Source organism: Cupressus sempervirens, chromosome 9, assembly GCF_028749045.1.
Source record: "Cupressus sempervirens isolate cs-2001-9-10 chromosome 9, ASM2874904v1, whole genome shotgun sequence".
NCBI classification, from domain to species: domain Eukaryota; kingdom Viridiplantae; phylum Streptophyta; class Pinopsida; order Cupressales; family Cupressaceae; genus Cupressus; species Cupressus sempervirens.
In genome coordinates, this window is record NC_143126.1 from 628334010 (window position 1) to 628406098 (window position 72089).

The 72089-nt window shown below is 35.5% G+C and overlaps 1 protein-coding gene across 1 annotated transcript; it reads left to right on the forward strand.

Annotated features, from left to right (window-relative positions):
* The first annotated feature begins 8047 nt into the window (after window positions 1-8047).
* On the forward strand, window positions 8048-60202 carry LOC149540276 (uncharacterized). Its single transcript, XM_089801416.1, has 2 exons — window positions 8048-9581; window positions 59674-60202. The coding sequence occupies exons 1-2, from the start codon at window positions 8151-8153 to the stop codon at window positions 59890-59892; spliced, it is 1650 nt and encodes a 549-aa protein (XP_089657542.1). The 5' UTR covers window positions 8048-8150; the 3' UTR covers window positions 59893-60202.
* Window positions 60203-72089: the final 11887 nt, after the last annotated feature.

Sequence of the window (72089 nt, forward strand, 5' to 3'; positions counted from 1 at the left end):
ATGAATTCACCACCTCTGTTTGATCTCAAACATTTCAGCTTCTTTCTAGTTTCTTTCTATACTCTTGCCAAATACCACTTAAATTTTTGAAAAGCTTCAGATTTTTCTTTTAGATACATTACAATCATCATTCTAGAATAATAATCAACAAATAGAATAAAATACTTATCTCCACTATAACTCTTTATTCCAATAGGTCCACATAAGTTTGTATTAACTAACTCCAAGACTTCTTTTCAATGATAATCTTTTCTTTTAAAACTTGTCTTTCCCATCTTACCAATTTTACAATTTTTGCATAGACCCATATCAGGTTTCCTCAGACTAGGAATGCCTCTTACTCTTCTATTTTTGCTTATCTTGACTAGATTATCAAAGTTCACATAACACAACCTTTTATGCCATAACCAACTTTCTTCTACTTGAGGAATAAAACATGAACTTTCGTTGAGATCTAGGTAGAATAGGTTACCTTTTGTTTGTTTTCCAGACCCAACCATATTTCCTTTTCCATCCAATAGTTTGGCCTTCCCATTCATGAATTCCACCTTGAATCCAATGTTATTCATCTATGCCACACTTAGTAGATTATGCTTTAGTCCTTTAACCTAATAAGCACTACCACATCTAAGTTCATTGGTTAGTGAGGTACAACCTTTTCCCTTTATGCAACAAGGTTCATTGTTTCCAAATCTCACACTACCACCATCATAATGTTCCATGTGTTCAAATTTTATTTTATCACCAATCATATAATGTGAGCAACCACTATCAATAATCCATGTATCATTTTTGCTAATGTGAGAGATAAGTGTTATTTTATCTCCTTCATCGTCAAATTCATCTTTTACAACAATATATACCATTTCATCATTTTCACTACTATCTGAATCTTTAGCTATAAAACAAGATTTCTTACCTTTATCCTTGTAGTCTTTTGTGGTTTTTGAAATCCTTCTTGCCTTTGTACTTGTTTTTTTTTTTTTTCATCTTTGTCTTCTCTATTTGGGCACCTTGTAGTAATGTGTCCAACTTCTTCACAAGAGAAACAAATTAAAAGAATCTTACCTTTATACTTTCCTTTTCCTTTGGGATACCTTATTGCAATCAATGCTTCAATGGCTTCAAGATCATTGTCAGAATTGTCTTCCTCTTCACTTTCAAATTGTTTGTTTTTAGATCTTTTAGCTTTCTTCTTGAGTGATAACTTGGCTTCAAACGCAGACTCAAGATTGCTAGAACTAGGAGTATAATTATCATAGTTATCTAGTTCAAACGTTGTCAATCTTCCAACTAGAGCATCCAAAGTTATATTGTCATTTGGATCACATCTCATCTTTTGAATATAAAACACTTTGATTGCATAGATAGGAAGAAGGGTTCTGAGTACCTTGCTTACCACTGTTACATCTTCAATTGTTCCTCTAGAGGCTTTGATAACACTAACACTAGCTTTGATTCTTTCTACATATTTTGCAATGTTTTCATCCTCTCTCATTTTCATCTAATCAAATGATTCTCTAAGACTTTCTACTTTGGCTCTCCTTACATTGTCATCTCCTCCATATATGACTTTTAGCTTAATCCATATTTTGTAAGCAGTTCCACAGTCTTTGACCTCATCAAATTTGACATAGTTGAGAGATGAAGTAATATCAATCATCATGATATTATGACTCTTCTTCTCTGCAATTTCTTCAATGGTCATAGTCCTAGTAGAAGCTTTGTATTTGTTGTCTAGATTTTTTAGCCCTGAATATCCAATGGTTGCCAAGTGTAGCCTCATGATTTCTTGTCATGCCTTGAAGTTATCTCTATTCTGCTTTGGGATCTCCCTCTTGTAAGACATCCTGATCTTTAGCTTAGGTCCTTGAAACCTTTTCTGCAAGCACCAAATGCTCTGATACCAATTGTTGTAAATATAAGAGAAGTAACTAAGAGGGGAGGTGTGAATCAATTACTACAAAGATAAATTCTAGATCCCTTAGATGTCAATACAAATCAAAATTTTGATTAAACTATATTTTGTCGTGACTCGACAAACACACATGCACTTAGTTTACACTAGCAAATATTGTAACTCGACAATAACTAAATATACTGATCTTAATGTGATTAACCTTAAGATTAACTTAGTTGCATACACATAAAAGAAATAACATGAACACAAGTGATGCCAAGATTTAACGTGGAAACCCAATTTGAAAAAAAACCACCAATTACAACTAGTTACTAATTTTCACTCTTCTGAAGTGAGCCTTGTTAGGAGCCAACCCTATTAAAGGTTACAAAGCATACTATTAGGTGTGACCCTATTAGAGGATTTAATCACCCTATTAGGAGTGGCCTTGTTAGAGGTCTTTAGACACTTCAATCTAGAAATGCCACCTTGTTAGAGGATTTACAAATAGTTGTTAAGCCAACTCGGTTAAGAGATTTAGATCACTGCTACAATGGTTAGAAAGTAACAATGAGATGACCAGATTTCTGATGCAACTGAATTGTTGATTAGAGATCTCAATTCTGGCTTGAATACTTGATCCTTCTTGAACAAATGTATCTTTGTAGCTCAACAAGAAAATTTTGCTTATCCTTCTACTTCGCTTCCTCTAAGCATCATTAAATCTTCTGTTATGTTCCATACTTTTAGTCCTCAACTTGACATGTAAGCTTCCACATGTAAGCTCTTTCCATCACATCATTAGAGGCATACATATTAATCACTTCCACATGTAAATATAACTTCCATATGCAAGATATAAATATAAGGTCAAGTTGAGGATTGAAAGTATGGAACATAACAGAAGATTTAATGATGCTTAGAGGAAGCGAAGTAGAAGGATAAGAAGAATATCCTTGTTGAGCTACAAAGATATATTTGATCAAGAAGGATCAAGTATTCAAGCCAGAATTGAGATCTCTAATCAACAATTTAGTTGCATAAAAAATCTGGTCATCTCATTGTTACTTTCTAACCATTGTAGCAGTGATCTAAATCTCTTAACTGAGTTGGCTTAACAACTATTTGTAAATCCTCTAACAAGGTGGCATTTCTAGATTGAAGTGTCTAAAGACCTCTAACAAGGCATACATGTAAGCTCTTTCCATCACATCATTAGAGGCATACATATTAGTTATCCCAAAGTGGTGATTGCCAATTTTTAGAAGAATTCACACCAATTTATGCATGGGGTTCTCACAATGATCTATTATTGCACTTTACCAACATGATGCCAACAAGGTAACCACCCCTCCTCTACTAGCTTCATGGGTGGAAGGAAAAAATAAGTTGCAAGGTCCAATACCATGATAAGTTGTGATATTGCTATTAGGATTTAACTGTGTGACTTTGAGTCAAAATCATTGACCCATATTTCATGAGTAGTGATTCAACATGAATCCATCTCTCATAAGAATAAATGGAACACTTAGCACTCATTGGATCTAGGTGATGCTCATATTGGTGAAGCAACGAGACTTCCCAAGAGGTGACCCATCCCTGTACTACTCTAACCTGAGTGCGCTTAACTACAAAGTTTCCTCCATGGTTAAACCCAAAGCTTGCAACCTCATTTGCAAAACCTTCACCAAGTGTTGTGCCTTATGAGCCATTCATCAGAAAGCCCCTTAATCTCATCAATTGATAAGTAGGAGATAACTTCCACATCAAGTCAAATTGTGAAATTGTGATATCTCCTACTTATCAACATGATAAGTTGCAAAAAAATAAAAACCGACTATCTTGATTTCATAAAGACATAAAACATTTGTTTGAGGAGACCTCTACTAAACATATCAAACGAAATATTTTTGAGAGAGGTTAGAAATACCCCTCCCATTCTAGAAGAGGAAATTCATTAAAAATCATCATTCATAGTTTCCTTGTCCCCAAGAGAGGAGAAACTATTAGGAAGAAAATCTAATCCTTAATGAAAATCTTGGTAAAGATTGTCTAGGATTGCCTAGCGCTTGTTAGGGCCTTCGTTGTTTATCTTCTCACAACCAGATGGTGTTAGAGTAATAAAGTATTTTCTTATTAATTAAATCATATTGATTCTATTATTAAGTCACTTATTATCTCTAGTTTACTTAAGCTAAATTTTAGGCATATTATAATTAATTCTTTTATTAATTATTGTCATGCAACCTAGGTTACTTACCTGTTAGGGTTTTGATCTCCTTTTATAAGGATTGATCTCTTTGTAATTTATTCACTCACTTTTGATTATAGCAATCTCTCTTTCTGCTCATTAAGAATGTTTCATCTATGAATCTCGGAATTCCATCCTCCATAGCTTTTGCTTCTTTCTTTCTTTGATAGGTGTTTGTATGCAGGTAATTCTTGGGAGTTGTGGGGTTGAACTTTCATCAACATCAACATGGTATTAGAGCTCCAAATCTCCATGCCCCTATTATTTTTATGATTAGTTTAGCTTGGCTTTCAAATCTATGTTTTTCCTTTCAAAGGATTTTGTTTTTTAGAGTTTTTTTTTTGTATTTGTATTGAATCGAGGGAGTCACCATTTTTTGGTGCACTTTGAGCCCAAATGGACCTCACCGTTGAGTTGAGAGCGCCCAAAAATCCCTATTTTCATATAAAATTTGTCCAATTTGGACATAGTTGGAATCTGAGGCGAAATATATTGCTTTGAGATTGGGCACATTTTATGAGGTGGCAATTTTGTGATTTTTGATACATAAATCAAGATTTTCAATGCAGAAATCAAGATTTTTTGGCACAAAATTTAAGATTTTTGGCATGAAAATTGAGATTTTTAGCACTCAAATTGATAGTTTTTGGTACGCAAATCAAATTTTTTGGGCACACGACTCAAATTTTTTTGTACGCAAATCGAGACAATTTCAGTATGAAATTGACATGCTTCCTGTGATAATTTCTAGTACTACAGGGCATGCTTTTCAAGGCATTTTAGCATGGACTCTGAGGTGGTATTTTAAAAAATTTGCCCTTCCACTGCTTTTTTGACCTACATGTGGGTTTTTGGCCATAATTTGCTCCTTGAAACTATGTTTTTCGGAAATGAGATATCGTCGGAAAGATGATTCCGAGACTATTGTGATAGTGCAATTTATTTGGACTTTTTATGTTGTTTGGCCACCTATTTATGTAGTCAAATCAAATGTTCTATTTTTGACTCCATGAGACATATCTTGAGACATTCTATTTTCTAGATTCTACTCTAGGCACATCTCATTCAATGTTTTCCTTTTTTGCATTCTAGTGGATATCTTGGTTGTTTAAGGTTCAGAGATCACTTTTGTTGCTTCAGATGATTTTTCATGGGTTGTACTATCTATTATATCAACTTTACGCTCTTTTGATCTTTGTTGACATCCTTTTGTAGTATTTTTGCAAACGCATTGAGATAAAGTGCCACTTTATTGCATTTCAAGATCTTGCACATCTTTGTGTTTTGTTGTACTCACACTACATTATAAAGTGCCTTGGTGGGTTTCATGTTGGCCATATTCGTCATCTTCCTTTGTCAAGTGAGTATTCCTTCCATGACATTAGCCTCATGATGTGTTGATGACACATGCCATTATAGGTGTTTGTACTTCTTTTGCACTCTTGATGTTCTTGGTTCTTCTTTTTGCAGGAGATATTGTATTAAATTATAGTGTTCATGTCTTACCTCTCAGCATTATAGGGGGGTTATGTTGGCTCTATTGCTTTCTTGGTTTGATGGAGTGAGCGAAGTATTCAATATTTGATCCTATGTACTAGGCGATTGTAGTGGTTGGATATCTATGCATTTTGGTGAGATGGATCATTTACCATATAGACATTCTCTCATTCCTATTTTTGGAGGCCATAAAGATACCTTCCATCTTCGATTAATCAAATCTTTAGACTTAGTCTTCTCTAACTGGTCATGTTCTATATAGTGGAGGTTCTTTAGATCAACAGTTTGATAGTGTTTGCAGCTTCATGCCTCAGTGGTGTTCTACATGATCATCTTTTGTTCCTATCTTATGGGATATTCCCTAGCTTGGAGGCTTCTTCAGTCCTTTACTAGTTCTTTCAACATTATTTCCATCTCTTTTTGGAGTAGGGTTTTTCCCATGTGGTTTTCTCTATTTCTCCTCTTTCCAGAGATTTGGTTGTGCTTGGGTACCTCATCAGGCCTTATTGTCGAGACCCAAATTTACCTTCACTAGTAAAGTCTAGGTTTTTAGCTACTCCCTAAGTTTATCTTAAGGGGGGGTGTTAGAGTAATACAATATTTTCTTATTAATGAAATCATATTGATTTAATTATTAAGTCACTTATTATCTCTAGTTTACTTAAGCTAAACTTTAGACATATTACAATTAATTCTTTTATGAATTATTATCATGTAACCTAGGTTACTTAATTGTTAGGGTTTTGATCTTCTTTTATAAGGATTGGTCTCTTTGTAATTTATTCATTCACTTTTCATTATAGCAATCTCCCTTTTTGCTCATCAAGAATGTCTCATCTATGGATCTGGGAATTCCAACCTCCATAGCTTTTGATTCTCTTTTTTTGTGACAGGTATTCATATGCAGGTGATTCTTGGGAGTTGTGGGGTTGAACTTTCATCAACTTCAACAGGTGGGTGCCAATACCAACGACACAAGGGACCAAATTGTCTAAACCCCTCAAAGTTGGCTGTGGGGACCTGGTATTCATAATGAAACCATGCAAAATGGTGGAAGAGACAATAGCTGAAAAGGACCTCCCCTTGGGTAATAGGGTTTGAAATAGTCTTAATTGGAGAAACAACCTTTGGAACCTTGACAGATGAAGGGTCCTAACTTGGCAAAGCCAAACTACAAAAAACTTGTTTTGGAGGAGCAACAACATTCTACTTGCCCTTATGCTCCAGTGTTGTTCAAGTTCCATCTCCTTTAGTAGGCTCTAGGCTTCAAACAACAATTGACTGCTTAAGAGGAGGCTTGGTCTTAGGCACAACCAATGGCCATCCTTAATTTTGTGATTTGTTGAGTGATAGCGAAAACATGTATTGGAAAAATTCAAATACATACTACATTGTGTAAAGTGCGCTGCTTACCGATCTGAATATCTATAGTTTCCTTGAGTTCCTTGGTAAAGTCTATTTCAACACAAACCATTTTTTAGGGACGTGCATGGAAGAAACACTCATGCTCCATGCATAAAGCTTGACTCAATATTTGGGCAATGTTATATAAAAATGACACCTAGACAGAGACTTTGAACTTGTTGTCATTGGAGACTATGAAAGTCTCACGACCATGGTTGAAATACAAGGAGGGAAGAATGAACAAACCAAGGGCCATTTTGAGAGTACCCTCAACATGTGAAAGGGCTCTCAAAATAGAATAGAAAAATACCTGGCAAGGTTTTAAATGATCAAGGTAGATCCCATAAGGGAGTGAAACCTTGACATTCAGAAGGTATTCGACCAACAAAATAGCCAATTAAAGTAAACTTTTCAAGCCATTCACAAGCTTTATCAAAATCTTGAAAAAAACTTTGTTATGCTTAAATTGGCCACAACCATAAAAACAACAACAAATGAAAAATAATAGAATTAGCGACAAAAAATTATACAACTACTCTAAAAACCCTAAATAAACAAATGCATGCAAGGTTATAGAACACACTTTCACTTGCACCATCCACAATAGGATTTTTAATATGTGAAATAAGAACTCAAATTTGAGAGCATCACAATGACTATTAAAGAAATAAATAACCAAACCCAAAAGCAAACCAAGAATGAAACACCAATCCTAGATGGGAACGTTGATTCTCACAAAATTTATAATCTCAACAATCAACAGAGCCGTTTAAGGCGGCGTCAAAGCTTTATCTGTTGGAAGAGTTCAGCACCGTGCTTATACATGTTTATTAAATAGAATAATAAAAATAAATCTATAAAGAAATGTAAATAAGGTCACGTAGCAAGCCTCCAAAGTTCGGAATCTAAGAAATGCAGAGCGGAAAGAATTTCCATTTTACCAAATTACCGAGTCCACGGGTATATAAATGGCAAGGAGGATAGGAAGGCGGCTTGTGGTTCTAGCTGAAGCCCAAGATTATCTCTACGCCTGCGAGTGCTCTGTAATTTCATATTTCCCAAATTCTCACAAACACATCCCATCTATTTTGAATTTGTATGACAATGGCGGCAACAGGGCTGCACTCTGCGCTGACAGTAGGAAAAGCACCGACTCACACTTCGTCTGCCCACATATTAAATGTAATGGCGGTTAGAGGAAGAAGCAGAGGGCGAAGACATTCAATTGGAGTTGCCATCCGCGCAGAAGCCCCCGATGCGACTGTGGCGGATAGAAGCGGAGGTATCATCAGCATCCCTCCGGATTCGAAAGAGAACGACCCAATTTATCAGTACCTGAAGAAGGATTACAAGTGGGGATTTGTGTCCGATATAGAATCTGAGTCCATACCCAAAGGGCTGTCGGAGGAAACTGTGAGGCTAATTTCTGCTAAAAAGAATGAGCCTCCGTGGTTGTTGCAATTTAGGTTGAATGCTTACAGACAGTGGCTGAAAATGACCGAGCCCAAATGGTCTGATAATACTTATCCTCTTATGAACTTCCAAGATTATTGTTATTACACTGCGCCGAAGCAGAAAGAACAGAAGCAGAGCCTGGATGAGGTGGATCCTCAGCTACTCGAGACTTTTCAGAAATTGGGGATCCCTCTGACTGAGCAGAAGCGACTGGCTAATGTTGCCGTCGATGCGGTTTTTGACAGTGTTTCCATTGCTACGACTCACAGGAAAACGCTTGAGGCTGCTGGAGTCATTTTCTGTTCCATCTCCGAGGCAGTCCATCAGTATCCTGATCTCGTTAAGAAGTATTTGGGTAGAGTTGTGCCTCCCGGCGATAACTTTTATGCTGCTCTCAATTCTGCAGTGTTTAGTGATGGATCCTTTTGTTACATCCCTAAAGACACCGTGTCTCCCATGGAGATCTCTACTTATTTTAGGATTAATTCCATGGAGACTGGTCAGTTTGAGAGGACCCTTATCGTGGCCGATGAGAGGAGCTACGTGGGTTATCTAGAAGGATGTACTGCGCCTTCCTACGATACCAACCAACTTCATGCTGCAGTTGTGGAGCTATATTGTGCTGAGGGTGCTGAAATTAAATACTCCACTGTGCAGAATTGGTATGCTGGAGACGAGAATGGGAAGGGTGGAATTTATAATTTTGTAACTAAGAGGGGTTTGTGTGATGGAAACAAGTCCAAGATATCTTGGACTCAAGTCGAGACAGGTTCTGCAATCACTTGGAAGTATCCCAGTGTGATTTTGAAAGGAGATAATACTATAGGAGAATTTTATTCTGTAGCCCTTACAAATAACTATCAGCAGGCAGATACTGGGTCAAAAATGATTCATGTAGGAAAGAATTCGAGGAGCAGGATCGTTTCTAAAGGTATCTCTGCTGGTAACTCAAGAAATTGCTACAGGGGCCTGGTGCAAATACAGCCATCTGCTCACAATTCCAGAAACTTTTCACAGTGTGATTCAATGCTCATAGGTGACGAGGCAGCTGCAAATACCTACCCTTATATTCAGGTACGCCTTGAATTTCTGCTGTTTGAAATAATGATGATGATTTTGGATAGATTGTACGACATTTGATGTACTTCTTTATTTACAGCCAACTTACCCCAGATAAAATCTGCATTGAACCTGGTTTGTCATTGTAATGTCACCAAATTAGGAGAACCTGGATTTTGCTCTAGATTATAAATTATATATAAAAGCAAGCTGGGTTTTATTTTAGGGTACCTTTGATTGAGATCCTGCAAGCAAGTTAGGAAACATTATAACCATAATTCATGATTGCACATTCTTGAGTTAGAAATAAATAAATATATATCAGAATAATAGATTGCTTGAACCAGATTTTAAAGCGTTTCAACCATAGAAGTAATAAGGTAGGGTGAATTGATGAGGTGCCCAAGAGGACCCTATTCAAGGTCCAAGAGTGGATATACCATCCCTCCTGGCCTTGTGTGGCCCTTGCTGTACAAATGAGGTGGCATACCTAGTTTGATGTCCTATCACCATTCTTCTTATCCTTTCAGTTCTATCTCACCTCTACTGGTTGAGCATCCATATGCATTGGCTCACCATGATAGAGGTCTGCGAAGGATCATTTGCAGTAGGGTGCCCAGAAAAGGTCCATTCTTCCTAAGTTGAAAGGCAGTCCCCTTGTCCCCCCCTTTGGCCTCACGGGACTCCTTAGTCACATAGCATGGGGTGGTGTGCTTAGAAGGTGACCTCATTGCCATTTTCCCTACTGTGACTATACCTCATTTCCCTACCATGGCTAATTGCAGCAGACAGAAAACATAAATGATGAACTCTATATTACAACATCCATGATCTATCCAATGAAATGAATATTAGATCACGGGCATGCAGATGTATGGAAGCTGTCACATACTACTATTATATACCTAAATCAGTCATGCAATAATATAAAATCAGCGTTATGATAGATTATCTATACGCACGTTTGTATTTGCATCAATAGTTCTGTAACTCAAATAAAAGAGTCATAAACAGATATTTTATGTAAGATATTGCCACACGATGCTCATACCCAGGTCCCAGATTTGATCTATAATCTATTCTTAATCTCGTTTTGTCTTTTCTTCTCTCCAATGATTGAATGAATGGATGTGGATATGATAGGGTGAGAATTGATTGATGAATTGATTGACGATGAGTTGATTGCTTCTTTATTCACTGTGTTGAATTGATTATTACTAATTGATAGATTGATAAACTCAACCTTTGCTGATTCATAGATTGCTTGATTTCATGACGCATTGAGGAGTGATGATGTATTAATGTTTTCTTTGAATGATCTCCTCTTTATAATTTACTAATCTGAGTTGGCACATTTCATTGTTGTCTTTGAAAACAATATATATTCTCCCAATTGATCTCTCTTTTTGGTTCCATACCCTTTTCAATGAAATTCTTCTGGTTTGTATCTCCTTTGAGTGTAGGGAGTCACCTCCTTTCATTTGTATATTGTAATTAAAGGGTCACTCCTCGTGGTTATGAAAAAATACATCTGTTTGGCAACTACTGCTGCCCCTTTCACGATCCGTCTCTCACTTGTCAAATCTGTCATTACTATCTATCAAATCTGCACATATCCCATTTAAGATCTGCACATGTTCTTCTTCTAGATCTACATAGCTTATTTTATTCTTATCTTGTCAATTCTTATTTCAGATCCCTCTTTATACTTCTGCTCTGTATCTGCTCTAGAGCTTCTATACTCCTTTTATCCCCATTCCATTTGATCCATCTTCTCCTTTATATCTTCCCATGAGGGAGAGGTCATGCCTCTTTGTCATGTCTACTTTTTGGCAAGAATCACAAAACTTCATAATTGTCCCTCTTTTGAAGAGTCACAACTCTTCATCATTACAACCCTTTAAAAAGTCAGAATTCCTTCATTATTAGCCCTTTCAAAGAGTCACAACCCTTCATAATCATGCCTCTTCGTAATTACGATCTGTCTGAAGAGTAAACAACCTTTCATAACCACAACCGTTTTGAAGAGTCATATGTTACAAGTGTGGTTTTTGTTTCACTAAACTATCGACCTATCAATGCCCAATACAACCACTAGACTTATAGAATCAACAAGAGGTGGTTAGTCCCTTGTCACGAATTCCGAGAGGAGCGCTGACCATTTTGTCAACAATCTCACCCAAGCGTTACCTGAGGGAATTCGAACACGTGACCAAGCTCTAATACCACTTGTTACAAGTGTGTTTGCTGTTTCACCAAAAGGTCAACCTATCAATGCCCGATACAACCATTAGACTTGTAGAATCCACAAGAGGCAGTTAGTCCCTTGTCACAAATCCTGAGGGTAGTGGTAACCATTTTGCCAACATCATAACCCTGCACCTTTTGAAAGTCACTTCTTTATTTTCTTCCCTTTCCTTTCTCTCAATTCTTCCTTAATTCTTATGCCCCAGTCTTTCTATCTCCTTCCTCTTGAAATGAAGTTCTCTTTTCTCCCTTTTATGCCTCTCTTTTGACAGGGGCACAACTTTTCCATTTATGAATTTTGACTATTTGTTTAACTAAATTTTAATTATTTTTAATTTTTTCTTTTTGATTTTCTAATTTAATTTAATTTTTTTTAAGAAGGGGAAAACGCTTTGACCTGGAGCTATGAACTGGTGAGGCCACAAACAGGGGACCTCATCCCCATTAGATTTGAACCTTGATGGCAAGGATAACAACTCAACAACTTAACCATCACAACATGCCACTATTGGCAGATTTTCTAATTTAATTGTTATTGTTTATTATTTAATCCTATTTAAAGAAGGGGACATGACAGTCACACTCTTTTTTAGTGCACCCAGGAGCAATAATTAATAAAAATCATCAAAATCTTCTTTAAATCCATCTTCTCTTCATTTCTTTGAAATGATTGGCTCATGTATTGGTTGACCTCTGTTTGGGTAGATTGTCCAACAATTGGTATGCTTCTTGTTCACAACCAAGTTACCCTGGATAAAATCTACAACACATTTTTCTGATGTGCTCAGTATTAAGAATTATTGCAAATCATCAAATCTTGGGTGAGTCCATCGTTTCTTCATTCTGAGGAACGATTGGCTCTTGTATCTGTTGACCTCTAAGCTTCTACTCTTTCATCCTATGCCCTTGTCAATAATTATTGTCAAATGACTTCAACTCCAGTCCGATTTGACTCTAACTGTGCACAAAGGTACCTATGCTGGAAGCCTTTGATATAAATTTCTACAGTGGCAAACTAGTAGTTGCAGTACAGAAGAACAATTGTAATCACAGATTATGAACAGTGATCGACATAAAACAAAGTCAAAGCAATGTTTTTGTTGCAAATTTATTTTCAGTAAAATGCTTTGCTAGTACAAGGAAATGCTATTTGTAGAACCAGTAATTTTTGGGTAAGATACAACTGTCCATAGCAAGCATTTGTTGTCCACTATTTAAGCTGACAATCAATAAACAATTTAACAACCACCAAATTTCGCTACATACATGCAATTGATTAATGAGAGCATAGAAGTCTGATTTTTTAGTTTCTGGATTTAATATCCTCAGAAGAGAGTAGCCGGGCTGAGAAAAGGGAAGCACAACCTGTAAGCTAGAGATTGTGAAATATCCATTAGTCAAGTTATTTATGTTGTGTACGTTGTAGGACTTTGAGAATAGGGAGCATAATTTTGGTGTCAGAATATTTCTAATAAATAATTGACACGTGTCTCTTTCCTAGAAGCATTTAATGGAGAAAGCATATTTATCCTGTAATGCACACTGATTGACCGAGTAACAAAAGTTATTTATTGAATTCTCAACCATGTCATCTTAGTATTGTGGCGGAATTTGAAACTTAGTGAATTGAAAGTGAGAGAAGTTGCAGAATCGATTAAAAGAGGAAGAATAGTTGGCAAAGTTAGAAGATAATGTCATGACCTTGATATAGTCATAATGGATATAATAACAGCATTCTCTCTCATAACAGAAATAAATGGATTTTATTCAGAAAATTGTCTTAATTACAAGACTTTACAATTTTCTGAACAAACAAAAGCAATGGGTCCACAGTTAAAGACAGCGATTATGGAATAAAAAACAATAAGGGCAAAGCAGAAATTATAAAATGAAGGAGGAGTAATTAGACATCAAAGACAGCAATTGGTACAGAGTAATTAAGAATGATATAAGACAGCAAATTGGAAAAAGTTAAGAAATAAATAAAATAGCAATCAAAGTAAATTTGAGGTATGTGGAACAGACATGATCCTTGGAAGAGATAAAGGAATCACCTAAGGGACACAACCCTTCAGCAAGTTACGAAAATGTTTCAGATCAAGAAAGTATCATTCCAAGGGGCATTGAACCCATAGTTGGAAAACTTGCCAAAGCCAAAAAGTCGCCACGGCTTGAATTTTTTTTTTGGGAAAAACTCAGCAAATACAAACAAAGAATCAGACCTGTAATAGTTCAGAACCAAATTTATCTTATCAAACAACTAATAGCATTAATAACTATCACGGTGGATAAATTCTAGGGTAAATCTAGAAGGGGACATTACAGAGAAAGTAGGTGGTCAGCATGAGCGAATGGCAGATGTTGTAAATATGTTGAAACTTGAGAGCTCTGCAAGCAAGATTAAATGCTGTAAAGTTGGTCCAATAAACAAAAATAAAAGCAGAAGAGTTATGAAAATAATGAGGAGGAAAAATCATGTCCTTGGGAATATTGAGTACAGACACAATCTTTACCCAAAGAGGTTAACATATAAATAATACCTCATAGAATTGATTGATTGGGTTATGACAGAGATTTATTTAGGTATGAAAATGCCGAAGACCAGGAGAAGGTAAAATTGATATGCATGAATGTGATACCCCCCTCAGAAATATAATTTTATAATATATAATTAATAATAATAAGAAGACTAATTTTATAAAAAAATAATAATATAAATTTAATAAATATATACTTGATGGTGTGATGTGACTAATAAATCCTAATCGTTGTTATGAAGAGGATCAGTCACTATTATATAAGTGCAGCATGTGAAGTAAAGATCAACAAACAGAGTTTCAGAAGAGACAAGTTCAGTTCATGAAGAATGCATTATAAACAGTGGCAAAGAAAGGCAGTAACGGTGTGTTGCTAAGGTTTTTAATGTTTTGCAGAAACAGCTGCATTATCAAGAGAATTTCTCTTTATTTATTGGTAAGAGTTGTATGTACCTCGTCCTTAGGACGATGAGTCTTAGGTGTACAATTTCTTTACTATATCTTGCTACTTTGACTGTAAGACTTTGTTTGCAAGTCTGGAGCAGTGAACTCCTTTCTATATACAGTGTTGTAAGGTCATTGTGCTTCTTATTGCATATCTGAAGTAGTGAGCTCCTACTATCTTTGTAATAGACTATATATCAATGAATTATCTTTGTGGGTGTGCTCACCATGGTTTTTCCAATTTGGGTTTTCCATGTATAAATATCTTGGTGTTCATGTGTTGGTGTTTTTAGCTCATTACTTGCTTAATGTTTTATGCAGTTAATATTCAAGATAGCTATTACATAAGCAAGATTTTGCTTATGCCGATTCACTCCCCCCAACAACATCCATGTGTGTTCAACTATAGGTATCAGAGCAAGGTTCCTCTTGAAAAAGCTTAACAACTTGAGGTTAATCCGGAGTCTAGAACACCATGTTTGATGAAGATCTAAATGATATAATTGAACAGGGTGATTGGGGTGAAGATGTCAATATGGATCGTCAGTTATGGAATGCTTTGGCTGATCTGAATAGAACCAGATTTAATTAGAAGAAGACTAAAGACAAGATTGTGTTTCAAAGATTTCTTTTGGAAGATGCAAAGAAGGAAATAGAAGATCTTGATGAAAATCTGAATGACAAGACAAATGCATGTTCCATACTGAAAAAGGAGTTAAAAGAAGCCAAGGACCGAATTGAGAAATGGTTAAAGCTGAAAGATGAAAGTGAAGTGTTGCCTTCTGAAGTTGAGAAACTCAAAATAAAATTCTAGAGAATTAAAGGGTGAGAAGGACAGAGTGAAATCTACATTATTGAAGAACTATGAAGAAATAAATGAATCAGAAAAATTGGTGGAAAACAAAAAGGTTTTGGAAATTGGAAGCAAATGAAGAGAAAAAGGATTCAGTAGATCAGATACAGGCATAAGATAAAAATGGCCGGTTAAATTGGAGACATATTCATTCCAGGCATTCATCTTCTAATGGAGTTTGTTTGCAATAAATTAGGGCAAAAAGCTAGTGAATGTAGAATCAGAAGAAAGGTTGTCTTTAGCAGAAGGTGATATAGTTGCAATAAGTGTGAACATAAGGCTTTTCAGTGCAAAAGTAGAATAGATATGAATAAAATTGTTAAAAACTGCAATGGACATTATTATGGTTGTAATAGATATGGAAACAAATTAGTAAATTGAATATTAAATAACAATATCAAAAGGAATGGATTTATAAGAATGAAAAAGAATGGTTTGGTTTGCTATAATTGCAATATGATAGGTCATATTGTTAGGGTTTGCTAGAATACGGTTCAAAAAAATAATCATTTGATTATTACAAAAGACTCAAAGAGAAGGAACAAGACATATTTGACAAAGAAAATAGAAGATGCTTCTGAAAATGGTCTAACATTCATTTTTGATGATATTTCCTCTTTTGCCAAATGACTTAGATTGCAGGGTCTGAGGGGGAGTTTTTATATTAATTTGCTCCCCCCTACAAGGCTAGATGCTAAGTATCTTTTCGGTATGGCGATAAGGTTTGGATGTTTTTTTGGAGGCAAGATTTGTGTTTTGTGGTGCAGAAAGGGGACTGTATGTTTCGATACAGTGTATCAGCTTTTTGGTGTTGCTAGTGACAGTATTTATTTGGTCAATTATGTTCATTTATGCAATTGCGATTTGGAGATCTCAAGAGTGAAAGAGAATGTTGAGTATGATTTTTGTGAATCTCCAAGCAGGCAATTATTTGATAACCTGAAGTTGACTTTGGAGAGTCTGAAGAGGAGGTTCAGAGAAATCTTGCTTTTGTATTTTTGGTGGTAGTGCAAGTTTTGGGTATTTTAGCAATGGATATGTTTTTGGCCTTTGTCCTTGATGGCAAAGGGGGAGCAAGATGTAATGTCCCCGTTTTGGAGGAATCCATTATTTATAAAGTTATCGATAAAAATATATTACAAGATAACTTTATAAAGTGATATATTTTATAAGTCATTAAATAAAATAATCTTCTAGAGGTTGCTGGAAGAAGCGGAGAAAAATTAAAAAGGAGGCTGACCTATCGAGAAAAAAAGAATAAATAGGCATTGAGGGCTCATTGCCTATCATCGAGATTTATTATTGATATTTGTTGATGTGCGTTGTGGAGCCTAAGGTTTCTGCAAGTAGTCACAATTGGCCATTGAGAACGAAAACTCTCAATTGGTACGCAATTTTGAGGGTGTGAAAGATCACCTGAATTATTGCAATTGTGGGAAGGATATTTCAGTCCTTTCACTTGTGCTTAATTGCTGGTTTGGAGTTTCAAGTGGAATTGCACTTTCACCATATCATCTTCAGCAGTCAGTCTCCAATATCTGATCAATCCAGGTTCTTCTTTTCAGTTTGTAGTTGTAACAAGTTCTCAATTGTATACAACTAGTTAGGGTTTATCTGTAATGTGCCATGTCATAATGTTTCGGTGCTGAAAATTGCCGTATCATTTGTAAAAACATTGGGTTTTCATGGAATAAATACATTGGCACTATTTTTTTTACTTATTTCAGCAATATAATTTAGTAGTGTATTAAATTTAGGGTTTGTTTAGTGGCCTATTTGAAAGGGTCATTACAGAAGATAAGGAAAATTTTGTTGTCAATATGTATTTCAGAAGTACAAAATGTAGGAAGGATAATGAGAAATGCAATGGCTAGTTGAGTTATGGGGAGTAACAATGTTCAATATTTTATTCAATGTTTTAGGTAGTTGTTTGCCATCAATGTCAAAGGGGGGAGATTCTGGAAATATATGTTGTTTGTTGTTGTTGATGTCAAATACTATGGTCTGGAGGTGCTTTCTCTTACACCTGTGCATGGAAGTAGTTGTTGTTGACATGTTTAGGTGCATCTGATGTCCGAAAGAAGGATGATGCTTCAAAAAGAAGTAAGGTTGCGTGTTGAACATGTTAGTGCTTCAAAATAGTGGAAAACAAAAACATGCATTTTGGAGATTGTGAGAATGATGTTTGTCAGCACTTTAGAATAGCGGAAAACAAGTGTGCATTCTGGAGATTCTGAGAATGATGTTTGTCACTGCTTCAGAGTTGTTTTCTTAGGCCTGGAAGTCAATGGTTTTGTTTGAATGTGAATGTCAGTGGTTTAGTAACAAAGAGTTATGCAGTTGTGTTGGTGATATAAAGATGTGATTCAAATTGTATTGAGGCTTTGGTCTTCTTATGTTTCTTGGTGATTTGAAAAGAATGTCTTGAATTGTTGCAATTATCATCAATTTGTAGTTTGGTCCAGAAATGTGTTGTTATGGCTTCTGATGTGAACTGCCGGTAAGTGATATTGTTTCTGATGTGGCATGTGGATCTCACCATGGTGTGTGGAGGCCCAGCTATATTTGGCAAATTAGGTGGTTCTTTGGCTAGTTTGTTACTATATGTTTGAGAAGGCTATGGAAGTTGTTCCAAAAATAATGGATTGGGCATTGGGCTATGTGTAGTACATCCATGGTCCCCCCCTCTCTTGGTGTGGACCGCGCTTCATATTTTCTCTCTTGTCCAACTGTGTTTGTGCTATGTGTGACCTATGTATTAATGTTTATCTCTTATCCGGTTAGGTCTATGTTAGGTATAATCTTGTTTGGTTTGAATGCTTGTGGCATGATACCTTATTGTAATTTGTTGTTGCCATGACCGAGATGTAAATTAATTGTAATTTGGCATGGATGACCTTTTCAAACACTCCAATGATCTCACTTGTACATAAGTACAGTGTGTGCTTTGGCAAAAAAGGGTTAGTAGGTGCAAGTAACAATCAACAAGCAAAGTTTTAGAAGAGCAAAACTTTTGTTCATGAAGAATGCTATATCATGACTGCGGTAGGGAAGAAAAGAGAGTAATAGTGTGTAACAGTGTGTTGCTGAGGTTTAGAGTGCTGTGTAGATCAGCTGCATTATCAGGAGAATTTCTCTTTATTTATTGTGAAGAGTTGTGTATACCTTGTCCCTAGGACAGTGAGTCTTGGATGTACAAGTTCCCTATATATCTTTCTACTTCGTCTGTGAACCTTCGATCGCAAAGTCCAGAGTAGTAAGGTCCCATCTATATACAGTGTTGTAAGGGCAGCTTGCCTCTGACTGCATATTCGGAGCAATGAGGTCTTGGTATCTTTATAATCAGACTATATATCGGTGAATTATCTTTGTGGGCAAGTGCTCACTATGGTTTTTCCTAGTTTGGGTTTTCCAAGTATAAAGATCTTAGTGTTCATGTGTTGGTGTTTTTAGTTCATTATTTGCCTAGTGTTTCATGTGGTGAATACAAGATAGTTGATTGCTTGAGCAAGATTTTGGTTTATGTTGATGCACCCCCCTTTTCAGCACGTGTGTTCAACACGTGTTAGTTAATCCATATATAGTCATGTATTGCAGGAGTTTTCTTAGTCTTCAATATCTAATTCTTCATATCATCTTCCCCACTTGTTTTTCTGTTCTCCACTATGGAGCAAGAGCCACAAATGTAACTATTTAGTTAGATAAGGGACGGGCTTTGGGAATTTACCAAAAGATCATCAGCACTTTAGAAGAGTGAAGCTTCCAGAAGAAGTTTGCAAGAAAGTGCAACGTGCAAGTGGGAGATGATTATAATATGCAAGTGGGAGATGATTATAATATCTAGAACTAAAGTTAGGTGTATTGTGTTATGTAGATGAGTTTGAAAATATAGAAGAAATGATTTGCATGCTAACATGTAAGCCTGTGTGCCAGCCTTATTCACCTACATTTGCAGTTTTTGACCACAAATAAATTTCCTTGCACCATGCATACATGCCTAATACAAGGAGTGATGTTGCACACCTGTACACAACTCCTTAACTTCTGTGCCATGCATGTGGTGCTTGGAACCATGTCATACATGAAATAATAACTGATTGAGATATTCAATAATTACAATGGAGACAAAAAGCTCCCTAAATAGAGATTACTAGCATATTTTCTAAAATAGAAACAAAAAACTGAAAAGAGACATTCTAAAAAAGAACCAATTACCAAAGAGAAAGATTCTAGAATTGAATGAACATTATAGTAAAATTGCATAATTTCTTTAACAGTGCATCTCCAAGGACATCATGCAACTCATTCACAACCCTTTGATTTGTTACTCATCCAATGCTAAGGAGCATGTCACATAGCTTCATTGGCGACTTTACACCTATCTGCATCAGCACATACAGAGTATACTGGATAGAATTCGAAGCAGAATGCCACCAAACATCTTTGACTTTCATGCAACAATCCAAGACACCTTTTGGAGCTGCCTAATGATACACCACTTGTCAGCACAACATGTGTCTAAGTTCATACCATTGGGAGATGAAGCATCACATGGATGCTTAGATTTATCTTCCATGGTATCCTTTGTCTTCACGATCATGCTGTTTGTAAATGCACATCTATAACATAAACAAATAGGCAAAAGCTAGGCATGCAATTTTATAGGATAGATAGGAGTAAATACACAATTATACATATCCTCTGAGAGTACACCATGTAGAAAACATGCAGATTAATAAAATGGTATGTCCTAGTTCTCTTTCTCTATTTGTAGCTCTATCTCCATATTATTTTACACATATATAACATATCTTGACCTCCTTACAAAATATTGCTATCTTGGTCACCTGGGATCTAGATCAGCATTATTTCATTGTTATTGTATTTAGGACTAATAGCTGCAGATGTAATACACAATTATACATATCCTCTGAGAGTACACCATGTAGAAAACATGCAGATTAATAAAATGGTATGTCCTAGTTCTCTTTCTCTATTTGTAGCTCTATCTCCATATTATTTTACACATATATAACATATCTTGACCTCCTTACAAAATATTGCTATCTTGGTCACCTGGGATCTAGATCAGCATTATTTCATTGTTATTGTATTTAGGACTAATAGCTGCAGATGTAATAAATGAAGAAAATCATATATTACTTAATGTGTATTTTGTTTTCAGTACACACCATGTAGTACTAGGCCACAATCTTGCAGGATGGTGACAGTTGTCCAATTGATTTTAAACCATGCATCACTGTGTAGTTGTTCATTTCATATAATATATCCAAATTGTTGTGCTTGCTATTGATGTATTCATGCTGTAGACCTTGTACTTCTTCTTGGGAATATGATGACTACTTTGATTAATTAGTAAGGTTTGGATGGAATCAATTTATATTGTCTACTGGAGATTGTTACTTCATTCACAAGACATGTTTAGATAAACACAAATTAAGGATGATTAAATGTATTGAAAACATATTTGAACTTCCAGTAGAGCTATCCTCTATATAACCTTAACATGGTCTAATCATAATAATTAGATCCTTGTTTACTATATGAGGCTCAATATGGCCTAGTCAAGATAATTAGATCTTTGTTTAGGCATAGTTCCAAAGTGGCTTATTTGAGCACCTTGATGAATATTTGGGGTATTTTTAGGGTTATTTTCAGCCATAGTTGCATACTCAAACATGTATAGGCAAACTGATTTGTGATTTGGGCTTAGATTAGATTTGGTGCCCAAACTTGATGTAAATTTGACAAGCTGATTTATTACCCAAACTTGGACACAACTCCCAAGCTTGGTGCAGGCTCAAATTGAGAAAACCATGAAATATAGAAAATTTGAAGGATTTAAAATTTGTATTGAGCACCCTTCAAAAAAAATTCAAGACATAGTAAACTAATCAAACTGAAGCTACTTTGGCAATGTGCACAAGTAGACATCGATTACACGAATATAAAAGCAAAATTTAGTTTAAGGAAACATCTTCAGATATTTAAGTATTGTCAAATTTCTGTGATATACAAAATTCATGGATTATGATATACATGCTTAAAAACAAAAAATCACAATATGTCCAAGGGGTTGAGCTCAATTGATTGAAAAATTGAGTTCTCATTGTGGAGACCCAAGTTCAAATCTCAAAGAGACATCTAACATGGAATTCTAAGTTGGGACTCTTGGTCTTCCATAGTTGGCTCCTAATGTCGAGCTGGTTTCTAAATAAATGGATTTCTAAGCTGTGACACTTGGTCTTCCATGGTTGGCATCTGTTGTGGAGGTGGTTTTTGTATTAGTGGACTCTAAATTGTGACTCTTGGTCTTCCATAGTGGCTTCTAGCATGGTTGTAAAAGTTAGCTGGTAGTAGTCTTGCTATGCTTGCAAGAGCTTGTATGAGCTTAATATTTGTAAACAATAGCAATATAAAAAATCGCATTCATAAGCTCTCATAGAAAGGAAGTTGTATCTCTTAGCCAAACATTACTAGCTTTATATGGAGTCATGTACTTGAATCTTATTCAAGTTTGCAAATGTGCTACATCCCTAGGATCATTACTTAGTATAGGGTTTAATCTAGCAAACTACAAGCACAAAACTAAACCTTGGATTAGGGAGTAGCATCACCAATTGGGTCAAGGGCAAAATGCTCTCAACAAGGTCAAGAGCTATTCTAGATTACATTGAGTGTAATGTCCTTTAGTGGGACTTTATTGGATTTACCCTAAAATTTCCAACTAGGGTTTGGATTATGCTTGGAAATGACAATTTACTTAGTTTCTACAATGTTCCCTACTAAGGGGCTGGGGGCTGCCAATTCCCATACGTCACTATGCATTTAAATCAGATTAAATTAAGAAACCATTAATGATTCATAATACATTTGACATTTAACTTGAGCCCCATTTCCTTCTCTTCTACACATCAAGCCTAAGGAGGATGGAGAATTACTTGTCATAGGGCGCTTGGAAACCAATCCACAAGTAGGCTCACTCAAGGCTTCAAGATCCTATCCATATCCAATCCTTGGATTCACCTACCTAATGAGGAATTACTCTACCTTTCCCTAACAAAACCAACCTATCCTCTTAAGGGGCAATATCAAGTGATTAAAGCTTAGGCGATACTGATATCTCTCTCTCTCTCTCTCACACACACACACACACACATATAATTTTGATTTCACTATTATTAACAAATATAAATGCTCCAACATATATATTGAACCACTTCCTTTACCCTAACAGAGGATGGTGGAACTTGTTGTGCTAGGGTACTTGGAAACCATCTACAAGCCGACTCCCTCAAGGTTTTAGGAACATACATTTATACCCATCTCAAGACTTCTTCCTCAAGGCTCGAGAAATACACATCCTTACCCCATTTTGGGACTCACCCATCTTGTGAGGAATTACTCCACCTCTGCCCATATATTCCATTTCTTATTTCAACCGGTCGTCAAACCAAGCTTATGAATAAGATAAAAAATGCAAATCATGATCAAACTCACTTAAGGAAACCTTCGAGTTTGATCAAGTCACAAAGCTTGTGCCATTATGAAGGGAGTGAACCATTATTATACACCTGCATAAACTTGCCTGGAAAGATGATGTGTTATGTCTTGGATGTGAACATAAATTTTTGTTGGCCTTCATACTATTATGTAGTCTTTGGCATCAATATTATGCTTTTGTTACTATTGCACCTGCAATACTTGTATGCATGATCATATGTTGAATATATCTTGTATTGGTGTTGGATATTTGCCCAAAAAAAATGATAAACAACAATAAGGAATAGCCAAAATAGATGCAACATACACCAGAAGTTACCCTGGGAAAACCCTTCTAAAATTGAAGGGAAAAACCCAACCACACAACAAAATATCACTTTATTGATAATAAAATGTTCAAGTGTACAATGTTCTTTGCTTGATGTGATATTTATAACAAATAGAGGGACTCTTCACATTACAACCGAAGGTCTCTTGAATTTCCGAAAACATGACTCTTCATTTTCAAATACACAGCTCTTCATATTTCCATGTCTCAACGCATGTTGTATGGCACATGTTTTTATATTTAATATTACAAGAATTATCATAAATGTCCTCTTCAGTTGAAAGTGACCATAACGACAATAACACCCACATTTCTAGAGAGAAAGATCTCTATTGCAGCTACAATCTTCAACACTCCCTCTTAGTGAGAGAGAGAGAGAGAGAGAGAGAGAGAGAGAGATCTTTAGCTAAACAGTTACACAAGGCTGAAAAAAAAATGTCAATAAAAAAATATTATTCATGGAATCACTCAACATGTAAAACTTGCAAGAATCACAATCAGCTTTCATCATGGACTCTCTCAATGTGATGTTGTCATGGAATCTCTCAACATGGCACTCTTGCAAGACCCTAACATCACACACTCTCTCTTCGTGATGCTGTCATGGAATCTCTCAGTATGACATGCTTGCAAGGAGCACAACCAGATTTACATCATAGATTCTTTCAATGTGATGTCATGGAATCTCTCAACATGACAAGTTAGTAAGGTTTACAACCAAGATTTTATGGCAGATTCTCTCAACATGATACAGACTTCATGGATTCTCTCAACATGACTTTCAACTCCCATCATTGACTCTCTCAACTTAATGATGTTATGGACTCTCTTTACATGATGCTCACTATGAATTCAAGCTCTTCATGATGTCACGAGTTATTAGATTGTCCTTACAATTTTGATTATTTCACATAAATACAAACTCATAATCAACAAGAGAAAAAATCACAGCTGAGACTCATTTCCTACAAGAGTCTTATCATAGAGAGAGAAACTCATTAACATGCATAAAAATGATTGAAATACTCTCTCAACAAAGAACCCCTCTTGGTAGGGATGGCTTTGATTGACACAATAAGATAGTTAATGTAACCTCCCTCTGAGGCTGAACATCTCCCTCTGAATTTCATATATGAACGCAAATTGTATCATCAGTTCAATTTAGTAAGTAACATCTCCCTCTGAATTTCATATATGAACGCAAATTGTATCATCAGTTCAATTTAGTAAGTAATATTGTCATGCAGTTTGTATAATAGCTCATCATCTCATTGCATCTTGCAATCAAATAACTAATAAAATCAAATAGAGATCAATGCTCTATGGTATTTTCAATGATGAAATAAGGATTCAGAAAGTGAAAGACGTATCTTTGATTGTCTGAATGTTACGAGCATAACATGCAATAATTAGAAACACTCGAAGAATAGATTCTTTATGATTGATGTCTACTCCTAGTTAATCAAAAACCGTATTGCGTGAGCTCACACTCAGAATCTACTAATTGGGAAGAATTAGCTAATAGAATTGGCTTCTTGGTACAACTCCAGCTGCATACACCTTACGCTCACCTGTTTGGTGTACAACACTTGGATTCTTGCTCTATTCAATGTTAATGGTCAACTAAAGGCACAACACTTTCCTTATCGAACTTGTCTTTCCTAATGAGATAACAAATGTCACACACGAAGGACAAACACGAGATGGTTTATCTAGTCACTCAAGCACACTAGTTACAATGACTCTCTACCGACGCCTTCTGACAACTATAACAATTACCTGAATGCTCTTCAATCTATCACTCACATGAAGCTTACACGGTCCTGTAGATAATACCGTTGTGTGTGTATACTCTCACCATGACTTACTGCTTCCTCGCATCACAAAACTTCTTCAACTTGATCCTTCAAACAAGTTGTGAATAACCAATGTGAATCCTAAGGTGGATTCACTAGCGAAGGTTGGGGCTACATCCAATCATAAATTTGAAGATTGTCATCCTCACATATGAATACAATGTGACTTTGACGGGTGTGAAGTTACCATTGCAGATTTATTCTCAAATGACAGCAAAATCATCTGCGACAACACTTGCCCTTGAATGTATTGACACTCTCAACATTAAAGTGGTCGAAAGAAAGCGTTCCTTTTCATCGTGAAGCTGTTGGTGTCATCCAGTTGACTCCTCTGTCAAAGGATAGTTGTCTCTTATTGCACGCTCAATCCTTCTGTCACTTTTACTTGCTTGAGGTCGTTGGGATTGGTCCAATCCACAAGTGACTTCTTTACACACATGCTTTTATGCTCCCTTTGTGCAGATTGGGAAGCATGATTTCATTACACAAAGAGCAATGCAACAAATCTTGCCACATCTCTAGTGTACGACGCCTTTATCACTTCGTTCCTCAACACCTCTACCCTCTCCTCATCCTCTTCTACCTTGTGGGCCTTTTGCACTAAGTATTGCATTAATAAATACTGCCGCAATGACCTGTACAGATCAATCAACCTTGTATTCTTCTCATGGATGCCTATGACTTTGACAAAACCTAACTTTTTTCTTTAGAAGCACACATGATCAAAACTCGATAAACGAAATTCTCAAACCTTAAAACGTGCAAACAATCAAAAGGGACACTCAATAAAAAATCAAGGATACAAAGAGTTGGCCATTATAATGTTAATCAACAAATTATGTGGTCACTTCATATAACCACCTAGAAGCATGTGCGTTACGTAAAAGAAATTGAAGATACACAAAAAATCAGTGTAACATGAGGGCTCGCACCCTCCTCCCAAACCCCGAAGTACCCATCTCCGAGACGTCCCCATATCAGGTTCCTGAGTACCCAAGTACCCCCACCTCCACCATTCTGCAACTATGCCGCTATTGGGATGGGTTTTTGAATTTCTATTTGAATTTTGATTTTTGAATGTTACTATGGGTATGTAATATGTTACTATGTTGAATATTCAATGGTTCTAGCTCATGTTGCAATTTTGCTATATTCAAGTATTTCAATTTGGTATGTTCTACTGAAACGTCATTTCATAACAAGCATTTCAAGTTCTATATGTATACCATACTATACAACACCCCTACCTGCCCCGTCATCCCCTTGCCGCCATCCTCTAGCCATCCCCTATTGTCCCGAAAATGAGGCCCATTTTCCCCGTGTCCTCGAAACTTGTTTAGGTGTCCTGACATACCCCATTACTGATGTTACACTACAAAAAATACTAACTTCAACAATATGGTCTGAAATTGTGAGGCGAATACATGAGTGACACCTCAAACATTAATGACATCATAAATATGGGCAAAGAAATTGATGAAACAAAATTGAAATTCTTTTGCAAAAAACATCACAACTAAGGTTGAAAGTTAAAAAGATAAAAGTAAAATACAACCTTTTGAGCTTGATCCTTCTAATCTACTTGTCATTAGGTGAACTCAAGGGAGGAACAAAGCCCTACACTTGCAAGAAACCTCACGCGAAGATACTCTAAGTATGTAATGGAGATAGAGTAAAGAACACTTCCAAATTGACTATTAAATTGGGCAAAATTTGCACGCATATGCCCATGAGACATTAGATAGAAGGCATTAATCCACCTACCAAACACGACAAAAAATAGGAATTGAGGAACAGAAAAAATGTGAACATAATATCTCTCTAGGAAGTACTAATGTAGACAATCATTAAAGATCTGAATACTCTAATGCACAAAATAAAAACAACTTCCATATAAGTTGTTATCAAACTAGGCTCCGATACCATGTTGGATATTCACCCAAAAATAAATGATAAAAAACAATAAGCAATAGGCAAAATAGATACAACATACAACAGAAGTTACCTTGGGAAAACTCTTCTAAAATTGAAGGGAAAAACCCAGCCATGCAACAAAATATCACTTTATTGATAATAAAATGTTCAAGCGTACAATGTTCTTTGCTTGATGTGATGTTTATAACAAATAGAGAGACTCTTCACATTACAACTGAAGGTCTCTGAAATTTCCCAAAACATGACTCTTCATTTTCAAATACACAATTCTTCGTATTTACATGCCTTAACGCATGTCGTATACATCTATATATTTAATATTACAATTTTTGTTATCAGTGTCCTCTTCAGCTGAAGGTGACCACAACGACAATAAAACCCATATTTCTAGAGATAAAGATCTCTATTGCAGCTACAATCTTCAACATTTGGATCCGATATAATGATAGGATATGATTACATGTATAGTTTGCATATTCAACTTGATACCATCATTTCTTTCCTATCTGTTGACATTTTTTTCCAACCTTTCTTTTCCTCACAAATCTTCTTTGCTGGACCCTCATATCATTTTGACATTAACTTCTTGACATCAATGATAACATTTCGACAGTTCTATTGTTATTTAGTGAGTGAAATGACATCCCTCCCATTATTTTGGTTGGGTCTAGGAGTATTGATTGTGCTATTCATTTTTTGTAGGGTATGGGGTTCTCTAAACTTTTTTGATGAAGGGTGGAGTTGTCCTTTCATTTTGTTCCATAAGGCCCACAACATATTTCCTACATGTGCACCCATTTTATTGCCTTGAGTAGTGTTGTTATTTGTTGCAAGTTTCCTTCCCTTTTTAACTGTTGTTTGGGCTCTTTGGCTTAATTGAATAAGCTAATTTTCTTGATCCTTAGGTTAGTAGGATCAAGGCTCTAATATAATTGTAATGGCCCTTATTGGGAGTTTACTTGATTTACCCTAAAATTTTCAACTGGAGTCTAGATTGCACTTTTGAAATAACAATTTACTTAGTCTTTATAATGTTATTGCTAAAGTTGAAGATTATATATATATATATATATATATATATATATATATATATATATATATATATATATATATATATATATATATATATATATATATATATATATATATATAAAATTCATCTTATAGATGTTGTTGGCACACTAATCAATTTGAATATAATGTTTATATAATTTGAGCTAGTCTGATTGCAGAATTTAATATTATTTGTTGACTGTGATGATAATGGCAGAAGATATTCTCCCACTTTCGTATGAGTATGTTCCTTCTTGTTGACTCTTAAACCGCTTGAGTTTACGCTCCTCCATGTTGTTAACACTTGACTCGATAGACTGCATGGGTGTCCTTTCTTTGAATGCCGAGTACTTGGAATACTACTCTATTTTATATCTTTTGTGTTTCATGTATATTTTATATCTTTGCAGCTTTCATGAATTAAATATGGGTGGATGAGTCACGTCCACGATGGATTGTGACTCCATCGTGGAGTCACAACCCATCTTGACGGTGAAACAATTTGGTCAGCCTTTCTATTAAACCTGACTTAATCAGTCGATGACACTATGGCACTATGGCACTATGGATTAAACCCAACTTAAACCATTCTTGTGAAGCAATCAACATAATCAATTGATCAAGATAAATATCATGCAGCCGGTGAAGGAACTTAATCCACCAAGCAAGTTATCATCTATCGGGATCTATTTAGACACCATAAGATGTCCATCATGATAGAAGGCCATGGTTTGTTTAAGGAACTTTATCCACCATCCAAGTTATCATCTATCGAGATCTACTTAGACACCATAAGATGTCCATCACAATAGAAGGCCATGGTCTGTTTAAGGAACATAACCCATCATGCAAGTTATCATCTATTGTGATCTAGTTAAACATCATACGATGTCCATCACAATAGAAGGTCATGGTCTGTTTAAGGAACTTAATCTACCATGTAAGTTATCATCTATTGTGATCTGCAATCCACCATGTAAGTTATCATCTATTCTGATTTGCTTAGACATCATGAGATGTCCATCACAATAGAAATTAAGTTATTGTAAGATCGTCACTTCTTCATGTACGCAGGGCCCGTATGAAATAACTGTTTTTAATAAGTAATTCATTAGTACAATAATCAAATATTCTAGGACTCTTCTCAAAAATTACAACATACCAAGTTTACCTCAACAACGGTCCACCTTCATTTTGCAAGTTGGTGTGAATGGTAAAGAATTTTGAACTCCCTCTTAATCTGATATTTTACTATTTTTATGAATATTTTGAATTTCTTTAGAATGCAAATTTTTCTGATTCCAAGTTTGGATTACTGAGTTCAGCAAAGGAGGCTTGATGTTTAAGTCTGTAAGGACAATTTGTTGCAGTGTGCCCATAGTTGCTGCATTTATAACATTGTACTTTGGAGCTAAGTCACAAGGTTCGAGTTCGAGTTCGATCACTATGAAGTTCAAATGAAGTTTGACAAGGTTCAAAAATTTTAAAAAATTCGACATTAAATTCGCTTTATATATATTTTTATAATATTTTTAAAAATATAGGTATATTTAATAAATTATTAAAATAGTTTAACATTACAACATTGGTTTGAAATCTTTATAAAAGGATATCACATTTTGAAAATAAATACAAATAAAATTGATTTTCAATTTTAAAAACATTATTTATAAACAAAATATACTAATTTAACTACATCATTTTAGAAACATAAAATTAAAATACATTGATATTTTATTTTAACTTAACAAAACAATAAAAATAAAACAAATATTCTTGAATTTAGTACATTGAAAATTACACAAATTAAAATAATAATGAATAAACTATAGTAAATGTTAATATTGTTTAAATAAATAATTAATACACTTAAAAATAATAATAAATTTTCTTTCATACAATAAAATTAGAAAATCATAGGCAAGAGCCTACAACACAACGATAAATTGTGAGCATCTTATCGAAGAGGTCTTGGGTTCAAATCTACCCATGCTTAATAAAATAATAATTAATGATAATACATAATAATTAATCTTGGCTTCAACCTCTTACCGATAAATTTTTTTTTTAAAAATTAGAAAATCATAACACACAAAGCAAAAATATGAAATGTAAAACTACAAAATTAAACATTAAACAAAACTTAAAATGTCAAATGTTAATCAAACAATTAAAACATGAGAATTAAAACACGGGAGTTCCGATACGAGCAGTTTGCATTGCACCAACGTACCCTGAAATTTGACCTTGGCCATAGAATGGAGCTCGACATTTACAGTTTTGGGATGAGCGTGCCCTGAAATTTGTCTTCGGCTGTAGAACGGACCTCAACATTCATAGTTCTGGGATGAATTGGAGTCTTTGCTAAGCTTGAATAATTTCCTCGTTGTGCTAGCTGAACGGTATAATGAACGGAGACCAATATTTCAAAAACAATTAGTAAAAACCCCCAAAAAAACCTATAAAAAAATTATTTTCTGCTTTTTTCGAATTTCATCCGAACTTTTACGAATTTAATTATTTTTTTATGGGTTCACCAAATTTTGAACCTCAAGCCAAAAATTCGGCGAACCCTATGACATAGCTTTGGAGTATTCTCTTTGTCTCTTGTACGGCTGCTTACTATTTGAGTACTTTACCATTTTCCTCTTTAATTTAGTAGAGAGAATCTAAATGTCCTCATTTTTGCATCCCACACTCATTCCTCTGGATATTAGATTACACTCTTCTTGAATGGAGTTAGCTTTTAGTCGATCAAATTCGGGGAGTTTGGAACAAGCACATACTCCTTGTCTAAAGTTTTCGCATGAAGTAGGAAGTCCATTTAATGTTACCATAGTTAACTCCTTACTATCATAGATGTGACCAATTGTTAAGAGTTGGTTTCTAAATTCCGTTATCCTTATGAAGTATGAGGTGATGGTCTCTCCTTTATTCATTTTTATATTAGCGAGTTGATTCTTTAGAGTAAGAAGCCTACTAGTGTTGTTAATTTCAAATGTCTTCTAGGGCTTTTAACATATCATATGCAGAGTCCAACTTTGTGATAATTGGTAATAAATAATTTTTCATTCCATCTACCAATAACTCCATTTCTCGTGTTTTCCTGCTCCCATTGATTCTTTTCGCTATCTTAGGTTTAGGACAATTCACTATAATTATTAGGTCATTTTTTTTAAAAAATTAGCATTATTTGTAATTTCCAAGCTTCAAATCTGAAGCACCTTCAAGTTTGTCTTCGAGTCTCATTTCGTTTACCATTTTGAAGTAGTGTGCTGATTTCAATAATAATTATGATAATTTTCAATAATTTGATTTGATCTTTTCTTTAGACCTGCTCTGATACCATGTTAAAGTTGAAAATCATATATATATATGTTTATTTATCTTATATATGTTGTTGGTACACTTATCAATTTGAACATAATGCTTATCAACTTTGAGCCAGTTTGATTGCACACTTTAATATTATTTGATGTCTGTGATGATAATGGTAGAAGATAACCTCCCACTTTTGTATGAGTATGTTCCTTCCCATTGACTTTTAAACTGCTTGAGTTGACGTTCCTCAACGCGGCTGATACTTGACTCGATAGATTGCTTCAGTTCCCTTTATTTGAATGTTGTGTACTTGGAGTATCGCTTTGTTTTATATGTTTTTGTTTTGTGTAATATTAAATCTTTGCAGGTTTCATGAATTAAATATGGGTGGACGAGTCACATCCACAATGGATTGTGACTCCATTGTGGAGTCATGACCCATTGTGGTCGTGACTTTCCATGAACATCTCATTGCCCTTTGATAAAGCTTGATGGTGAAACAATTTGGTTGGCCTTTCTATTAAACTCGACTTAATCAATCGATGACACTATGGCATAAATTCGACTATGGCACTATGGATCTAACTAGTCGATCAAGATATATGTTATGCAGTTGGTTCTATTTAAAGTGTAATTTGATATTTAATGAAAATGATTAAATATGTGTGTGTGTGTGCGCGCGCACGTGCGCTATTAATTTTTCTTCCTAGAATTGCATAATAATGTATCTAGAATCAGGAATATATATTGTTTCTTATATATATATATATATATATATATATATATATATATATATATATATATATATATATATATATATATATATATATATATATATATATATATATATATATATATATATATAATGAGTTTGTCTAGCTGTAACTACCATAACAAGAACACTCCATCTTAGTTAGGGAGGATAAATATGGAATTAGATATTACTTCATCATAATGTTAAGAATGACAGAATTTAGGATATCTTTGATTTGGAGATATCTACCATTAGATATCATCTCATTATGATTTCAAGAGTAATGGCCTCTTGAATGACATTCACCAAGTACTTTTAAAAAATGTTCATAAGGTATCTGCACATGTATCCTCAATGATACTTACCATAGGAACAACCATGATCTGTTTAAGGAACTTAATCCACCATGCAAGTTATCAACTATCTCTTAGACACCATAAGATGTCCATTATGATAGAAGGCCATGGTCTGTTTAAGGAACTTAATCTACCATGCAACTTATCATCTATTGTGATCTAGTTAAACATCATAAGATGTCCATCACAATAGAAGGCCATGGTCTGTTTAAGGAACTTAATCCACCATACAAGTTATCATTTATTGTGATCTTCTTAGACATCATGAGATGTCCATCACAATAGAAATCAAGTTATTGTAAGATCGTAATCTTTCAATAACTTTTACAATTGATAATCATTTGGAAGTCATTAGTTCATCATGGTGTACACAAGGTCCTCATGAAATAACATTTATTAATAAGTAAAATTCATTAGTACAATAATCAAATATTTTGAGACTCTTCTCAGTAATTACGACATACCAAGTTTACCTCGACAGTGTTCCACCTTCAATTTGCAAGAGGCTTGGTGTGGATTTTAATCCAATATTTCACTAATTTAATGGATATTTTGAATTTCTTTAGAATGCAAATTTCTTTAAATCCAAGTTTGGATTACTGACTTCAATGAAGTAGGCTTGATGTTTAAGTTTGTCAGTTCCATTCGTTGTAGTGTGCGCAAAGTCTTTGCATCTATAACATTATACTTTGGAGTATTCTCTTTGTCTCTTGTACAAATGTATACTATTTGAATACTTGCCATTTTTCCTCCTTAATTTAGTGGAGAGAATCTAAATGTCCTCATTTTTGGATCCCATACTCATTCCTCTAGATATTAGATTACACTCTTCTTGAATGCAGTTAGCTTTTAGTTGTTCGGAATGAGCACATACTCCTTGTCTAATGTTTTCCATGAAGTAGGAAGTCCATTTGATGTTACCATAGTTAACTCCTTACTGTCATAGATGTGACCAATTGTTAAGAGTTGGTTTCTTAATTCCGTTATCCTCATGAAGTATGAGGTGATGGTCTCTCCTTTATTCATTTTTATACTAGCGAATTCATTCTTTAGAGTAAGAAGCCTACAAGTGTTGTTAATTTCAAACATGTCTTCTAGGGATTTTAACATATCATATGCAAAGTCCAACTTTGTGGTAGTAGGTCGTAAATGATTTTTCACTCCATCCACTAATAACTCCATTGCTCTTAGTTCTTTTCCCATTGATTCTTTTCATTGTCTGTCTTAGGTTTAGGAGAACTCACTATAGTTATTAGGTCATGCTTTTTTAGAATTAGCATTATTCATAATTTCCAAGCTTCAAAATCTCAAGCGCTTTCACGTCTGTCTTCGAGGCTCATGTCGTTTACCATTTTGGAGTAGTGTGTTGATTTCAATAATAATTATGATAATTTTCAATAATTCTGATCTTTTCGTCAGACCTGCTCTGATACCATGTTAAAGTTGAAGATCAGATTAAGGATGGAGATACACACACACACACACACATGTTTATTTATCTTATATATGTTGCTGGTATGCTTATGAATTTGAATATAATGTTTATCAACTTTGAGCAATCTGATTGCAGACTACTTTATTATTTGTTGATTGTGTCGATAATGGTAGAAGATAACCTCCCACTTTCGTATGAGTATGTTCCTTCCCGTTGACTCTTAGCTTGAGTTTACACTCCTCCACGTGGTTGATCCTTGACTCGATAGACTGCTCAGGTGTCCTTTCTTTGAATGCCGAGTACTTGGAATGCCACACTATTTCATATCTTTTGTGTGTCCTTTCTTCGAATGCCGAGTACTTGGAATGCCACACTATTTCATATCTTTTGTGTTTTGTGTATATTTTAAACCTTTGCATGTTTCATGAATTAAATAAGGGTGAATGAGTCATGTTCATGATGGATTGTGACTCCATTGCGGAGTCATGACCCATTGTGGTCGTGATTTTCCACAAACATCTCATTGCCCTTGATAAAGTTTGACGGTGAAACAATTTGGTCAGCCTTTTTATTCAACTTAACTTAATCAGTCGATGGCTCTATGGCATAAACCTGACGATGGCACTATCAATTAAACCCAACTTAAACCACTCTTGTGTCAAGCAATCGACTCAATCAGTTGATCAAGATAAAATTATGCAGCCGGTTCGATTTAAAATGTAATTTGATATTTAATGAAAATGATTATATATATTTATTGTGTCACATATATTGGATATATAGAGATACATCTCATGATGGTAGAAGATAACCTCCCACTTTCATATGAGTATGTTCCTTCCCATTGACTCCTAGCTTGAGTTTACGCTCTTCCATGTGGCCAATACTTTATATTTGATAGACTACTAGGGTGTCCTTTCTTTGAATGTTGAGTACTTTGAATGCCACTCTGTTTTATATCTTGTGTGTTTTGTGTATATATTAAATCTTTGCATGTTTCATGAATTAAATATATTTGGACGAGACACGTCAACGATGGATTGTGACTCCATCTTGGAGTCACGACCCATTGTGGTCGTGACTTTCCACGAACATCTCATTGCCCTTTGACAAAGCTTGATGGTGAAACAATTTGGTCGACCTTTCTGTTATACCAAACTTAATTAGTCGATGGCACTATGGCATAAAACCCGACTATGGAATTATGGATTAAACCCGACTTAAACCATTCTTGTGTCAAGCAATTGACTTAATCAGTCGATCAAGATAACTATTATGCAACCGGTTCTATTTAAAATGTAATTTGGTATTTAATGAAAATGATTACACACACATATTTTGTTTTATAGAGATACATCTTTAATGAGTTTGTGCAACTGTAACTACCATAACATCAACAATTACCTACTAGGAAGCTGCCAATTCCTATACATCACTACGCATTTAAATGAAATCAAATGAAGTAACCACTAATGAGTCAAAATACATCTGACAGTTAACATACTTAAGCCCCAATTCCTTACTTCTCTCCTAAACATCAACCACACCATTGATATCCCATCTTGGGATTCAACCTTGTGATGAATTACTTCACATTTCCTCAAAAGAACCAACCTATCTTCTTTATGGGGCAGTAGCACATGATTAAAGATTAGGCTATGAGTATGCTAATATCTCATATATGTGTGTGTGTGTGTATTCTGATTTCACTGTTATCAACAGATATAAATGCTACAAAACACACACACATATATTGTACCACTTCTCTATCTTAAACAAAGGTTGGTGGAATTATTGTGCTACAGTACTTGGAAACAACTACAAGCAAGCACCTTCTAGAGTTTCAAGAACATAGGTTTCTATCCATCTTGTGACTTCTCCCTCAAGGATTCAGAAATACACGTCCTGAGCCCATCTTGGGACTTGCTTGTCTTGTGAGGATTACTTCACCTCTCCTTAGAAAAAGCTCCAATCTTTACAAAGGCATTAGCAAAAGACTCAGGACTTGGCCATTAACTATATTGTTTTTTCATGTATTATGAATGTATATGCATATAAGTGAAACTAAGCATTACTGTCACATCAATCTGGATTCCAATATTATGCATATATTCCAAAACCACAACATATTTATTTGAATCTACTGTGTATTCCATTTCTTATTTAATCTGTTCTGCGCCCCTTTCTCAAATGAACCTTCTTCCCTTTTTATATCTCTCAATGTAAGGGAGAGGTCATGCCAGAAATGCCCTTTGACAAGACATACAGGCTTTCACCATTAGCACCTTTGAAAGAGTGCAACTCTATTATTATTTCTACCCCTTTGAAAGGGACATGACCTTTCACATTCAGATCTGCACTTCTTATCTATATGTCTAATTCCTTATTTCCTTGATCTTTTCAGATGCCCATTTCAAATGAACCCTTGTCCCCTTTATATCTTCCCATATGAGGCTAGAGTTGTTGGTTTACCTGAGGATCACTGCAAATGTAATTGCATTGTTGTTAAAGTATATGTTTTCCAATGGCAGCGATATCACTCTTATTTATTATAAAGAAAGAGACATGGAGAGAAATGTCTCCTCATGAGACATGTCTATCCATTATTATCTAATTAATATAATAATGAATGATTATTTAATAATATAATATCTCTTATATATATATCTGCAATTTAGTCTCATTGTTTATCCAACTGAAGCTATCAAACATCAACACTCTCTCTTAGCTAGGGAGGATAAACACATGACCATATATTACCTCAATGTAATATAAACATATTGAGAGTAATGGCCTCCAAAATGTCAACTCATTTGACATTCACCACGTACTCTTTGAGCAATGGCTTCCTGAATGTTGAGTTGCACGATATCCACCAAAACTGTGAGTAATGGCCTCCTGAATGTCAACTTATTTGATATTCACCAAGTACTCTGCGTAATGGCCGTTTGAAGATTAATATGCATAACATTCACCATATACTCAAAATGTTCATAAGGTATGTGCATGTGCATTCTCATAATGCTTACCATATGAACATCCACCATGAAAAGTATAATCTATCATGATCTTCGTAGACATCGTAAGATATACTTCATAATAGAAAACTAAGTTATCGTAAGGTCGTCACCTTTCAATAACTTCTGTAAATACAAGTGATAATCATTTGGAAGTCGTCACTTCCTCATGATGTACATAGGGGGTAGGCCCATTAAAATTCCATAGTCATGATGTATGAAGCTACAATTTATTGATCACTGAAGAATCCATCTTAACATGATTTACTCCCTCTGACTCAATGTGTCCGAGATCACCAAAGGTTAATTGAATCATGTCCTCTATCTACTCCCTCTCTTTCAAGGTTGCCTATAATGAAATTTCAAGCTCCTTCAGAATCTCAATCTCCCTCTTCCTTCAAAAGCATACTTAGAGGAAACAATCAAGGCAAATAAAGTTCTTATCTATATAACATAATCCTTTCAAAATTTATAGTTAGAAATCAATCACCATTTTAAAGATCCCATAATGTAATCTTAAAATCTCTCTCTCTCTCTTTCTCTCTCTCTCTCTCTCTATATATATATATATATATACTCCATCACTTATCAAATAGATTAATTTAAAAAATCCTTACATACCTTCGTTGGGTATGTGGGGCTGATTGTTTAAGTATTGGCTAGGGCCCACACTTCTTACTTTGGTCGTACTTCTTCAATGTAGGCACCTTAATAATTGTACCCTTATTGCATGGAATTGGTTATTGGTTTGTATCGTTGCTTCCCTTTACATAGAGTCTGATAACCCGTAGTTGATCCATCAGAGCCTGTGCTTTCAGTCTATTTGAAATATGACTTGTCTTGATCACCGATAGATTATGTCATTTCTTCAACCATGATGCAACCTTTGTCATTATTTGTAATGTTATAAAGGGAATAGTTAATAAATTTGCATTGCCACCTTTGATGGCATGAGACTTCCACGTATTATGCTTTGGCCGTACAGGTTTCTAGAGGACTTCATCTTGATTCCCTACTGTTGTAAACATGATAGAGACTTTTGGAAAATCCATTCTTATTGATGAAATACATGTGCCAACCCCTTTTAGTGATTACGGGTGTCGTTTCAGGCCCTATGCATTTTCAAGAACCTCATGTTTTCCCATCAAATGCATTTGTTCCAATTTAGACTTGGTGATCACCATGTTAATGTGTATCCTCTTGACTTGGTTACTCAACGTGTTGGCATGCCACCAATGTTGCCTGAATTGACTTTAATTTGGTTTAAAACCTATGTGTGATTTGGCTTAATCCTTGAGTTGTTAACTATCCAATATAAGATTGTTCGTCGAAGAATAGTCACAGATCTATCAGTGTCGGTAACACAAAGCCAACGTCCTCGATCCACATCCGTAGAATATTGGTAATTTTAATTTAAAATTTAGCATTGCCAAATATTAAAGTTATTATTCTTTGAATGTGGTCCACCACCGTGTGACCTTGAAAGTATGTCATATTTTCTATCGATGAGTCTTATTCTTTCACATTTGCAGCCTTGCTTTGATACCATGTTGGTTTACTTGAGGATCACTGCAAATGTAATTGCATTGTTGTTAAAGTACATGTTTTCCAATGGCAGCGATATCACTCTTATTTATATTAAGGAAGAGACATGGAGAGACATGTCTCCTCATGAGAGATGTCTATCCATTATTATCTAATTAATATAATAATAAATGATTAACAAGAGTCATGTTGTTTTATTATTTTGCCCTTTTGAGAGTCACAACTCTTGAGCCTTAACTACATTCTAATTATCTTTTATTTTAGAAAATTGTTTTCTTGAACCTTTTTTAATTATTTCCTTTCAGTTAAATGATTTCTTATTTTTGTGGGGACATGACACCAAGGCCTACCTAAAGCATTTGAGACCACATTAAAGCATAGTTCCAAGAATCACGGCGATTCATGCGATTCACGCGATTTGGCGATTCGATTCAAGCCAAACGATTTTTTGTGAATCGGTGAATCGAATCAGCGATAAAGGGTTTATGAAATAAGTTACTCACTAAATTTCAAGGGTTTTTTAAATTTTCCGATTCATGGCCGATTCGATTCCGATTCATGGCCGATTCACGATTTGATTCGGCCTTGCCGATTCCGATCCGATTCCGATTCTTGTTACTTTGCATTAAAGTGTTTGAGAACACACAAAGCATCATGGCACATGCCATTTTTCAGAACTTTATTAATTTTTCACCATGCCCCAAAAGTCCTCCAAACCCTTCAAAAAACGCTTCTCTCATACTTGATGTTTACAAATTTTCAAATTTGTATGCTTTTCTTCTTGGTTTTCATAGACATGGCCAAGTCTACCCTTTAGGCCTCACCAAGTCCAATGAATCCGACTAAACTTTATAGATATCCAAGTATATGTTGTCAAGCCTTGTTTTTCTATAATTTCTCTGTGTGGCTTGCCAAATCTAGATGAGTCTTGTAACACTATTTTCAACATTAATAGCCTCGTTCTGCAAATATAGATTATGAGTATTTGACTGAAAGGACTTTTTATTGGACATAAGGAAAGTGCATACAAATAAAATATTGGGCCATTTGGTAACTCACCCTATTTTTGAAGACGACCCCCCCAAAAAATTTCAGATCAACATATGCATAATTTTTCTTTCCGAGTCAACTGATAGGTATGCACATCCCAAAAACTCCAGTGCGCGGTGATCTGAATCTTCATAGTTTTGATCACCTAATATAAATGCCTGAACGCATCTCCTTTCTATGTATTTGGTGACATTGATAAGGTATGTAAAAAGTATGATGAAAAGTCATCACCTCCAAAAAAAGTTATGGTTGCATTGCGTACCGAAATGATCAGGCTCCCATATATTCAAAAAAGGTTTACAAATACGTCATGAAATTGGTAAAGTTGTTGAACATTTTCATACACTGGATCAATTGAATTAAATTGAAGGTCACCCTATACCATACCTTAATATAAGTCAAAAACACCCGCATGTTGGATTCAAGCAATAAAATCCTCATTCAAAAGCAAATCAATGCTCATCCTTTATGGTCAAAGTTAATAAATATTTGTTTGAAGTGTTCATAGTGTTGGTTCCCAAAACCACAGTTTGGAAATCCAAGATTTTTGCCAATTCTCTAATAGGACTACTCAATCAGTCTTGGCCAATGAACAAGAATGATATCCTGATTCAGTTCCCCTACTCTTTAGGCTTTGCTAAACTTGGACTTTAAACCTTGGTTACTCGGTTCAAAGCTTTTCTATAGCGAATTTAGACTTTGCAAGTTCTTAAGTTAGCAAAATCCTTAAATTCGATAAACATAATTTTTTATGAATACTTAAATGATTGAATGTTGTATATAAGATTTTTCAATAATTGAGTTGATAATTGCAAGAAGGAAATACAGAAAAGAATTGCTGGCTTCAACTATAAATTTAATGATAGTATTTCAATGATTTCAAAGACCAGTGCCTTGTTTATTCGGGCAATAAAGTCTACCACAATGAAGATTCTGCCGTGCAACTTTATGAAACTATGTTTTAAAATATCATCAAAGAGAAATGACATATTTTCACACTATCCCTGATCATCAAACAAGAATGCTATGACAAATCTTATACATGAGCATTGTAGGAAATAGTCCAATAATTGCCTTACTGGTCATAAAGGACAGATCCAAATTGCAGTTTTATTCTCTTTGCTGGACGTAATTGATATCAAAGGAAATACTCCATCACTTCTGAATGAATTCCTATCATCATTATACAAATGGAGACCATAATTTTTCAAAAATTAAGACTCAGTGGCTCTTATTGAGGACATATGCCCCTTGCGGGCATAATGAGATTTCAGCTATATCTAGAGAAGCAGACCATACGCAACCTAATGTAAAGTGAAATTGAGTGGCCTCAGGCCCCCCGAAAAATGAACATTGATTCTTTCTTCTATTGAACACCTAATTCTGATCATGTAATACCTCCTTCCTTCTGATTGTATGCTTTCCCTTCATCACTTGCTTAGGGTCAGAATTTTCTCTTTCGTTATCAACATGAGTATTTGAAAAGAAACAAATTTCATAATCTTTTAGCCCCAACATTTGTTGCCTTGCTGTATTAAATGCATCATCCTTATGGAGAATACTTACTGGTTCCACTTCATCAATGCAGTCTTTGGTATCATCAGGTGTACTGTAGTCTTTGTTGACTGGAAGATCCCTTGAGTCATGTTTGATCAGTCATACCAACATCTAGATTAACTTGTTCTGCTTGGATGCATCCTTGCACACAATCTACTCCATCCCCATACCCAATATATTGTTTATTCCCACAAAAAGGTTTTGAAGACAGCTCACATTCAAGAAATATTTCTTCTCTTTTATCAGATGGGATATATGGATAATTTTCAGAACTATTCTTCAACATATTCTCCTCATCATGCCTAGGTGATTCCATCTCATCTTCAGATGTTTGATACAACTCCTGATTATAGGATGAACTGATGCATGTCTTACTGTCTGAATACCCCTCTCCACACATATCTCGAGTTTCATCATCTTCAAAATTATCATTAGGCTTGCTATGTTCATTATGACGCTACTGGACTTGATTGCATAAAAAATCCTCTTCAAATAATGTATTCAAGAACATAGAGAATTTAGATGTATCTTCTTGTGCTTCCTTGTCAAACAATGGGTTCAGGAACATAGAGAATTAAGGCATACCTTCATGAGAGCTTTTGTCTGGATCACCAAGTGTTCCATTATACAAGATATCAGCAAATTGTTCACCTTTACTAAATTCATCCTTTTGAGAATCATCATCTGCTTCAACAAAACCAATATCTTCATTAACACTATATCCTATAACTTCCTCCTATATATATACAATATGCAGTTTTATTTCATCTTCATTATTTGATTCCTGGAAAATATCATCTCTTTCATCTAGTATCCCCTGAATATGAGCTGATCTATTAACTTGTTTATTCCGGTGGATTGAGAAAATATTTGGACCATTTTTCTCAACATGTTTCTGATATTCCTCTCCAACAAATCTGAAATTTCTTTTATGCTCAGAGAATCCTCTTCTTCATTTTTACATTTGCCAACATTCGTTGTCGTATGTCCCATCATGGGTAGATCCATCTTCACACTGTCCAAAAATTTCTTCTCCACTCAAATTTGAAACAACATTATGTTTTTGTCCCATCTTTTTCCTCGTCTTCATCATCTCCTAATATCTGAAAAAGAAGCTTCAAATCAGGATCATCCAACGTGATTCCCAACTCATTTTTTTTAGAAATTCTTTGCACGGAGGCATGATGTTTGATGGTATCTCATGATAAATGCTTGTCATCTTTATGAACGAATGCATTGCAAACTCACCTTCATATCTTTCCAAATTGAAGAATGCATCTAAGGGAGATATGTACGGTTTTTCTTCTATAAAGCATTTTTTATTTTCATTTTGTTCATGAATCATAACACGCATTATATTCCTCACTTGCATCATGAAATTCATATAAGAACCATTGTTCAAATTCTTTCCAAGATGAGATACTTTGTGTAGGTAATGATTCATATGCTTGTCTCGCATTGTCTTTTAATGTCCTTATAAATAGCTTCATCACTTGATCTTCTGCACAATTCTCATAATCTTTTATGAATGTATACAACACGTCCAAATGTTGAATTGCCGATTCACCTTTTTCTCCATGGAACTTCGGTACAAGTTGTGAAAGCTTCAGGAACAACTTGTTAGGTTTACAATGAAATCTTTTGAGATCCAATGGCCTGATGTCATTTGGAATAAAAGACTTTATTTGAAATGATTGATACATTTGAAGTAAAAACTATCTACCATTTCCTTCTAAGTCTTCTCCCTTAGCAGTGTTGCCAATTGAAAACATTATTAAATAGAGTCGCCACCTCTTTCAAGGAATATATTGATTGCTGATTTTCTAGGTTCTCGCTTCCAATAGAGTATTCTTCCAAATTGATACAACTGCTATCTGATATTGATTTGCGAAATTTGAAATTCTAGGTAACTTCACAACATATATTGTAACTCTCCCTAGTAGAGTCGCTGCTCTGTTGGTTCCCAAAACCACATATTTGAAATCCAAGAGCTTTGCCAATTCCTTAATAGGATTACTCAATCAATTTTGGCCAACGAACAAGAATGATATCCTAATTTAGTTCCCCTACACTTTAGGCCTTGCTAAACCTAGGCAGGTATACCTTCACCTTAAACCCTAATCACTCAATTCAAAGCTTTTCTATAAAGAATTTAAATTTTGTGAGTTCTTAAGTTGGCAAAATCCTTAAACTTGATAAAAATAAATTTTTATGAATACTTGGAATGATTGAATGTTCTATAGAAGATTTTTCAATAATTAAGTCGATGCTTGCAAGAGGGAAATACAAAAATGAATTGCTGACTTCAACTATAAATCCAATGATTGTATTTTAACGATTTCAAAGATTTCAAAGACCAGTGCCTTGTTTATTTGGGCAATAGAGTACCATAATGAAGATTCTTATGTACAACTTTATGAGAGAATATGTTTTAAAATATCATCAATTATTCTTGTGCTCTAATTGCAGATAAATCACCTATGCAATTTGATGCTAGTCCAAAAGGATTCTAACATTTTTGGTGGGAAGCCCAATCAGACGTGTATGAGGAAAAACATATGTATTTTCACACTATCCTTGATTATCAAACAAAGAATGCTATGACAAATCTAATACACGAGCATTGTTGGAAATAGTCCAATAACCGCATTACCAATCATAAAGGACAGATCCAAATTGCAGTTTTATTCTCTTTGCCTTGAATGAACATGAACAAAGAAACTTTTGCTTGTCATTAAAATATAATATATCAATTTATATTACAAGTCATTCCTTATAATCCTCATTCTTCCTTACAAAAATCTGAATATCTTTTATACTAATGGTATTGCTTCTTTCTTGTTGCTTGTTTCTTTGGAATTTCGCTGCATGTATATAATAATGCTTTTGTTTTCTTTAATTTAAACGTATCTCTTTCCTTGTAAACAATCTCCAATGTTTGCCACAAAGACAACAAACCATATTAAGTATCACTTTTATAACACTATTCAGAATATATGAAGTCACCTATTTTTTTGGTAATATTCAGTGCCAGGTGAGAGTAAAGCATCAGACCAGTCATAGTTGTCGGATTTCCTGCTTGAGAAGGCGAATAAGATTACAATACAGCTTGTACGAACAGGATTTAGAACCGATAAATCATTTCCAATCGATTAGCATTGGATACATATGCACAGTAATATGATAAGAAGAGGGAATATGCACAGGGATTACTTGCTGTACATTCACAGCAGCAGAGAAATACGTTACTATGATCACCACAGTTGGAAGATGTTGCAGGAGTTGGGACATAATAGCAAGCTAAGGAAACCAAGAACTATTTGCTGCCGGAGACCAAGGGAGCATATAAAGATATAAAATCAATGGACACGGGTGTCAAAGAAAAGAGGAAGGCAGTGAATTCAATGAGAATATACATGGGTTCCTAACTAGATGCATCATAAGAACATCAGTGATTAGTATCAAAGAATTTGACGATGGACGAATACATCACCTATATCTATAGATGCAGCATATTGGATGATACCACACAATTCTTAACACAACTATTATGACTAATCAAATCAGAAGATAGACTCAACGATGATATAATTTTTTCAAATGCAACATCTGCAATCCCAAATTGGAGAGTTTGCTTGGATACTGAACAAAGCCCATTAGAAAAGCTTTGGGATAGGTGATGAATGGACCAAACAAGAAACATGTCAGTAGCAAACAACCAAATTTGCATTCAGGAGGGTATCTAATTGAAGTTCGTTACCTATGAGGGATTACACCCATTGTAACTGCAACAAATGAGAATAACACATAACATGGGAGAATCTGGTTGCATCAAAAATATATGGGGGAGCATGCAGTAATCAAGGAAATGATAAATAAGCCCATAACAAGGGCAGCAGTTAGTCAGGGATGTTTTAATAGAAAAATTGAGATCAATCTCAATATAGAAAACAATAGAGCTACACGTAGGATGCTGGAGCAATCACAGGGCATAGAGAAGTCCAGTCAACATCCAACGTAGCAGAAGATGTAACGGCAAAGAAAATGACAAATCACTAATCCCAGTCCTTGTGAATACAGTGGGGATAAAAGGGTGCAGAGTAGTACAAGATGGTATCATATATATACAAATCAATATAATCTATGAGGGACTGCAATAATATAATCTACGTTGGTGGGGGTTCACCAAGTTTAACAAATGAAGTACGATTCAAATTCTAAGGAGATAACATAAGATAAAATAATAATATTAATGTCCAACAAAAGAGCACAAAAAGTCTATGGGATTGAGAGATTACAAGAAGACCAAAAGGTCTAAGGGATTGAGAGATAATAATAATATATGTTGAACTAAGGAAGGGAAGAGAAAGGGGATGAATAACATCATATGTGTCGTAAAGGGTGAAGCAACCAATCATATGGTTGCTCATAAAAGAATACATTTCAATCTCAGGAGAAGTCTTTAAATAAAGATATAAGAGGGAAAATCAAATACACTTAGTCATCAATGCTAAGAAAGAAATATTGCACATGGACTATGAGATGATTATTAAGGAAGATAAATAAAAGTAGAAACTCATAGAATGTGAAGAGAGTACGATTTCAAGTATGAATTAGGAATCATTGAGAAAATTAACGATACTCCTAGATGGGGATACCGAAGATTCTGCACTCTCTTTGAATATTTTGGATGAGTTAAAAGAGGGGGTTCTTGTAATAATTGTTGTAATACATGAGAAAGATGATGCATGTTATGTGGATATTGAAGATACATACTTTCCTGGTACAAAGCTATAGGAGATAATATTGCAAGTATTAAGGAAGGAAAGTTGAAGTTGTATGTTGACGAGCTTATCATGAATGTGATTTTTGTAGTATATCCAAAGGATTCCATTGAACACATACACATTTGATATCCTTAACCATAATTCTACTCAAGATATAGATACAAGACAAAAGTGAATCCTATGGGCCAACGATATAAGAGTGGGAATTCAACATTGTGGGGGGAATAATAATAACCAATGTTATATTCCCACTTGAACCATCTTTGGAAAGGAGATGTTCCATTCTCAAATGTGTATGGACCCTCATGTGCAGATAAGTATTCTCATCTTTTACATATATCTACTTATTGCATCTTTCTCCTATTTGTAATCCTATACATACTATAAGAGTTAATGATCTTTGATCTTTTCCTTTGTATCTAAAGATGATTTTGTAGGAAAATAAGAATGGTACATTAGGCATATTGTGCAAAACTCAAGCTTATGACATTAGTTCCAAAGAAGTTGTGATTAGTCATCTAATGAATAAGAAAAGTGAGGTTCTTGAAATGAATATTCTTGATGATTGAGATTATGAGTATTCTTCTATTAAGAGGGAGTCTAGCATTTTTTTCAAAGGCAATGTAGGAGCTAAGAAGATTGATACTTAGAATACGTGTGTGTGACTTTGATGGACCTACCACTCTGCACATCATGAGGAAATAATGATTTATCACTAGAAAGTCGGAAGATTGATATAAGATTCAGAGGGAGTACAACAAACATCCTCGGGCGAAGACAACTTCCAAGGGAGTAGCTAGAGGACTTGACTTCCCAAGATCTTTTATTCAGAGGGAGGATTATGAGGTGCAATTCCTTCTTAATGAGTTCTTTATGAAAGAAAATTTTGAAGTGAAATTCCTTGAGAGAAAAGTTTGAGGTGAAAACCCTTGTTCTATCCTCTAGAAGCAGCTATGGTGGGTCCACCCTCTAACTTGGTTCATGGTGGATATCATTTGAGTTACTACATGATGCTGTTGTGATTATGTCATGAAAGGTGACGCTGTTTCATATATATATATATATATATATATTTGGATGGTTATTCTAAGGTGACGATCTTATCAATAGCTTGACCTGTTATCATGACAGACTACATTAACTTGCTGTCCCGGAGTATCAGAGATCATGATACCTATCATGATAGAGTTCATGACATGTTGATTGCTAGTTATCTGATCAACTTCATTAAGTTGTCTCGGAGTGCTAGAAATTAGATAATTCATGTCCTACAAAACTACACACATGGGATGTAATGATTGCAATGTATGACCAAATTGTTGAACCTACTTTTGTTAACATTGAAGCAAGTATGACTGGCATGTGCAAAGCTGAATCTTCCACCTTTTGCTAACACCTCCTTGCCCGTACCAACATGTCACGAGCATCCATTATTGTGTACAAGAACTTTACCCTCGGTCCGATTTGCATGAAAAAAATGTTTAGCATAGAGAAGGCATGTTATTTGTTTGACATAATAAGCATATGCATAGGCACGTGAGTACTCTGACAAGATGCCTCAAAGAAATTTGGGATATGCACAAAGCAAAAAGCTTTAGAGAATTTAAAATAAATGTAAATGGTTGTTACATAGCCAATTTTCACAAATGATTCTTGACATCTATAAAGCTTGCCCAAGAATGTGGAAGAATTTCAAGCAGCGTATTTCATCCATCAAATCATGAAGGAATTGATATTTTTGTTTGATATAGTGTTTGGAAATGCTTTGGTGGGCATGGGCTATTATGGTAAAAACTTGCTTGATATTAACAGAGACCGAAAGGTCAATATATACAAAAGAATGAGACGATGTTTCCTTAGGAAACGATCGTAAAGAATAGAAACATTCTATTCTATAGAAAGCAAAAAACGAAAGCAAACTAAAGCTTAAGATATTTACAATAGATAACCATTAACTAATAATAGACGACTTATCTATTATTGTAATACCCTCCCTTAATGGTTAATCTGTCTAGAACACCAAGCTGTCCTCTGAATTTGACAAACTTATTAGGACCAAGAGGCTTGGTGAGAATGTTTGCAGTTTGATCTGTGGTAGGAACATACTGCAAATCTATAGTCCCGTCTTCAATCAGCTGTCGTATGTAATGACAGTGAACATCCACATGCTTGGTTCGTTCATGGAAGATTGGATTGCATGCTAACTTGATAACGCCTTCGTTATCAACAAACAGAGTAGTTGGTCCTGTTGGTGACATCTGCATATCCCCAAGCATCTGACGAAGCCAAACAGCTTCACATCCTGCTTTAATAGTGCCTCTGTAGAAGAGATAAACTGCCTGCTGCTTCTTGTTGGTCCATGTGACTGCACCGGATCCCAAACTGAACACATAGCTAGATGCTGACTTTTTATCATCAACAAGGCCTACCCAATTTGAATCTGTGAACCCACTGAGTTTAGGGTTGGAATTTCGAGAGTACAAAAGTCCATAATTTGAAGTGCCCTTCACATAATGAAGCAACAGCTTTGCTGCCATCCAATGATCAGCCTTAGGAGTTGTCATAAAGCATGAAATATAGCTGACTATGAAGTTGATATCAAGCCTAGTAGTGGAGAGGTAGATGAGGCTGCCTACTAGTTGCCTGTATGTAGTATCATCAATGGAAGGAGAATCAAACTTTTTTGATAACTTGAGACCTTTCTCCATAGGTGTAGATGGAGGTTTGCAATCCTGCATTCGAAATTTGTCTAACAGGGCCTTGGCATAGTTGGACTGAGAGATGAATATACCAGAAGACTGTTGCCAAATTTCAACACCTAAGCAATAATGCATGAGCCCAAGGTCAGTCATATCAAAAGATTGGCATAAGTTCTATTTGATTCCCTGAATCAAAGATGCCGAACTGCCAGTGATGATCAGATCATCCACATAGATAACCATAAGGATGATGTCACTGTCAGTAGTCTTGATGTACCGATTTGAGTTTAAAGAACTCCTCTTGAAGCCTTGATCACTAAGTCACTTATCAATCTTGATGTACCATGCCCGAGGGGCCTGCTTCAAGCCATAGAGAGCTTTTACCAATATGAGAACTTGATGGACTTTACCAACAACCTTGAAACCAAGAGGCTGTGTCATGTAGACCTTTTCATGGAGATAACCATTCAGGAAAGCACTTTTGACGTCTATCTGATGGACCTTCCAGCAAACTGTGCTACCATGGTTAGGACTAATCTGATGGTGCTCATCTTTGCAGTAGGAGCAAAGGTCTCCTCATAATCAATGCCCTGACGCTGAGAAAAGCCTTTTGCCACTAAACAAGCTTTGTACTTGTCCAAAGTACCATCTAATTTGTATTCGATTTTGTAGACCCATTTGCAGCCAATGGGTTTCTTCTTTGTTGGAAGATTAGAAAGGACCTAGGTGTTGTTCTTCAGCAGGCTCTAGTGTTCAGATATCATGGCCTATTCCCACTCTGGAATTCCTTTAGCCTTGAAATATGTTTGAGGTTTAAACACACTATGAATGTTGGCCATACGAACAAAGTTAACAGAGTCTGTAGTTTTGCTCTTTTTCTGAGTAGTTCTCCTATCAATGAGCTCATCATCTTGAAGATCAGCAAGTGTCTTAGCCCACCAATTAGGCCAAATAGGAGAATGACCAACAGTAGTACTAGGAGATGCTTGATCAGCAGGATCCTCATAAGAAGAAGTTGGATCAAACTCAAGCGAAGCATCTACAAAGCGAGGTGATCCTGCAGGAGAAGTCAGAGGTGTCTGTACAGGTATCATTGGAATAACTAGAGTCGCAGGAGCTACTGGAGCCCTCTCATCAGGTGGACCTAATGGAAGCCAGACTCCCAAATCATGAGCCTACATAGATTGGTCTGCTAGATGAGGAATAGGAGAAACAGGCATAAAGGGTCCTCATTGCTCATCAAAGACTACATCACGACTGTAGATTAGACGAGATGTCTCAACATCGATCAGGCGGTAGGCTTTGTGAAGTCTGCTATATCCAGCAAGCATGAGTTTTTAACTCTTGGCATCCAACTTGGTGCGTGAAGCATCAGGGATCCAAACAAGAGCAAGAGAGCCAAAAACCTTCAGGTGACTGATTTTGTGCTTGTGACTTGACCAGGCCTCTTCCAAAGTTTTATCTTTGACCGCCATTGTGGGTGACCAGTTCAACAGATAAACTATAGTGTACTATTGCCCAAAACTACTTCAGAACATGTCTATGTTCAAGCATGCAACAAGCCATCTCGGTGATTTTTCCTATTCTGTCGTTCAACTACACTGTTCTGTTGTGGCTTGTGGGGTGTGGTTAACTGGGGTTTGATGTCATGTGTATCCAAGAAGCTGGGGAAAGCATTAGAACAAAATTCCCCCCATTGTCTAATCTAAGAGTAATAATAGATTTCCCAGATTCTCTTTCAACTAAGGGTTTAAACTTCTGAAATACAATAGATGCATCTGATTTCTTTTTGAGGAAATACACCCACATTTTTCTACTAAAATCATCTACAAACAACAAAAAATACATGGACCCAAGAATAGTAGGAGTGGCCATAGGGCCATAGATATCGACATGAACAAGCTGAAGTACCTGAGAAGCTTGCCAAGAATCGCCGCTAGTGAAAGGTGTGCGATGTTGCTTCCAGCCTGGCATGCATGACAAACTCCAAGCTGTTGAGTTTGAATCTCTGGCAATCCAAGAACAAGCTCATCCTGAGCAAGCTGTGAGAGATAATGCACATCTAAGTGCCCATATCACTGATGCCAAGGTGTGCTGACCGAAGCTTGTTGAGCAGCCATAGCTAAGTCCTGAGAATCACTAGAGTTAGAAAGTCTGAAAAGACCATGATCTTAAAGACCCACTGTAGCAGTAGACTTAGTCGCTTGACCAGTGTGCACTGATGTGAACCGAAGGTGACTGCCAAGTGTGGAGAATGTCGCAGCAACTGACTGACTGAGAGTAGATTTAGTTCCATCCCTGGAACGTAGTAGACATCAAGGAATATGAGATTCCTTCCAACAGACTAAATTTGAAAGTTTCCTTTATTGACAACCGTGTACTCTTCTCCGCCACCAAAAATAACAGGGTCTGACTAAGACTGGTAGTCAGTAAACCAGTCTTGGCGATGAGTGAAATGACGAGAGGCACTTGAATCAATGTACTAGGCAAATGACTTCACATGATCAAGAAGTCTTTTAGCCATGAAGGCATAAAAAGCAGATTCCGCCTGCTCAGTGTGCTCTGCATTGTTCGCCTTGGGTTGCAAACCCGATTTCTTAGACTGGGCAGCTAAGTGTTTCCGACATTCAACCTTCATGTGACCAAATTTGTGGCAGTAGTTGCATTGAATGTTCTTCCTTTGGAACCATCAGATGTTGGAGCAAAAGACTTCTGCTGAGATGGTTGCTGAAACTTGCCCTTATCCTTCTGAAAGGATTTCGCAGCAAAGGCTTGCTTTGTGGATGTGGAACTGGAACTGCTACCAAACTGTTGTATCCATCGATCTTGCTGAAGCAGTAGGGTGCGGAGATCAGTGAACTTCAAATCAACACCAGTAGAGGTGATGTTGAGAGTCTCGATAAAATGCTCATAGGATTTTGGTAAACTCTGAAGAGTGATAACCACAATATCCTCTTCCTCCATCTTGCGACCGATGGCAAGTAGCTGATCACAGATTTACTGAATTTGATTAAGGTGTGCCTGGAGCGTGATGCACTCATCCATGACAATAGAAAATAGAGTGCTTTTCAGAAAGAAGGCTCTACTCTTGTCAGAAGTCTCATGAAGACTTTTGAGATGTGTCCAAATTTCGGCAATTGTCTTGTTGGGTGGAATCTTAGAAAGTTGATCATTAGGTACAGATAATTTGAGAGGCATCACTGCCTCTCGATTATTGAGATCCCACGTATCTTGATTAGGACTCGGAGAAGTCGGACGCTTCATAACACACAAAACAAGTTGATCGGTGTTCCGATATTCAAAAATTGCGATGATGTGCTATTTTCGGGTTCTGTAATTGTGACCATTGAATTTGGAATTATGCTCAAGTAGAATATTTGTCAGAGATGCCATGGCACATTTTTCAATTAAAAACTGTGAAAATTTGTGAAGGCACGTTCTTTGAGGCAAAAGTACGAAAGACCTAGAAGAATCAGAGTGACCCAGAAGAGAGCTCGAAAACCCAGAAGGAATATGTTGTCGTTTTTTGGATCTGTTGGCTCGAAAATCGAGGCATGAAAATTGAGACACCCAAAAAAACGGACGACAACCTAGTTGAGTTCTTGAAAAACCCACCAAGAATTTGCAAACAAAAAAATTTTCGACCCCAAAAATTAGGGTTTCGGGCAAAAAAACCAGTCGGTGGACATGGAGGTCAAAACAATAGGAAAATGGTGTTCACAGGTCTAGAAATGCCCGATTTTGATTAGAATAGGGGCGTTTTTGTCTAAGACAGCACAGGCAAGGAGTTTTTAGCAAAAAAACTGTGATTTCACCTGCAAAAATGCTGTGTTTGGCAAACCGTGACTTCAAAAAAAAATGAGTTGTAGAGAACGCAATTTGAGAAAATGTGTAAGTTGCAGACAAGAGGCGTGATTGCTGTAGTTGCAAAGGCTGAATCCCTTAGTAACAAACCCTACACGAGTTAGGAACTGGCTGTTTGCAAATTGTGAGTAAGAAACCCTACATGATTCAGTCAAGGAACTCGTGATTTGTAGATTGATGTTGTGCTTTACAGACCTGAGTTGCACATTTTTCCATCCCAAACCCTAGCCTAAACTAGGTATAATGAATCAAAACAATTTAGGGAAAGAATAATTTTGAAAATAAGGTTCAAATAATTTCAATAAGAAATTATTATTTAAAAAAAAAAATCCAACCTTGCTCTAATACCATATTATGGTAAAAACTTGCTTGATATTAACAGAGACCGAAAGGTCACTATATACAAAAGAATGAGACGATGTTTCCTTAGGAAACGATCGTAAAGAATAGAAACATTCTATTCTAGAGAAAGCAAAAAACGAAAGCAAACTAAAGCTTAAGATATTTACTATAGATAACCATTAACTAATAATACACGACTTATCTATTATTGTAATATGGGCATGCACACAAAATAAGTAACATAGCCAAGGTCCGCACCCTTTTTGACAAATCAACTGCGAGAAACGTCCTTTTAAGGAATAGAATTGAAATGGTTGTAGTTTCTTTGTTCTTCTAGTTGCTTTTTTTAGGATCAATGGAATAAGTGCCATCATGGTCTTGGTCAAGAGTATTGAAGGAGTCTCAAAATACATTTACATGTCCATCCAAATGTAATGGGCGAAGGATTCTTTAGTAATTTTAGTTGGAAGTGCTCTGCTTAAGTGCATGAAAAACAAGAAGCATAGTAAAGACAACTTTAGACACCTACATAGGTATAAGGAGGGAATAATTTTGTTGAACGCGTCGTTTGCAAACACATGCATCTGAAATTAGGTGCAAAAAAATAAATAGGATGCATTAAAAATAGTATGGGTATATTGTTTGATGAATTTGTTTTAGGAATGTGTAGTGTGGCTACCATGTTGTACCTATAAAGGTGTATGGTTATAAACAAAGCCAAAAGTTACATATAAGAAAGTGAAAGCACAAAGAGTTTAAGAAGAACATTTTTAGCATCGGCCAACAACATTGCAGTCAAATATCGATATATAAAGCCCTCGCCATGAAGTATAATTAACAGGGATATGATTATGCTCCTATGATAGAAACCACTCTGCTAGAGATCTCTGATACAAAGCTTGGTCATATCAATCTTAAAGGTTTCTGGCAATTAGTGGCAGGTGAGAACCCATCTACCTTAACCCATAGAACCTTTAAGAGTGGTTAGCTTATGCAGCAGGGTTTCCACTAGGAGTTAAGTTCTCTGATTTAGTGATAGAATGTGCAGAGGGCTATAATCCAAAAGCTAGAGAAATCAGAACAGCCGATGGTCAAATTTAATGGCTGAAATTGATGAAATCTCTATGGGAATCATCCTCAGATTACCATTTAGAGAACAATGTACTAACATTGACAAACAAAAAACTCTTAAGTGAAAATAGAAGCAAGTGTTTGAATAACTTGGCAAAAACTTGGCTACTGACATCTAAGGGTGGAAAGTCTCAACTTCCTAAGACACTTTATTGTCCTCTCTTTATCAATGATGTTTCTAAATTGATAGTATCACTTCATTGGTTGTTGTGAAGTGTAGATTCATCAGAGTTTGGGATACAGATGTACCTTTTGATTGTCGTCATATTAGTAGGAAAGCAGTCCATTGACTGGGGCAGCCTTATCAGTGATTGTTTTGCATGAGCAGTTGGTTCCACATGTCCTACTACCTTGTATGCTTTGCTAATTTGAGACCTTGGCCAAGATTCAGTACCAGAGTGGTATTTGATCAAACATCACAAATGTATAATTTTTACCCATAAATGGAATTAGAAGAGAATATAAACACGTGAGGAGGGTAAATGATGCATTTATAATGCTTGTAGTAAGGCAATTTCAGGGCAACTTGGCAATAAGAATATTAGTAGAAGCAACTATGCAATTCTTCATTCAGTTTCCAAAATTTACTTATTTGCAAATTTGGGGGGGGGGGTGGTTGGTTGATGGCCACCCCCTCAAGTTGCCAAGGTATGTGGATGCCAAGCTCATCTTGATTGAGATTTGTGGACAACTGGGCAAAGTCAATAAGAAGTGTCAAAATAGGAAAAAGAATAGTATTGATTTTCCTATCTCTCGGTCATTATGGCTCCAAGTTAGTTTCAGATGCACAAAATATTGAAAGGAATTTGGTTAACCTTTTTCACTATAAAATGAGATTCCCTTTTGATGTAAAAGGGCATGTTAGGGATAATCTCTAGTTGGGTCCAGGCTTCTTGCATTTCCCAAATATAGAAGATTTTTGGGAATACTACGAAGATGAATATGAAGTCAGAAAGTGAGATTGGACAAGGCTCACCTTGAGACAGATGAGAGATTTCAAAATGGATTGGGTTGTTGATAGAATGAAGATGATGACTCTAATTTGATATATCATATTTATTTTGAAAGGATTGAAGTTCAACCTCTCCCAGAAATCCATTGGAAAGACCCAAAAGGGAGATTAGTGAAAGAACCACCTTAGTAATGAAGAGATCAGAAGCTTTGAATAAAAGGAAAATAGCTAAATACTGCAACAAAGCCACCAAGTAAGAAGGAAGCTCCAAGGAGAAAAAGTGATCGTGAAGAGGGTAGTTCTTCATCCATTCTATCTAAAGTACTAAATACAGATCCCAGTTGTCGAGAGATCATTGAAGGGGATGATGGTGGTGAGGATCCCTCAAAGAACAATATCCTCCAAAATACTGGTGGAGATGAATCAAAAGGGAAGAAGAAAAAGTTAAAATCCAAAGAAAAGGCAATGGATCCTATGTAAGGTGGGTTGAAAGTGAAAAGTCCAATAGAAGTCCAAGATGATCCTAAAAATAATAAAGCAATACCAACAATGTCACTTTCGATCCTTATTGATTCCCTCTCATAGAAGGTACCTAATGCAACTATGGATGTATCACCCCTTCCTTTAACAGAAACAATTCTTCCCACTAAAGCAGTTCTTGAAAAAATTATTTCCACTCCACCTGTGTAGCAACATCCATAGCACATAGATATACCAGAATCCTCACAAGCTCCTCTGCCTCACATGAGCTGATTTTGTTATGACTAGATTTGTTTGGGAGCTTCTACTCAAGATGGAGATATACAAAACTTTCAAGTGGTTGCTGAAAACTAGTGCAAAGGGCTGAAAAGGAAAGATTTTCTAAGGAGCAATACAAGTAACAAGTGCAAAATCTTACATCTAATGTGAAAACTATTATGGATACTACTGCCTTACCATTGAACATTGATTATTCATCAGTTGTCATGGGTCCTCAGGGAGATATGGAAAGAAAGGTTGTCGAGAACATCCATAAGAATCAATCTTATTGGAAGGTGGCTGAAAAATGGGTTGAAAGGATCAAGACAAATGATTCTAGCTTCTTCATATAAACTAAAGCCACCCACGTTGAAGCAGAAGTCAGAAAAGAGGTTGTTGAAAAGGAATCAAAAAGTGTCAGAAATGAAGCAGCATTTTGGAAAGAAATCATGAGGGATCTTAAAGAAATGACAGAGATGGATGTTAACATCCTTATTGCTAGAAAGATATTCCTAAGTGTGAAAGAGAACTATTCAGAATCTTGGCTTGAGGCCATCAAGTGGGAATTGATAAACATTAATCAAATTTCAGCTGAACAGGAAAAACTTGTGATGAGTGTGATCGAAAGCCCAAGTTTAGAATCACATCACCTCCGTCCATCTTGGTGCATCGATGATAGATGGACTTTAGATAATCCAAAAGAGTATCCAAGATATGATGGACAAAGAGCTTTAATGGTAAGCAATTTGTCAATGGAGATACCATGAAAAAGCTTACTGAAATTTTTGTAACCCTTAAAGCTTCTAAATGCCTGTTTACAAAACTTGTTTGAATTGGATGGTATTCATAAGAATCAAATCTCCTCCGTCCATCCTGGTGCATTAATGACAGATGGACTTTAGATAATCCAAATGAGTTTCCAAGATATGATGGACAAAGAGCTTTATAGTAAGCAATTTGTCAATGAAGATAACATTAAAAAGCTAAGTGACATTTTTGTAACCCGCAAAACTTCTAAATGCCTGTTTACAAAACTTGTTTGACTTGGATGGTATTCATAAGAGTTAAATGGCCTCGAAAACAAGAACAACTAACATTGTCATTCCAAAGAGTAAGTTAGTTGCCCTTGCCATCAAGCTTTACAGAATGTTCAAAGAGAAATCCTCCCTTCAATTGGATCAATCTTCAGCACCAGCTTCTTCATCAGAATTGTCATCAACAAGTGCAGAAGAACACTATAATGATCTTAATGATTGTTGTATAGTTTTTGGGTTGGGTGGTTGGGGGTCGTAGTTTTGCTTCTTGTAAATATTTTTAGTATAACTTCCACTTTTCCTTGATTTGAAAGTTGCCTTTGGACCCTAACAAGACAAAAGTTGGGTGAATCCTAACTTTATCTTCAAAAGTTAGTTATTGTAACTAACTATTTTAAGAAGTTTTCCTAACTAATTACTTGAAGTGGCTATCTCAAATAACTATGCAGGTGGTTATCATAAGTAATTATCTTAAGTGGTTATTCTAAGTGGTTGCCCAAAGTAATCTCCTTTGGTAGTTAGTCTAAGTAGTTACACAAAGTTGTTAGGAAGTTATTGTAAGTGGCTATACCACTTATGCCTATGTATATGATAGAAGTTGTAGAAAGGGTTCCACTTTTTCAGATAACACATTGTGCATTGGACTTGACTAGTATTGTTCAAGCAAAAGCAAATAAAGAGCAAGTTTTGAATGTTATTCAATTTGTTCCTATTTGTTATTGTCGATGCTTCGTATGTTCATTAATGATACTCTTGCTTTCCTAAATGTTGTATGTGAATGAGATAACATATCATGTTCTTGGCACCTTTAAATATTAAATCTTGAGTTAGTTTATATTACCTATCTCCCATTCTTATTTCTTGAATTTTTCATCTATAAAATCCGAAAATACCAAAATACCCCTATCATATAAGGGAGCTGCCCCTCTCAAACATAGAGGAACATTGTTATCCTTAAACAATCTCTCCAACTGTTTTAAACATTTGTCACTGCTCATAGGGCAACCAGGGTCAATCAAAAGAAGCATTTTTTGCAACAAATCTGTTTACCGACAGTAATACAACCTACTTGCTATTGGCATTCTACCAATGGAAGTTCAATAAGATGTGTGCTTCTCATTATGCGCATCTTACCAAAAAATGATAAAATAAATCACATGACAAGTTCATATTGTGTACATCTACAAGAAATCCTACCAAATGGAGTAGAGATCAATCCAGGCTCTGCATGAATCTTTATGGTTTCTTTAAACTTGCATAATGTGGTGAATAATACAATATATCCTAATAAGATTTAATTTTCCAAAATATATTTAGGACGATGTGGATAGCAGATTGAATTTATTTTTATTTGTCAAAATTGGGGTGAAGTGAAACAAAGTATTGACCCACTTTCAACTTTGATTTAAAGAGGTATATAGGCTCTTAGTAAGTTATAATGAAGGTTTTAAATCTGATTTCCAGTTGGTCTTTCTCACATAATGACTTCCAGTTGGTCATTCTCACATAAATAGATCCATTGTCCAAGATTATATCCAAATCCCGAACTCTCAGCAGTTCATCCTTTTAGGCTCATCATTATATCTATACTCGGATCTTGTCTTCTATGCAAAACTATTTACATTATAAGAAAAATCAGCAATATCTAAAATAAGTTATAGAATGTACTTAAATGCATCTCATATCTAATGGAGACACTGCACTTAGATCCTATAATAGAAATTCGTAACTGTAATAATGAGAGGCAATTGCATGATTTGCATTATACATGCAAACATTAAGCTAGGTTTTTGTTATCTCTTCCCTGAATAATATATTTTCCCATGGTGTCACCACAAGATCACATGCACAAATACTGCCTTTAATCAGCTGCAGTCATTTCCATGTCTTCTCATTTCGACTGCTTGTTTGGCAAGTCCCATATGCGGTCAACATTTTTATAGACATTTAAGTAAGCATGGTGGTGGACAATAATTGCAATGTAGTCCCAACGCCTTCTTGTGATCATAGATGGAAGGAAATTTAATTATGCTTAAGATTGGAGGTGGGGTGGGGAGCAGAGGGGAAAGCGATCTCCATGTGTAGTTGTAAATGAACATAGTTCGATGGAGTTTCCTATTGAGGAGATAGTGGGAGAGGTTTCAAAGGTTGGGGGACAATGGTGGGGAAATACATGGGGTACCTGAAAAAATAGTTCTATTAGATGTATAAGAATTATAAATGAAGCTTTGCAAAACTAGTTTCAAATATTTGAATTTGAAGTGAACATTAAGTTGGTGTCACTATTCTTCTGCCTCTTCTTCTTGCTCCTTCTCCACTCTCTTGCACCGAACTCACTCCTGGCATCTGACTGGTGGCAGGACATACCCCCAAGTATTAGAGACATAACCATCCCGGAAATCAGCGCTTTTTCTTGTGGGGGAGGGGGGAGAAGGGTTGCATGCCTGTTGAACACTGGAAATGAATGAATTCCTCATGTTTGTTTTGCTTCTTATTTGTTTCACCCATATTGCTACTTATGTTTATCGATAAATTGACACAGTAATCTATCTTCCATTTTTATTATATATTTTGGATGTGAGATTCTTGTTCATAACATTATTGGGACCATGGATAGATAAATTAGGCTTGTACATCTATTAAATATCATGGGGTGGGAAAATAGTTTTATTTTTCTTCGAGGAATGTTTTTGCAAGCTTGAAATATCTTTTTTATTTTTGTTGCTAATATTTGAGGAATGTTTACAGGTCAAAGACCCTACAGCCCGTGTAGAACATGAAGCAAGTACATCAAAGATTGGGGAAGATCAGCTATTCTATTTCCAGCAGAGGGGAATTGATCCAGAGAAAGCAGTGGCAGCTATCATCGGTGGATTTTGTAGGGATGTATTCAATGAGCTCCCCCTTGAATTTGCAGCTGAAGTAAATCAACTTATGAGCTTAAAGCTTGAAGGCAGTGTTGGCTAGGTGTTTTAAATTTTGACTGTTAACGCTAGCCATTCACACTGTTTAAATAAAGGAGGACAATCACTAATGTATGTATAGTACTAATATTGGTACTCAGCATTAATGTATTTATATCTGCTTATACAACAATTCTGTACAATTTTGTATTAAATCTGCAGTCGTGCTCTTTAAAATTAGCCTACAGGATGGTATAATTTGTATTTTGTTTTCTTCTGAAAACTAAGTGTAATGGGCTTTACAATAAAGTTACTTTCTTCTATAGACAAGGATATGCAATGATAAAGATCATGATATATTATAGCTTGCAAAATTCTGGTCATGGAACTGTTAATGAATGAATGCTTGCTTTGTAATATAAGAAAGAAACACAGAAAATAAGTTAATAACAGAATGTTAAAAGTATTTCTGTTAGATAGTCAACAGATATTTTTCTCGGAAAAGCATTTTGAAGGTTGGGTAAATGATACAAAGTTTCTTCAGTTTAGTTATACATTAAATTCTAAACCCTGTTTTGCCCAGCATGTTTGTTATCTTATGCAAAACAGACATATGTTATAATGAGGAAATAGAGACAGCACTCTTTCCTATGATAATTTTGCTACTTGAGCAAGGAAAGAAATTCAGAAAGTTTCTGATTTTTGCATTGAAGATAATGTTCATTGCAGCAGGACTAAAAGGATTTGTGGGAGTTCATCAGGCATGTATTTTCTTTATCATATCTCAGAATTTACATAGGGACAAGGTATGCATGTCAGTATCCTATACGTGCATTTAGAAATAAGTAGTCTTTGGTGCAATAAAATTGCATGTTACTGCATGACATCTGGTCCCGATAGCATGTGCAAGCTTGAGGAGTTGTGGTATGAATGAATAAATATTCCCCCCTCTGTATGTTTACCTGTTCAGATCAAATGATCTCTTCTATGTGGAAATGCCCAATAGAGAAAATTGGCTTTGGGGAGTACACCAACTATTTTCAATGCTTCCTTTGCAGAGTAGATAAACAAGGAAACAAGGAATTTATATTTTAGGCCCTAAATTTGAGGTATGTGGAGAGATGCCAATGAGAAAGATTATGTTGAGATAAGTGCAAAAAGGAAATGATGTTGAACCTAGGCTAGTAGAGTGGGAGAAAAATTATATTTTATGCTGAACAAAGCATTAGTTTTGTGATTATATTGTCACAATGGGAATTTCTACTCCTCATGTAGACAATCTAGACAGTGAAATCGCAGTCCAGTGTTTAACAATGCTTCATTCTTGATGGACAAACGCCAGATTATTCTGCTTCTCCTATGTGCCATCCAAGTGGTTGCATTTTGTTCCCATGCTGATTCATGATAAGCAGATACCATGCTCCTTCCTTGCTATACTATGCTACAAGTGGAGATGGTCAGCAGTATAGACATTTTCAGTGTTGTATGCATGCCTACAGACGTTTTTCAGTATTTTATATACACCTATTGTAAATGAGAGGATGCCAGTACCAATAACAAGCAAAGGAAATTTGAAGGCTGAAATTGATCCATTGCCTCACATGTTTCAGCTTGCATTTTTAACCTTGCTTCCTTCTGCTAAAAGCAGGGTTAGGCATTTTGAACATAACTATATTCATAGGAAATGCTTGGTGTGTTGATCTTAGGCCCATGTAAATGAAAGGAACCCATCTTTTTCCCCTTACACGGCATTGAACACAATAAAAGAAGCACAAGACCTTTTGAAGATTGAGTGTCAATCCAAAATAATAGCCTGTGCAAGAGAAGAGAAGACCACTTGGGCTTCGCTCAAAATTCTTTATGAGGCTATTGTGCCCCACTAAAATGAGCTGTCGATTTTTGCATCTTGCACATATGTGGAAGGTTCTAAGAACATTTTTGGTTTTTCGAAGCATTGTATTTTGTTAGTATCCAAGGGAGTGATGATGCAAATAGGGGTAGATATATGTGGTAGATAATATTGTAGAAGTGTTGAATTATGTTATATAGAGGGAGTGACGCAAAGGGAAGTGATGTTGAGATGTGTCCTATGAAAGAGGTGAGACCCTTCATCTATGGTGTTCCCAAAATTCAGAAGGATGCTATTCCCTTAAGACCTGTTGTGGATACCATAGGCTTTCTAACTTGCAAGTTGGCTTCACACCTTGCAAAATTGATTTTGCATCTCATAGGTAAAACAAAGGCTCTTTTAAAAAATCTAGTCATTTCATTGATTTTTTCAAGGAGAGGGAGACTTGAAAATGAGGATGCCTAGTCACATTTTTTACAAAGGTCCCCATTAGTGACTATTGAGATTTCAAGAGTAAAACTAATGATGTTTCTTTCTTTTGTTGAGGTGTGATTCAAATCCATGTTCTCTACTTTTCAAGATGTTATCTATGGACAAGTGGATGGGGTTCACGCTTTCATTGATCATCGCTAACCTTTACAGAAGCACTTTGAACAAGTTACTCTCCTCCCCTTTCTTGTTAAGCTAAGGTGGTCAAAACATTATGTAGATGACACTAAGGTTTGTTGGTCACAAGGCCTTGCAAGGTTAGAATAGTTCCACACTCACCTTAATAACACATCTCAATGTGTTTCTTTCACCAAGGAGCTTGAGATGGACAATCAACTCTCTTTCCTTCACATCCTTCTCATTAAGAAGTTTGACGGATCTATAGGTCATAGAGTTTATTGGGAAGTGACCCATACAGATTGCTACCTTCATGTTTGCTCTCGTCACCATTTGAGCCAAAAAATGGGTATTCTCAAAACCTTGGTTGTGCGAGCTTATTGCATTTGTGATGATGATAACCTTACGCAAGAGTTCGCCCATCTTTGCCAAGTCTTCATTTTGAATGGTTACACCAATAAGCATACACATACACACATGCCTATTAATGTTTAGTGTTAGAAGAAGCAAAACATGAATCTTGTGTGATGCCATTATTTGCAATACATCTCAGAGATATAAGCATCTATAATTTTGTCACTGATATTTGCTATACATTACAAAGATATAAATATGCCACCATTGTCTGATATGCATCACAAAGACGTATGCATATGTACATATATTCATACTGATGTATGTGTACATATATGTATGCATATATATCTGTCATACATATGAAATATTGACAGTAAAATATGCATGATGTTGACCAACTTATATTGGTCGGGTTTCATATTATCAGCCACAGATTCTATTGCTTGTGTCGGGTTTTATACCCGTGCCTTGGCTTTGATTATGATTATTATTATTGGGCCCTTGTGTTGTTATCGGGCAACAATATATAAACAAATACTGGACAGTTATCATGTTAACAAACATGCCTCTAAAGAGGCATGTCCCTATGTGGCTTTTGGGCCACGTAGGGACATGACTATTCAGAGTCATATCTGTCTCCATTTATATATATGTGTGTGTGTGTGTGTGTGTGTGTGTGTGCACGCTCATTCAACTACAGTGAAAGCATCGATAAAAAGGCATTCGAGTACCTGCAGTATAAGATTAGTATTATTGAATATTATTGTTATCATCTACATCATTTATTTTACAGTGATCCAATACATTGATCGTTGTTGAAGGAAGAAGACTATTAAAGACCTTGCTGCAAATCACATTGAAAGATAAGTACTTACATTCTGCATTGTTTGAATCCGAATTTATCTACAAGCATTTTTGTAATTGTTTGTCTATCAGAGATCCTCTATTCTCAACATGGTATCAGAGCAGTATTGATAAGAAAACTGTTACAAAACATTCATTATAAAACTGAGACAAAGCTAAAGGAAGGAAAAGTTTTTCAAACATTAAAATGGTGAATCACGTAAGCATAGAAGATAGGCTAGATGGAGCATCAAACTTCTCATCTTGGAAAACTAGACTATTAATAGTTCTAAGAGAGATGGAATTAGAAAATTATATTGAAACAAATTTACCCATGCTTGAAAATGAATCTGAGAAAACGACATGGAAAAAGCATAATAATAAAGCAATGAAAATAATCATAGATTCAGTAAAGGATCATATACTTCCATCCATAACAAATCTTAAAACCGCATTTGATATGTTCTCCACCATTCAAAATACATTTGAAATTAGCAATACAAGTAGATTGCTAACTCTGAAACAAGATCTACTTTACATAAAGATGAAAAATGGAGAATCCATTACCTCTTACTTTCTAAGAATTATTGAATTAAAGGATCAACTTGCTACTATGCAAAGTCAGATGGATGATAAAGAACTAAGCATGATTGCTCTTAGAGGTCTTCCTCTATCATGGGAAACTTTCATACGAGGTTTAAGTTTACGTCCTGAACTTCCAAAATTTGACCAACTAAAGAATGAATGCACTCAAGAGGAGTCTAGACTAGCTTCCAGAGGTCTAATTTCAAATCAAGATGGTGACATCTAAGCATTGTATTCCAAATCAAATAAAAAAAGAAAGTTCAAGCATAACAAGAAGGACAACAACAAAAATCACAAATCTCACAAACAACGTGACTGGTTCAAAGTAAGATGTTTTAAACGTGATAAGCTTGGTCATTCCTACTATGTATGTCCAGAAAAACAAAAAATTCAAGTAGCTTTAGCAGAAGTTAAAGAAGAAAATAATGATAAAGTGGATAAAGAAAATTATGCATTTATAGTAGCTCTCTCAAGTGAGTTAAGCACTAATCACAACACCTGGATCATAGATAGTGGAGCTTTTCGTCATATCACCGGATTTAAGGATAAGTTTGAAACCTTCTCAAATCATGAATCAGAAGAAGTAACTATTGGAGATAATTCCTCTCACCTTATTAAAGGAATTGGTACTTGTTCTATTCAACTAAATTCAGAAATCACACTTCAACTCAAGAATGTCCTATATGTGCCAGGGATTAAAAGAAATCTTGTCTCCATCTCCGGACTTGCTGATCAAGGGTACATAATTGCATTTCAAAGAGATAGAGTTCTATCTTGGACGAAGAACTCTTTTATTAAGAAAGCCATCTCCATTGGAGTAAGGGATGGGAGTCTTTATAAGCTTTGTAATAATCAAAATCCAAAGTTAAACTTGCCCTTAGTAATGATAAGTCAAATTCCATTGAAATCTGGCATAGAAGACTAGGTCACCTTAACTTTTGAGCCTTATCATCTATAGGGAAAATTGTAAAAGAGCTACCAAATCTAAAATCAGATCATTCAAGTACCTATAGAGGGTGTGCTTTAGGTAAAAATACTAAACATTCCTTTCCCAAAAGTGATCATAAATCTAAAAACATTCTTAAATTGATTTATACAGATCTTTGTGGTTCTATGTCAATTCCCTCCTTTAATGGATGCCAATTCCGTGTAATTTTCATTGATGACTACTCTAGGAGAACATGGATTTATTTTCTAAAATAAAAAGAGTCATCTGAGGTCTTATCCAAGTTAAAAAAATTTAAACCCTTAGTTGAAAATCAATTGGGACAAAAGATCAAAACCCTAAGGTCTGACAATGGGGGTGAATTCACATATGATATCTTAAAAAATTTATGTATTTCTGTTGAGATTAAGAGGGAGTGTTCTGTACCTTATAATCCTCAACATAATGGAATAGTTAAAAGAAAAAATAGATCTATTGTCGAGTCAGCCAGGGCCATGTTACATGATCAAAATCTTCATTACTCTTTTTGGGTTGAAGCATCCAATACTGCTGTCTACATTCAAAATCATTGCCCTCACTCTATATTAGAAAACACCACTCCAGACGAAGTATTTACCGATGTTAAACCATATTTAAGCCATTTAAGAATATTCAGATGTCCTGTCTATATTCACATACCAAAAGAAAAGAGAACCAAATTGGAGCCTTCCGAAAAAAGGGAATATTCATTGATTATAGTGAAACTTCAAAAGGGTACATGATTTACATTCCTAGACAAAGAACAATTGAGATTAGTAGAGATGTTATATTTGAAGAAGATACTGCCTTCAAAATTTCTAGTAATAGTGATGTATCCATTTCAGAAAAAGATCAAGCTACAAAAATTGAGAGGGAGGATAATTTTGACATCTCTTTCATGTTTGATCATATAGAATCAAAAAACGTCAACCATACCAATAATAAGAGACCCCTTTGGGCCAGAAAAATGTTAGCTGAAAATCGAGTTGAACTAGATGATGTAATTCAGGAAAGCAAAAGGACTAAAAATCAATCCTGTTATGTTGCACTACTATCTGAACTCATAAAATCTGAACCTACCAATGTTAAAGAAGCACTTTCACATCAATCTTGGAAGGAAGCTATGATTGAGGAATATAACTCTATGTTGAAAAATGATGTATGAGACATTGTACCAAGACTAAAAAACAAATCAGTTGTTTCTTCCAAATGGTTGTTCAAGATCAAACATGCAATAGATGGCAGTATTGAAAATACAAGGCAAGATTTGTAGCCCAAGGTTTCTCTCAAAAGGAAGGTATTGATTATGAAGAAACTTTTGCCCCTGTTGCCAGGTATACTTCAGTTAGAACTATCCTAGCCATTCCAACATCTAAAGGATGGAAAGCACATCAAATGAATGTCAAAACAACATTTCTCAATGGTAAGATTGAAGAAGTTTATGTTGAACAACCAGAAGGGTTCAATACCTTTGATTGCAAGACTCTTGATTGTAAATTGAAGAAAGCACTTTATGGTCTTAAATAGGCTCCCAGAGCCTAGTATGAAAGAATAGATAATCATCTACTGAAATTGGGATATGCCAAAAATGAAGCCAATCCAAATCTATACTTCAAAACTGAAGGTGATGATATGGTTATCTTTGTATTATATGTTGATGATTTGCTAATTACAGGTGATGAACATTTAATAGAGAAATGTAAGCAAGATCTCTTTGCTGAATTTGAAATGAAGGATCCAGGGTTACTTCACTATTTCTTAGGGTTAGAAATTTGGTAGCTGGACAACTGTATTATACTAAATCAGGGAAAATATACAGTTGATATATTAACCAAGTTTGGAATGATGGAATGTAAACCAGCTGCTACCCCTATGGAGATTAACCGACACAAACTAAAAGATGATATGAATGAATCTGAGGATGTGGATCCTACTTATTACAGACAAATTATTGGATCCCTGATGTTTCTGGTTAATATCCGTTCTGACATATGATATGCAACTCATACCTTGAGTCAATTTATGGGTGCACTTAAGAAGATACATTTGCAGGCAGCTAAATACATATTGAGGTATCTAAAGGGTACTATTGGAATGAGAATCAAATATGAAAAAGTCAATCTTGAACTAATTGGATACTCAGATTCTGATTGGGCTGGAAGTTCCATTGAGTGCAAGAGCACTTCAGGATACTGTTTCAGTCTTGGATTTGGTATGATTTCTTAGACTAGTCGGAAACAAACTTTTGTAGCTTTAAGTTATATCGAAGCCGAGTACATTGCATCTTCCTTGGGTGCCAGAGAAGCAGTATGGCTTCGAAAGTTCCTCTCAGATCTCTTCAAAAGACCTTTGAAGCCCACCGTGATTTATTGTGATAATCAAAGTTGTATCAAACTTTCTTCTAATCCTGTGTTTCACAATCACTCTAAACATATTGAAATTCCATTTCATTACATCAGAGATATGGTTAATCGAGGAGTCATTCAATTGGAATATATATGTACAAATGATCAAATGATTGACATCCTTACCAAACCTCTTGCTAAAGTGAAACTGAAATACTTCAGAGAAAAACTTGGCATGATTATTTGTAATCGATTTTTTTTGAAATAAAAGAGTTGTTTCATTTGTTTCCGCTGGTTACGTAATATTATTTGATATGTAATGAAAGGTGACGATCTTTCATGGACATATTTAGTTATAGAAAAATTATTTACAAGGTGATGATCTTGTAAATAATAAATCTATTTTTTGGGCTTCTCTAGACATTGCTCAAGTGCAAGTAGAGATTTTTTTGGGCTTCTCTAGACATTGCTTAAGTGTAAGTAGAGATTATTTTTGGGCTTCTCTAGACATTGCTTATGTGCAAGTAGAGATTATTATTGGCCTTCTCTAGACATTTCTTAAGTGCAAGTAGAGATTGTATGTGCTATCTCTAGACATTGCTTAAGTGCAAGTAGAGACTATGTGTGCTATCTCTAGACATTGCTTAAGTGCAAGTAGAGATCATTTAATGTTCTTGCAGTATTGCTTATAAGATGACTTTGACTAATGTTTTACTTCTCCCTAGCTAAAGAGGGAGTGTTAATGTTTAGTGTTAGAAGAAGCAAAAGATGAATCTTCTATGATGCCATTATTTGCAATACATCTTAGAGATATAAGCATCTGCATTTTTGTCACTGATATTTGCTATACATTACAGAGATATAAATATGCCACCACTATTTGATATGCATCACAGAGACATATGCATACATACATATATTCATACTAATGTATGCATACATATACGTATGCATATATCTCTGTCATACATATGAAATATTGATAGTAAAATATGCATGATGTTGACCAACTTATATTGGTCGGGTTTCATATTATCAACGACAGATTCTATTGCTTCTGTTGGGTTTCATACTCGTGCCTTGGCTTTGATTATGATTATTATTATCGGGCCCTTGTGTTGTTATTGGGCAACGATATATAAACAAATACTGGACAGTTATCATGTTAACTAACATGCCTCTGAAGAGGCATGTCCCTACGTGGCTTTTGGGCCACGTAGAGACATGACTCTTTAGAGTCATGTCTGTCTCCATTTATATATATGTGCTCATTCAATTGTAGTGAAAGCATCGATAAAAAGGCATTTGAGTATGCAGAATAAGATCAGTATTATTGAATATTATTGTTATCATCTACATCATTTGTTTTACATGATCCAATACATTGATCGTTGCTGAAGGAGGAAGACTATTAAAGACCTTGCTGCAAGTCATAGTGAAAGATAAGTACTTACATTCTGCATTGTTTGAATTAGAATTTATCTACAAGCATATTTGTAATTGTTTGTCTATCAGAGATCCTCTATTCTCAACAATGCCAAAGATGGTTGGCCAAGGCTTAAAATTCACATGACTATACTCTACTACTTCCTTGGTGTTACAAAAAATATTTAAAGACTCAATGGGTTCCAAGAGAGTCATAATTGTCAACCAATTAACCTTTATAGCAACCCAATAGTAATAACCAATGGATAAATAGGTCATTGACAAAAAATATTACATTAATGGATAACCAATATTACTAGACATTATAGTAGGCATTGTATGCCAACTACATCACCCCCTTAAAAGGAAAAGGCCATCTTCCAGAGAAAAAATATACATCAAGTAATATTTGGTGTGATGCCTTGTTAAGAAGCACAGAGAAACTAATTTAATAAAATCACTAAGTTGACTAAACATTTTTTAATATGAAATATATATAATAATAAATATTATATATTATAATTCCATATTTAGTTGCTCGAATGTTTGTGGATTGATATCCAAGGATTTGATGCTATCTCCTTAGTACAATGCGACTAGATGATTTAGGTTTACAAGGTGGGGTCGTGTTTATAGAACTTTGTTTCGTGCACTGCCAGAAGAGTAGTGATTGTCACTGGACTGCAATGTTTGACCAATACTGCCTCAAAGAGCAGAAAGAGGAACTCTCGGCTCCCAAGCTCTTGTAGATTGGGTCTTGATCGTGCAAGGAATAGACAAAATTGGATAAGGAAGTGATTGTATTTATAATAAGGCCAATAGAGACTTCAACAATTCTTCAGACATATTGGTTTTGGCTAATGACACTGAGTCATCTTTATGCGATAAAAACAATCACTATTCAACATTTGCTTGTATCACACACTGGATTAATAAATGGTAGGTACTCTTGATGTGACAACCATTTAAATTCAAATCCAAACAAACTTGTTGTGACACAAGAAATTCAACCCGAGGAAGAATGTTGCATCTAGGTAGATGAGCAAAAGTGGAAAACCACCATTCATAGTTGTATACCAAAAAGTAGGCACACTTCTATGAACCCTCATTCTCAAGAGTACCCATAATGAAGAGCATCTCAAGAGGCAACTTATAGCTCTATATCTATGACATGCAAATGTGCAAAATGATAGTATGGTGGCTCTTAAATGAACCAAACTATGCAACCCTTGCAAGGTGTATCATAGAATGAGAGATTCAAAGATAAGAGTAAAAATGGTAGTATCCAAGAATCAATATGCAAATCCAATGCAAGCTAAATGAACGATGCAAATGCAAGCTAAACTAACACGAATGAAGAGTTACAAAGCCTCTTACTTAGGTTATATGAGCTAATCTAGAGCATAAAGAAAGACTAAGCTAAAATACCATGATGCAAACAATGATAAAGCAAATATATTAGTGTAAATGCAACAATGCTCCAAAGTCACCAAGAAAACCTATAGCATAACATTAGCATGAGGGTGTAAGATTGGAGGAGGAGAGAGCCCTCTCTTTTAAAGATAAATGGACCATTGAGATTATGAGACAAGAGAGGCTTAATCAAGGGTGGAAAATGCATCTTGAGTGATCCATGTGCATAATAATCTTGCCTAAGTAATTTCAATGGTTGACTTTAAGAGGCAAAAGATGTGTAGAGGAGAATTAAAGTTATTTTGAAAATATAAGATTCCAATCACATAGAAAATTATGCACATTCATGTGTAGACAAAAATATCTTTTCCTCTTATTTTAAAAATAGGAATAATGTTCTATGTGTGTAGACTTGGGATAGATGAGACTTTAGGGATTTTATCTAATTAAAAGGGAGCAAATTCTTTCAATTAAATGAAAGAACTAGGATAAGGTGGTCAAACCATAGGTTATAATCAAATAAAGATTAATAAATTATGCAAAAATGCTACAAAGGGGGCTTATAGTCTCGATGATCATTTTTTGGGTGATTATGTTGGCACTATGTTAACAAACCACCATATTCTACTACAACTGAGGTTGCACAGCATGCAAGAGTGAAAACATACCTGTACTCTTTATATTTAAGTGCACGAAACCACCACTTGTGCACCCATGAAGGCATGCTTGTGAACTCTTAGTTGAGAAAAACTCAACTCATGAGATCCTACCTCACACAAAGATTAGGAACAAAAGAGGGCACAAGAGGGTATCCAGATGATGAAAACCATTTTCGAGTCGGGCAAGCACCCAGGAAAACTAGCGGAAGTGAAACTTGCACCACCAGACCAAACAAAATGCAAAGAAAAGAGAAAGAATTGAACTTACTCTCTTACAGGGGGATGAGCTTTACACCATGAACTTTAGATAACCTAGGGGAGGACCAAAAATCTAGACTACTTAGCTCATTTCATTGAAAGAATGCAAACTAGTTGCCCAAAAGATAGAGGGTGGAGCTGAAATGGCTCCGCCCAATGACAAGAAACCACACGCGAGCTCAACTAAAAGAGGAGTTGTGCAACCACCCAAAATGAAACACACCAAAGTGGCAGAAAAGCAAGACGACCACAAAGAAAGGTGAAAGAGAGAAAAATAAATGACTATGCAAAGACCACAACACACAACCTACAAACCAAAGAAAATGCAAAAGGGAGAGAACACCAACCTGGAGTACTAGAACGGAAGAGCGCCACAATGCCAAGACCTTCCCTCGTCCGCACATGAACCAAAACTAGCTTAACCTTGAGGGAAAAATACCCTCGTAAACTTGCAATATATACACTTATAGGTGGAGTGACAACCCAAACAAAAACTTTTATGTGCAGAGCACAATTGTGATGATCAAACATGTTGGGTGGATATTTTGCAACCGACAATTTTGGGTAAAATCCAGTCCCAAAATAGGATGACCAGCCACAGTGTGTGAGACAAAGTCTCTCCTATCTTAAAGGGAAGGCTTCCCCTTCTCACTATTTCTTGGATCAACTCAAGGTAAGCAAGAAGTTGAGAGATTTTGTAAGGGGTGTTATCAATATTCTTTCCTCTTAGCTTTCAGGAAAGAATCCACTTACTTGCGAAGCGGCTAATAGGCAAGATGAAACCTTAGACTATGCTTCTATCTTAAAGTTGTAAATGATGATACCGATAAACCAATACTAACTCAAAGGGTAGTTGAAAGCGTACCAGTTTGGCTCTTAGTCTTATTTTAACCTATTCCATAAGAATAACCTCTACTATTGGGGCACAAAGACTTCTAGAAATAGGGAATTCTAACT

Coding starts and splice junctions, on each gene's coding strand:
- LOC149540276 (XM_089801416.1), top strand. CDS start 8,151: ATGACAATGGCGGCAACAGGGCTGCACTCTGCGCTGACAGTAGGAAAA. Junction 9,582..59,673: donor ATACCTACCCTTATATTCAG/GTACGCCTTGAA, acceptor GAATGTTTACAG/GTCAAAGACCCTACAGCCCG.